General features: G+C 35.5%; 2 protein-coding genes across 3 annotated transcripts in view; both read left to right on the plus strand.

Moving 5' to 3' along the window:
- Positions 1–14478: 14478 nt before the first annotated feature.
- Positions 14479–46000, plus strand: LOC137960828 (WD repeat-containing protein WDS homolog). Its single transcript, XM_068808314.1, has 5 exons — positions 14479–15702; positions 16331–16432; positions 17908–18543; positions 22465–22632; positions 45315–46000. The coding sequence occupies exons 1-5, from the start codon at positions 15007–15009 to the stop codon at positions 45327–45329; spliced, it is 1617 nt and encodes a 538-aa protein (XP_068664415.1). The 5' UTR covers positions 14479–15006; the 3' UTR covers positions 45330–46000.
- Positions 46001–70579: 24579 nt separating this feature from the next.
- Positions 70580–72089, plus strand: part of LOC137960844 (transcription factor VOZ1-like) — a 6063-nt gene continuing 4553 nt past the window's right edge. The window contains exons 1-3 of one of the 2 annotated variants that reach the window (XM_068808316.1): positions 70580–70795; positions 71112–71361; positions 71452–71622. In XM_068808316.1, coding sequence (XP_068664417.1) covers positions 71137–71361; positions 71452–71622 — 396 coding nt within the window. In that variant the 5' untranslated portion in view covers positions 70580–70795; positions 71112–71136. The remainder of the gene's footprint in view (positions 70796–71111; positions 71362–71451; positions 71623–72089) is intronic. The other variant, XM_068808317.1, reaches the window with a different exon arrangement.

Genomic DNA, 72089 nt, shown 5'->3' on the forward strand with positions numbered 1-72089 from the left:
AGGGGAGTTCCAAAAAAACAGTATGAACCTGATCTTGAAGCAAAGACCAAATACTCAATCAATAACTATGTGTCCTCCCATAGGTTGACTAAATCATATGCATTTACTGTTGATCAATTATCCAGGGTTTCTATTCCTAGTAATGTGCAGGATGCATTAGCTGATCCAAAATGGAAAAAAGCGATGAACGAAGAGATGGAGGCTCTACAAAAAAATGCCACTTGAGAACTTGTTCCCCAACCTAAAGGAGTAAAAACAATTGGATGTCGATGGGTGTTCACATTGAAACTCAAACCGGATGGAAGCATTGACGGATATAAAGCTCGGCTAGTTGCAAAAGGATATACGCAAAGGTATGGAATAGACTATCAGGATATTTTTGTACCAGTAGCTAAGATCAATATAATTCGTATTCTTATATCTATAGCAGCAAATCGAGACTGGCCTCTGCAACAATTTGACGTTAAAAATGCCTTCCTCAATGGAGACTTAGAGGAAGAAGTCTACATGGAACTACCACCAGGTGTAAAAAGTGGTTCTTTGTCTCAAGGTAAAGTTTGTAAATTGCAGAAGTCATTGTATGGGCTGAAACAGTCACCTAGAGCATGGTTTGGGAGATTCTCGACTACAATGAAGGAGTTTGGTTATAAACAAAGTAACTCAGATCATACTTTGTTTATAAAACACAAAGAAGGAAATGTAACATCATTAATTGTATATGTTGATGATATGGTCGTGACAGGAGATGACCCAGGTGAAATGCAAGCTTTACAGGAGTATTTAGCTACTAAATTTGAAATGAAGGATCTCGGACAACTTAAATATTTTTTGGGGATTGAAGTTGCAAGATCGAAACATGGAGTCTTCCTTTCACAGCGAAAATATGTGTTGGATCTTCTAGCTGAAACCGGAATGCTTGACTGTAAACCAATAGAGACACCGATGGAAATGCATCATAAACTCGGAATTCTTCCAGATCAAATTCCAACAGACAAAGGGCGTTATCAGCGATTAGTTGGAAGATTAATCTACCTATCCCACACAAGGCCCGATGTAGCATATGCAGTAAGCGTTGTGAGCCAATTCATGCATGTACCAAGTGAAGAACATATGGAAGCAGTATATCGGATCTTGAGATACTTAAAGAATGCTCCAGGAAAAGGTTTGTTATTCTCAAAAAATGGTATCTCTAGTATTGAAGGGTATACAGACTCTGATTGGGCAGGTGATCAGACAACCAGAAGATCCACGTCGGGTTACTTTACTTTTGTGGAAGGGAATCTTGTCACTTGGAGAAGCAAAAAACAGAAGGTAGTATCAAGATCAAGTGCTGAAGCTGAATTTCGAGGTATGGCTCATGGTGTATGCGAGTTGTTATGGATACGGCATATACTGAGAGACCTAGGGATTGAATACAACAACCCTATGAGTCTTCACTGTGATAACAAGGCAGCTATCGCAATTGCACAAAATCCAGTTCAACATGATCGCACTAAACATGTTGAAGTTGATCGTCATTTCATCAAAGAGAACCTCGATGCAAAGATTATACAATTCCCCTTCATTCAATCTGCGAGTCAAATGGCGGATATGCTCACGAAGGCAGTATCAGGGAAAGCATTTCATGGTATAATTGACAAGTTGGGTTTGACTGATATCTATGCACCAACTTGAGGGGGAGTGTTGAAATGTATAGTTGTATAGCGTGATCGGAGGAAACTGTATAGCGTGATTGTTTCCTCCGATCCCGTGATTATATTCTTGATTCTATTCCTTGATTTTAGGATCTAGATCCTAAAATCAACTTGTAATGTATTATAAATACCTCCTAAACGGAGAAGAATAAATCATCGGAAAACCATTCGTTAAACCTCTGTTATTACATTTTCGGTTCTCTGTTTCACAGCATCTGTATCATCATTTCTTACACCTTACAAGTACTGATGACCCGATCATTATCGATCGACGATCATCCACTGCGTGCAGCTTCGTCGGAGTTCCTGGTTCCGTTAGGCCGTCCCGTGACTGCTAATGTTAGAGGTCAAATATTACTTATCAATCACCGTCTCCCACTCATCTACTCGGATGCGGAGAGAACTCCGACCTTAAAAGCAGGTTCTACAGATGCAGATTACTTTTTGTATAAATCAATATCGATTAAAGGAAAACTAGGAAGGGAAAACAGTCTACCGGGTGCGCACTAGAGTCGTGGAAAGAGGAAACGAAGATACCATTTTGTTATGGAACAACCAATACTTATGCTCATGAATCGATAGATGGACCTTGAAAATATCTTCCTGTAAGAAAATCCCAGTTCCCCGGAGACCCTAGTTCTTACTCCTTGCAAACCAAAACATCTATGAAATTGCTAAAACTAATATATTCGACTTCTAACAGCAGATGACCAAGATCCACCCAGGATTGAGCGGCATTAGTTAAAAAGGATAGTCCACCACATCTTGGAATTATAATTTTAAATATATTATTTATAAAATAAAATTATCATGATTTCTCTATAGTGTGGCACTAATGACTATTCATAAGGATAAATCCTCTTAGGATAGATACATCCCCTCAAGAGAGATACATTTCTTTATTCCCAATGGATGTGTCTACTAAGTCAATGTACCCTATTAATATACCTCTACAGGGGGATGTGTTGACCATTATTCTCTGTACTGAATATCCAATGACAAAGCATCTAGAAGTGGGTCCCACGCCTATAAAATCATAGTAATTTTATTTCATAAATAATATATTTGAAATAATAATTCCAACAAACTCCCACTTAGTTTTAAATCCATTTCAAATTCCGATTTTCGAAAAAAAAACATGAAAAATCAATATTGACACATAAAACCATACCATGACCATAGGCATTACCTTAAATATTTTAATATACATATGTAGTTAACCCGGGCCTAGACAATATATATCTTAGATATCCTAGGTTGGGGAATAAACCAAATCCATACTTGTCTAATTTGCAAGTTCAGCAGTCTTCATTCATAACATACTCGGACCTGAACTCAGGGTAAAGCTCTATACCAGTTCGAGTATTAGCCACTAAAGTAATTATGCCTAATAAGTATCATAGGCCTGAATAATTTAGACATCCAACCCTAACTTATTATTGAGACCCTTCCATATATACATACAAGTATATACCTAATAGAAAAGTTGGACATCAAGGCATCTCACCGTCCATAGCATACTTAGTACCTGAGGAACTCAGGGTAAAATTCTATACCAGCATGAGTATTAGCCATAAAGGAAATTGTGCCTATGCAGTCCCATTGGCCTGGACAATTTAGAGACTTAACCGTCACTCCCTATTGAGACCCTCATGTATACACGTACAAGAGCATACCTAATAGGGAAGTTGAATCTCAAATACACTGAAACTCATATTATCACACAAAAGCATATGCATTCTTTCAAAATCATTCTTTCAAAATGGTCACTCCATGGAATATAAATTACAATGTCATGACATAGTATTACAAATCATTGAGACTACAATGCATACAAAACAATGTTCTCCCACTTGGTCTCATCAATTATAAACAAATCAAACCCATGTTCCCCACATGGAAAGTTAAACTGGTAATGGGAAGACACTTGTTTAGTGGATCAACTAAGTTGTCCGGAGAAGATATCTTATAAATAACAACTTTCTCCTTCCTCAGCATGTTTCGTATGTAGTGGTATGTCCCTTTGATATGTTTAACCTTAGAGTGACACTTCGTATCTTTTGTGATAGCAATAGCAAATGCATTATCACAAAATAGAGGAATAGGTCGCTTCACACAGTCTACCACTGGAAGACTTTGCAAGAATTTGTGAAGATAGACAACCTCCCTTGTAGCTAAGTTCATAGTCACATATTTTATCTCTATGGTTGATTGCGCAACACAGTTTTGCTTCTTGCTTTTCCAAGAAATGACACCTTCACCAAACATAAAGATAAAATCGGAAGTAGACTTGCGGGTATCAATACATCCTTGATAATTTGAGTCAGAATAACCAATCAATTCCAACTTGTCTGCCTAATAAGTCAAAGCATATGACTTTGTTCATTTTAGATAGCGCATTACCCATTTAACCCCTTCCCAGTGAGTGAAACTTGGATTAGTCTGAAACCGGCTAAGAACCCCAACAACATAGCAAGATCAGGTTTTGTACATATAAGAGCATACATAAAACTCCCCATAAGAGAAGTGTATGGATACTTAGATTTATCCAACTTATCTTTGAGGCGAGAAGAACAATCCACCTGACTCATCTTTTTAGTGCTATCATAAGGTACTTTACCTTGTATACAGTTGGCATTGGGCCCACTTCTAGATGCTTTATCATTGGATGTTCAATATAGGGAATAATGGCCAACACACCCCCTGTAGAGGTAGATTAATTGGGTGCATTGACTTAGTGGACACGTCCCTTGGGAATAAGGAGATGTATCTCTCTTGTGGGGATGTAACTCTCCGAAGAGGATGTATCCTTAAGAATAGTCATTAATGCCATACCCTTTGGAAATCTATAAATTCTTCCATGGTCTTACAAGTAAGGTTAATGCTATTTGCATACCCAGTCTGGCTGAACGGGAGAAAGTTTATCACTTGTAAATGAATTTTCAAAGGTTATCTTGTGCACTTCAAGTTTTATTTATATTCTTCAAGATGACTCTCTTTATTCTTCTTATTTCAATTTTATGATATATGTATGGCTCTCATGATAAGGAGAATTATGGAGGATTTAATATCTATTTCTATGATGTTTATTTTATTATTATTAGACATTAAGTCTAACACTACATATATTAGTGAGTATAAAGATCTTGTAATTATTAGCCGGGAAATTTTTTTCCTAAGTGACTAGTCATTTTAGGATAAGGTCTTGGACCCAATTTAACAACATCATAATGCAGCACTCCCATGTGCGATATGAATTAAGATGAAGTTGCTTTCTCTTACCAAGATGAGTAAAATTCTTTCAATTAGATATCGGGAGATAATAAACACAAGAATTTTATGATAAAATACATTTATGCATATATTTCCTAATGAATTTCATTTATATAAGAAATTAATAAATAAGTAATGTTATACCCCACCGTATATCAACAGATTTGTGAGATGACATTCACCGGAACTATGTAATTTTTTTTTGTACACATAGCAGCACTGGATTGTTGTTCCTTTAAGCCTACAATCGATAACTATTACATCGGTATCAATCTTATACACAAAAATAAGATTCTCCTACATACTTTTGTATAATCTACCAAAATAATTAGGGTTACAAGCTCATTTGTTCTCCATTACAGGAGAAGGTCTCCTGAAGAAATTACATGTACAACAATATTACAAAAAAAAAAAAAAAATCTTCATTTTGCCATGCCTACCAATTTCTACCTAAAGGAGGCTCTCCTAACTGGCGCTATAGCTAGTAGCTCTCAGTCTGGCCATTATGTCGATCCTCTAAAAGTGTTTCAATATGTGTAAGCAAAGTTCTACTCCTAGTCACAATAAAACTACAAAACATATAGAGAGTCCAAATCATAATCAAATCCAAAAATTTATGCATGTTTATCTAGGAAATCCTGCATATCTCAATCTACTGTTTAACCTCTGTACACGTATCCTTATGCATGTCTCATTCCATGAATTTCATGATTACCGTCTAATAATAATAACATTGATTTGACTTAGAAGATTGTAAAGATATTTAGCATAAACATGGATATGTTTCAACTTCCAATCTTCAATCGTACAAATGCTCACACTAGTAAATTATACTACATAGATATTTCTTATATATAATACTACCTCAGGACATGTCCTTGTTAAGTACATGAATAGACTTTTTACCCCTCAATACTGGAGAAACACAAACTTTTCAAACTTCACATAGTTTCATTTTACTCACACACCCATACCCTTACTGACTTCTCAACTAGGGTCCTTATTTTTCATGTAGTATTTATTCTACTCATACTCGTATACCATTATCGATTTCCTAACAAGGTCCTTATTTCTATTGTATTAGTTGTTGTACTCACATATACATCTCCTTATTGGTTTCCAAATAAGATCCTTATTCCTCAAGTAGTACACACACACATACCCATATTGGTCTCCCAATAAAGTCTTTATCTCTCGTGTTGTAGTAGCTCTACTTACACACACACACCCTTATTGGTTTCCCAATATGGTCTTTATTCCTCATGTAGTGGTTTTTCTACACGCACACACACATATCCTTATTGGTTTTTCAAATAACGTCATTTATTCCTCCCTGGTGATGAGGTATAACAATTTCCAAAGTTGCACTCAATAAGTCCATAAACATAATATTGGTCAATTCACAACTCTCAATCAACTTCTCGAAAGAGGTCTTGATTCCCCACTTGTCACCCCAAGTGAAATCCATACTTTCTTTTTCAGTATTTTGATAAGGTCTATATAATCCTCCTCTAGACAACCAGGCAAGGCCCAAACTCCCTACTACAAAACAGGCATAATTATTTTTCCTTTCCTAGTCACATAGTTGAAGCACATACCCCTTTATGCAGATAGGGTATAATATTTTTCCTTTCTTGGTCATCTAGTTGAGACCTAGATTCCCCATTGCATTTGGGATATAATTGTTTTTGTAAGCATATGCAGAATCCCATATGCCAGGGGGCCAATCTTTGCAGTTAGTTTCCCAAGAAGTCCACAATATAACACTCTTATAACTAAGGTCAATTATGACCATCCACTTGAGCCTATTACAAAACTCTTAGTCCAAATCCAAAATATTTTATCCGCTATTATTGCTTATAAATTCGCTAATTGGCCATAATTATAATAATTCAATATGACTAATCGACCTTTCTAGTTATTCAAGAAAATTTATAGACTGACTCGTTAGGATCCCAATCCTAATTTCCTATAACATTACATTCGTCATTATGACTTTAGCCGAGATTTCTCAACAAGGAAAAAACCTCTAGAATGTCATTGATGTCTTTGTATAACTCACGAAAAAACTAAGGGTAAAGCTCAATTGGGATATAAGTTGACTTCTTAGGCTTCTCAACGTCAAATACAACAAGAACTTATAATTACTCCAGTACAACTGTTCACTCAATCCCACAATCTTGTATTTGGTACTTATAATAAGAAAATATCTTCACCCTAAGATTTTTTAGCATTCACTTAGCTTTTGTTAGATCCATGGATGGTCGATTTTTTGGTTGTCACGAGGATAGTCCACAAGAGGACTTGGTTCACTATCACTGTGGTTGAGACATCACCTTTAAGGTAATAAACAAGCTTGCAAAATTCTAAACTAAAAGGGAACCTTTGCACCCTACTACCTATGTCGATGAGTTTTCTGAACTCATTTCAAAAGGCTTCCTCGTAAGTAGGAAACTTTGCTTGTAGCGTACTACTTTTGTACGATATCAAGCCCTCGAAGAGCTTCTAGTAAATTCTCTAACTCATTATCCTATATTGCAATATTTTCAATACCTTGAACTCATTGCACTGCTACTAATGCTTACCTAAACAAAACACATATTCATAGAGTTCAATTATTCCTCACTTTAAATCAAAACTATCAATATCAGAAATCAAATTCGATATCCTTCTAGTCCTATTAAAACCAATGAAGTATGATCTTTAGAACCTAACCATAGTCCAAAATCAGTCCATTGACTTTAGAGGTTCACTTTTGATATACACCTATTTATGTTTGAAATAGACAAACCTAAAATTTTAGAAACCAAACAACTTCAATCATTTCAAACCCTCAATTCAATTACCTTCCTCTGGTCCAAACTAATAAAATAATTACAAAGTAAAATAAATTTATTAATTTAATTAATTATAAAATAAAAAAATACCTAAACAAAGATGTTTAATTTTATGATTTCCAAACGCTTGATAAAATCCTATACTTTTACTATATCTACATTATCACACTTAAATTAGTAATTACATATATTATTAAAAGTCATGAATTTATATAAATAAATAAATAGGATACTTTATTATAAAAACATTTTGTTAGAGGGTAATTTAGGTTAATACTTTTAAAGCCATGATAAAATATTTTCTTTGTAAAAATACTTAATCATAATATAAAAGTAAACGTTTAGATAACAACATGTTTAAATATTTAATATAAAAAATATCATTTCATGATCAAGTAAAACAAGTACAATACAAATACAACACATTTAAATATTTAATATATAAAACATTAAATTAGTACTTGTGAAATATAACCCAACTATTCGTATTCATTAAAATCCAATAATCAATAATATGCCACATCTGAGTTGCTAACAAATTTAAAAAATATGATGTTCTTGCAGATTGTACTACACGCTCTCTCTGAATATTTCTTTGCTGGTTGTCATCATCCACAAAATCACCACTGTCATTGTTATCTTCATCATCATTTACACCACCACCCTCTACATTTTCAAAGATATTTATGTAATCCTCCGTGCATATATAATTATGTAATAAACAACAAACAATCACAATTTTTACCTAGATATCGAAAGTAAATGGAGGGGCATATTTTAATATTTGAAATCGATCTTTTAAAGCCCCAAAAGTACGATCAATATTAGTCCTCAAGGATTAGTGCCTTTAGTTGAACAATTCTCTCTCATTTTTAGGAGGATTATCTCCAAATTCTTGCAAATGATAACAAGTGTCTCGATAGGGAGACAAAAATCTTGGAAGATTTGCATAACCAACATCCACTAAATAATATTTACGTACAATAGAAGATATATTCCACATGAGTTAATTGAAAATAATAATTGATAAAAATACTAAGTAAAGAAATGTTATTTACCTTCAGGTACCCATAGTTTATTTGATCTCATCAATGTTGACTTCAGTACATGTGAATCAGTTGTTGATCCCTCTCATCCAACAAATACATAAGTGAATCGAGTGTCAAATGTACATGTTGTTATTACATTATGTGAAATAAAACCATTTATGTTCTAGAATCTTACTTATTGATCAAACGGAAGGTGAACTTTGATATGAGGTCCATCAACAACTCCAATACAATCCTAATGACTCAATTTTAGTTAATACAAACATACATTAGATATTAACCTAAAATTATTCATCACATGGATTTGTTGTTACCTTAAAGTAAGGACATGAGATTGTTCAAAATCTTCAAGTGATGTCTCGAAGGTTATTTAATGAAAGCAGAATGTAATTTAACAATAACATTTAACACTTTATTAAAATATTTGTTTGTGGTCCAATTCGATCCATCAAACATCTTTGATGTGATACTATACAATTGTTGTTGACTAATAGTGAGGAGAAAATATGCAAGTTGTTCTTCCACTGAGATGGTCCTTGTATTTGATAAAAATCCTTTACTTTTTAATATCTCAACCATTTTGATTCATCCTGTAAAATTTTCAAAATTTAACATGTGATTTTCCTAATGCCTTTTTCAAATACAATGGACCACCAATCCCATAAGAGTGTTGTACAAGCTCATTACAATGAAATTGTGTTATCTTGCCATAGATAACACAATTGTGGTGAAGGCAAACATAATGTCAATCTTTTCTTTGTTTGTCAAATTATCCATGAATACTGGCAAAGGTATACATTTAGTAATGGAAAGAAAGACACAAAAACAAATCACTATCTTAACCACTAATGTTTTAACCACGATAACACAATTTGTATTAACAAAAAAAAAAACACAGTCTATACCAATACACTCATATCGTTATTTGAAACACATGTATCAACACAAAAACAAAACTTGTACTAACATATTCATATCATTATTTGAAACACAACTCGTATCAACACAAAAACAAAACTCGTACCAACATATTCATTAAGTTATTTGAAACACAACTTGTATCAACGCAAAAACCTAAACACAAACACATCCCTATCTTCACACACCTCCATCTTAACAACTACCACATTCATATCTATAACTACATCCACAACTACAATCACATCCATATGTATTCATACACAACTACAATAACAATCACATATTCATCCGCAAAGACATAATGAGATTGATAATAATTTCATCCATTTCTTACAATGTCATAACTAACAAAAACATAATTAATGAAGATCAGATGTCGCAAAGTCAATGCAATCATTCATTAATGATTACAATTTATGGTAGTTAAAATCAAACCAAACACGCTGCTCTTCCACTATCATTCTAATGAACATGTCTTTCTTATCTACAATGTCCAACCATTGAGGAACATGATATTTCAATTCTCTCGGCAGGTCATGAATTTCTAAGAGGGCATCGTACCTTGGAAGTCTTGTATTGACATTTTTAGGTTTGAAGACATCCATAAAGGATTATGCAATATTGGTCATCACATCAATGAACCTACCAGTGTCATCAGGGGACATTTGGGACCTTTTTCCTACGACGAGTAGAAGATGTTGCAAACTTGGATTGAGATGATGATTGCCCTCTTTGTTGATCCTCATGTGCAAATTTATTACCGCTAGGGAATGATCAAACTCGTCTATCTCGTTGATCAATGTCTCTTTTGGTACATGAGGGAGGTCATCACCCAGTTCGACACAAGTTTGACTAGTTATCCCCATGGCTAAGGAGTTCCCAACAACCAAAGCCAATTTCTGATATAGTGGGCACCCTTCCCGTCTATATTTATAAGCATCTCTATGTTACTACAAGAAAAAATATATCTTTTAGAAGACTTGTAATGGTGCTCAGTAATGTAAAAAACATGTTTTCTGATATTAGATTTACTAACCTGATGTAATTTTACCAAACTGAATTACTTACAGTGACTCTTTGTGTTGTCAGATCCTAGTTGAAGCCACTGGTTTTGAGAGAACTCATCACAGTCTGGTAGGTTTTCTTCCGTCCTTGAGCGGGTTTTCAACTGCTCACATGTTCTTTCGTTCATCGCATCTTCATTGAACTTACTGATGCGCTTGACAAAAACCTCATGTTTCCAGACACCATTGGGTAACTTGTCTCCCATATTGATCTGCTCGATCAGGACATCAAGCATCTTGCTATCTTCATCAAAGGTCAACATATCGTATGACCTCCTATAAGATTCGTCCATGACACCCTTTCAATTTCTTCCTCCAACCATCTAAAATGATAATAAATACTTATTTGGGTCATTTAATGATAATACAAACCACTATCAAGTTTAGGGTTAAGGTTATGGTTAGTATTTGGGTTTAAGGTTAGGGGTTAGGGTTAAGGGTTTGGGGCTTAGGACTTACAGTTTAAGTTTCTAGGTTTAGGGCCAAGGGTTCAGGGTTTGGGGTTAGGCCCTAAACGCATAAATATGCAATTTGTATTAAAAAACAGAAATCAACTTCAATAAATTATCCATTAAATCATCATTTAATTAATAGAAATAAAATACAACATTCAAAATCTTAATTATGAATAATTTTCTGAATTTATCGAAATAAAATACATCATTCAATGGAATAGAAATCCATAAAGTAAAATACAAAAACTTAAGAAATCAATTCAATCAAGTTTCAACTAAACTTAGTAATATCTTCAATTTAAATAATAGTTCAATTTATCTATAATTGGCAAAAATTTCATTAATAGAAATTAACAAAGAAAGAGGAGGGGTGGGGAGACCTAGGGAGGAGAGAGGGGAGGGGGATGCGGGGAGAGGGAGAAAGAGTAGGGGGAGGAAGGAAGGGAAGTAAAAAAAATAGAGCGCGGGAGAAGAAAGAGGAGGAGAGATGAAGACTAGGGTTTACAACTTATGGTTAGGGTTAGGGTTAGGGTTAGGATTTGGGTTTAGGGGTAGGGTTTAGAGTTAGGGTTTAGGGTTAAGGGCTTAGGGTTTCGGGTTTGGGGTTAGGCCCTAAATATATAAAATTGCAATTTGTATTAAAAACATAAATCAACTTCAATAAATTATCTATTAAATCGTCCATTAGAACAAAATCATCATGTAATTAACAAAAATAAAATACAACATTCAAAATCATCATTATTGAATAATCTGCTTAATTTATCGAAATAAAATACAACATTCAATGTCATAGAAATCCACAAACTAAAATACAAAAAATTAATAAATGAAGAGATCAATTCAATCAAGTTTCAACTAAAATTTGTAATATCTTCAATTTAAATCATAGTTCTATTTATCTATAGTTGACAAAAATTTTATTAACAGAAATATAGAAATTAACTGTTAATCACAAAAAAATCAATCTACGGGAAAAAATCAATACAATAATTAAATACCTAAATTCAAATCAATAAAGTAATTAAAAACAGGAATTATTTTCAATTAATAGAAACCCTAAAAATATTTTCATCAATATTAAAAAAACCCTAAAAAACTACCTTTGTCAATCAACTTTTGACATTCGACTTTAGAGGGTGAGAGGAGTTGAATACAACGTTGATTTTGATAGAGGGGGCAGCGAGATGATGAAAGGATAGGGTTTTGAGAGAGGAGGCGGCGAGAGGAAGAAATAGGCCTCGGTTTTGAGAGAAGGGTGGTGAGATGATGAACAAATGGGAACAAAGAAGAAGGATGAAACACTAGGCTGAGAGGAAGAGAGGGTTACAGAGAGAAATGTATCGAGGCTGAGGGCGAGGCCGAGCGGCGGTGATAGAGCGAGAGGGAAATAGCACGGTGAGAGGGCGAGAGGAAGACTTCGATGCGCAGAACCTGTTGTCAGCGAGAGGAGCTTCTAGAGAGAGCGTGTTGAGAGAGAAGTAGAGAGAGGAGCGCCGAGAGAGAGGTTGTAGAGAGCGTCGAGAGAGAATCAGTGAACGTGACTTCAGAGGGTGAATCCTCATATTTCCCTTTCACTCGCTCGTTTTAAATGGGAGGGAGTTTACTTTCACCCATTGGGTACTAACTAAGGATATCATAGAATTTGAATTTATTTTCACTTCCCCTGTTATTGCGTGCGCAACGTAAGTAAAATATATTTAACTTACGTCGGGTAAATGGAGCCAAAATGCGTTAGTGGGCAATGTAGGTGCAGGGAAGTGAAATACATATATATTTCGCTTCCCTCTATTTTAGGCATAAAGCGATGGTAAGTGAATTCAAAGGGGTCGAGCTCTAAATTTACTTATCATCGCTCAATTACATCTCAGGCTCGGGCTGTCGGGAAGGAAGCTCTACCGAACGAGGGTTTCAGAGAATTTTGTTTTTCTCTCTCGTTCGCTCGTGACCTTCAACTTCTCTTCTTTCTCGGGCTCCCTCTCCTCTCCCGCTTGACCTCCGTCGCAGAGCATGGGAGGCCGAGCCATCGCATAGCCTCTCGACCTCCCTCTCTTCTCCCTCTCGACGTACTGTTGGAGCGCCATCTTCGTCATCGTTGCCCGCTGGCTCGTCGTCGTAGTCTTCCATCGCTGAGGAAGACGAGGTGCGTCGTGAGGAAGACGATGGTTTAATTTTTCCTAAGTTAAGAAAAATTAAACCATCGTCATAAAAATAATAATTTATATTTTTTATTTATAAAATAATTATTTTTATTCATTTAATATATTTATTTTATAATTACTAAATTAAATTATTGATTTAATAGTCATAATTAAAATATTGTTAACATAAATATTTGATAAATTATTTTGGTTTAATTATCCCATTGCTATAATTAATTAAACTCATGGTTTTAAATTTTGTGACAATATATTATTAATTAATAATACATAAAAATATATTATGTTATTGATAAATATATAATTTTTTAATATATTAAATTTTTTATTATTTGTATTAAATTAGTGGTTTTTAATGTTAAAACATATCTTATGTTATTAAAAAAATAATTTATTTATTTATTATATTCACTTATATTATTTTTATTTTATTATTTATTTTTAATAATTTATTCTTATCACGCGTAATTATTGTATTAATTTATAATAAACTATAATCATTAAATAATATAATATAGTTTTATTAATTAAGATATTAATATATTCTAATACTACACTTTAAATCACTTATAGGCCCTGTTAGTATGTAGCGAAAGTGAAATGTATTAATTAATATTAATTTAATTTTCTGAAAGTCAGATATATCAAAATATTTTATTTAATAAATAATTTATATGCACTTTACACCACATTTTCTATTATACACGCTAACAAAAACAAGTACTTTACACTGTACTTTACATTGTGCACACTAACACAAATAAATACTTTACACTATTCTTTTCATTGTGCATACTAACACAAACAAATATTTTATATTTCCTTTTACTTTCCTCATGGAAAGTATTTTATATTGTAATCCGCTTTCCCTCGGCACTTACTAACTAAGGATTTTTAAAGTGATATCATAGAATTTGAATTTATTTTCACTTTCCCTCAGCGTGCACTAACAGGCCTGTCTTTCCTATGCTTTCCAAATCCACTACCCCTGCATTTGTTCACTTACCCGATGGAATTCACTACGTTCCCAACTCTCGGAACCGATCGTTCGTTTTCTTCATGATCATCTGTTCTCACTCTCCCTCGCTCTCGTTCTCATTTCCTTCGTGACTGCGATGCGTTAGAATTCCTTACGTTTCAGTCTATAGCATTTTTGCTCCCTGTGTGCCTTTGGAGGGAGTTTGGCCATCATTACCAAACGCATTTTTGTGAATCTCTCTGATTCCAGTGAGAGAATCGAGCCTGTTATATCATCTTTACTGTGTTATTCTTTATAGTGACTGTTTCTGTCTCTTTCATCTATTCTTATTTACTTCTGTTCTTTATTCCATTTGCCAATTTTTGGATACAATTGTTCTCCTCTGTTAAATTACTTTTTTCTTTAGGTTTGGGTCTCTGTTGTCGGATTTTACTATTCTTCGAACATATACTGCAATTTATTTCAGTTGGTGTTCTTCTTTCTCTTTATTGATTTCCTTCTCCGACAATCCCTTGCGTATATTCAATTTATCCTATCTTAAAGCTGGCGACCCATGGCCACCGTCCTTCGCAAAAATGGGAACTTCTGAGAAGTACTCGTTGCTGGAACTGCCGCATACGTGTTACGGAGTTCAGGCGAGTCTGGAAACTATGGAAAAGTCGTCAAGACTTGGCCCGGAGGGCCTTATAAAAAGAGTTGAGTTTGTTCGCCTTATAATTCAATCCCTTTATTCTCTTGGCTACAAAAAAACTGCCGCTCTTTTAGAATCAGAATCCGGTGTCTCCTACGTAACTCCCGAATTCCTGCAACTCCGATCACAAATCATAAATGCAAAATGGGACGACTGCATACAAACGCTAAACAAGATTGAAGACTTTGTGGAAGAAGCGCATGCCTCAGCTTCTTTTCTCATCTTTCGCCAGCTCTTTATAGATTTGTTGAAGTCGGGGGATATAACTTCCGCTGTAAGCGTTCTGCGGAAGCATATTTCTCCTTTACCGGTGGGTAGAGAGAAGGTTCATAAGCTCGCATGTGATGTCATTTCCTTAAAAGAAATGGACTGTATTAGTGAACTAAGGAGGAATCTTTTGCAAGAGTTGGAAGGTTTACTTCCCCCTCCTATTCGGGTTCCAGTGAGAAGATTGGAGCATTTAGTTGAGATGGCAGTTAGCTTCCAGAAGGATAATTGTATTTATCATAATTCATCTGTGATTTCGCTTTACAAGGACCATTGTTGTGGCCCCGAAGAGCTTCCCACTGAAACGGTGCAGGTTGGTACAGTTAGCTTCGTTTGAAAAATATTGAGATTGGCTACACTGTCCTCCTCTATTAGGCTGTATCATTTGCTTACTTTCTGAAAAAGGGTAATTATATATTGTGCAGAAATTATAATCCATTTTTGTGTTTTTTTATCTTTAATAGCAATTGACAATGTAGTCTAGTTGCAATGTAGCAATTGACCAATTGGTTATGTAGTCTTTGACATATTTATCAAGATTCAAAAGGTTGATTCTGGGACTTTCTTTAGTTAATCAACTTTTATGTTGTCCTAGTTCTTTTTTTTTTTATTGAGATTTAGTGTGGATACAAAAACCATAGTTCATTTTATATTTGTAGAGGACAAACTTCAATATTTTTAACTTTCGCAGTTCACGAAAAGAAAACCAGAAATGCTTATAAATGTGCAATCTACTCTAGTTTTCCATCGATGGGATAAGCTTGCAAATCGACTGTTTAACTTTCGTTTTGTATTCAGTACCATTTTCTGTTTTTGTGGTTTCTTTTTTAATGGAAGTTAATATCGCCATCTGATTTGTTGTTTTTGGTGAATTATCATCTCTGTCTGCTGTTGAATTTCAAGATGTTTGCAGCTCTGATGTATTTCCTCCACCGTGGCAGATTCTGGACCAACATGAAAATGAAGTGTGGTTTGTACAATTCTCCAATAATGGGAGGTACCTCGCTTCATCTTCAAGTGACTGCACATCTATCATATGGATGGTATGGTGTTTGTAATATGTTGATTTTTTTTTTTTTTTTTGAGAAATATATAATCTGTTGAATGATACTATATTCAAAGACAAAGACTTCTTTAGCACTTAATTTTATTTTCCTATTGAGACAGAAGGGTAACTTTATTGTCAGACATGGATTGTGTTAATCTAGAAAGATCATGAACCTCTAGCCTATTGCTATTTATGCGATGTTTGAACTACTTTTGAGCAATTGACACTATGAACTTAGTATGTCCTATCGTCAACATGGATTAGTGTATTTTGAAATGACTCCACATTTGTTTGGGTTCAAGGCCCATACCAAAATGATGAGCTAAGATAGGAAGTCTTTTTCCCAACTAATAAATCCAGAATCTTTCTATTCGTTGATCTATGTGAGGCTTTTTTTAACACTTTCCCTCACGTGTGGTTCCTCTCTGTGGTTCCTACAAGTGGCTATTGTGGGAGGAGATACATGCACCTACTTTGATACCATGTGAAATTTGGGTTTGAGGCGCATCCTAAAATAACTAGCCAAGTCAGGAAGTTTTTTGATTTTTATTTTTATTTTTATTTTTATGAAGGATGTAAAAACTTTTATAAAAGAGGGAGATAAATATACAAACCTAACTAAGTGGGCCTTCTTCCATAACAAGGTGTTAGAGGGAAACACCTAGCTTAACTTGAGTATCTGCCAAGTGATTGGCAGACCTAGGGATGTGGTTCCAAGTACAGTTCAAAAAAGAAGTTATATTACATATTTCAAAGTAAATGGCCCAATGCCGCCAGGGGGGATTGTTTACCTCTGCGCACCACTCAATGACAATCTTAGAGTCGCCTTCAATAAGGAGGGGGTCCACAAGATGGCCCTGGAAGACCTGAAGTCCTTTGAATAATCCGGAGAGTTCTGCAGTCAAGAAGCTTCTTTACCAACTAATGGATCAAAATCTTTCTACGTATTGATCCTTTTCAGACTATTCTTTAACAACATTTGTCATCAATGTTTAGGTACTATGTGTGACGAAATGATATCCTAAAATAGAGCAAAAAGAAGGTTTTCAACCTCTATTGATTTAAAAAAAAATTGATTGAAGTTCAAACCCTTCTTTTTGCTCTATATTAAGATATTATTTTATAACATTGTGGGGACAGTTGCTTATTAACACATGAAATACAACCATGATGATGCCCTTGACGATGTCTGACAGCTTGTGTGCCATATATGGAAGTGCTTCTATCTGCATTCCTTATGTTTCAAGGAATTTTCTACTAATATGACATCTACACATAGCCTTCCAATAATTTTCAAATCCAGCAGTTATTTGAAACCCAAGAAAAGCAATAAACATTTATTTTGCATGCTGTTAATGTGGCAGTAATATTCCGCAATTATTAAAATTGTGAGAGAAGCAGCAAACGTTTACTCTGCAAGAGAGAGGAGATAACACGATTGTTTTTATCTTACTTGAATTATTCTTTCAGGTATCCAATGAAGACAAAATCTCCCACAAGCATACACTCCGGGGTCACCAAAGTCCTGTCTCCTTTGTTACATGGAGTCCTGATGATGCAATGTTACTTACATGTGGTAATGGTGAAGTCCTCAAGCTATGGGATGTGGAAAGTGGTATATGCCAGCAAACATTTGGTAGTCAAAGTACCATTGTAAGTTCTTGTGCTTGGCTCCCTGACTCGAAACGTGTAGTCTGTGGTATCTCCGACCCTGACAGGTGCATCTACATATGGGATCTTAAAGGAAGGGTTCTAGAAGCTTGGAAGGGGGGGAGGATGCCCAAAGTCTCAGACTTGTCAGTCACACCTGATGGTGAACATCTAATTAGCATATGTTCAGAAAAAGAAATTCGAATATTAAACTTCCGAACAAAATCCGAACATGTCATCACTGAGGAGAACTCTATTACCTCACTTTCTATTTCAAGGGATAGCCAATTTTTTATTGTGAGCCTCAATAGCCAAGAGATCCATTTGTGGAATGTTAAGGGTACACAGGCAGAACCACTGAAATATGCAGGTCACAATCAAGGAAATTCTGTGGTCAGATCTTGCTTTGGAGGGACAAATTGTGGATTTGTTGTTAGTGGAAGCGAGAACTCTCAGGTACTCACTAAAGCTTTGTTTTCCAAGAAGGCAAAAAAGTAAATAACGCTACATATTTTTCTTACTCCATCTCTTAGTTTGCTATGTCTACATAAAGTAGTTCTCGTCATTTGTTACATTTGATAATGAAGTCTTTTGCAAAAAGTTAACTGATACTAGGACATCTTGCTGAAGCTATATTCCTGATGTAAAAAGGTAGTAGCAGAAACAATGTGGTGCAGGTCACAATTAGATAAACAGTTGTTAGTTGATGCATTACATGTCTCGCATGTGTAAGAAACACCTGAGGAAAAGGAAAGTCATCCATAATAATCAAAGGAATTCAAATTGGGCTGCAGATTTGTGTGCTAAATTGGGTCCCTCCTTTTAATCTCTTGTTGTTAGGGAAGATCTCCCTTGATGTATTCTCTTGCTTTGCTTTGAAATAAAATCATCACCGTTTCAAAAAAAATAAAAAATCAAAGGAATTCAAAAGAAGGAAGAAGAATAGGAAAGAAGACAACTGAGAGAAGACTGCCTAGTTTTAATATTCTTATTTTTGGTGAGTTCCCCTCTTCAAGTACTTTCTATTTTGGGAAGGCCAGCAACTGTCCACTTTTAGTAGTTGGTTAATTTGTCAACAGTCCTCCATTAGGAGAGTTTTTTGTCTTTGGAAAGTCTGTCTGGTAAATCTATTTCATCCTTAATTGTAGTGACTTGTTCTTAGAATGTCTGAATTTGGTAAATCTATGGATACAGTTTTCTTCATAATAAGCTGTTGGAATTCCTTTTTATACTTAGTAGTTACATTATAGGGAGTTTAGCTCAACTGTACTTAGTACTGATGATCTAATATATTTTATCAACTTCACGAATAAGTTTTAACAGGAAACTCAGTTTTGAGCTGTATATACTGGAGATATGAAAATAGATAGTGAACATGTGGAAGAGGGCAGTGACGAATACGATAGGGAGAGGAAAGGAGATCCGTCAGCAGAAACAACTCGCAGGAGAAACTTTGTTGGCAAGGACAAGTCTTCCTCTTATTTTGACTTGCAAGCATGTTATTACATTGACATCGTCTCTTTTGCTGATGGTTTTACCATTAAAATTTCAATGAAGTCTGCCGATAGGAGATCTTTCATAAGAAATCCTTTGGCATTTTCACAAAATTTTATGGCCACACTTTAGGTGACAATTACAAAGGAATAGAAGGTTCTCTGGGATAAGGAGAACCGTTATAGATTCTCTGTAGAGGAGTCTGAGTGGAAGCTCAACTGTTGTATTTTAGTAATGAGGAAGGAGATGACTATTGGTTTGATATACCTACCTGAATTGTCGGCCAGTGGGTCGATCTAGAAGTGGCTGATTGAATCATTGGGTTGTTTGAGTAAAAAAGTTAGAATCTATATCTGTGCCAAAACTGCAACAATAGACAGAGCCGAAGGAGGGCTCAATCTATGTCTTCTTCATCCCTGACTTACAAGGACATTTGTTCAAAGTCCTGGACAAATAACTTGTAATCCTATTGAGATTTTGCAACAATAAGGTAGGTCTTTGTTCATGATAGAGCCGTGCTTCATGCTACAGACAAGAAATGCATTGAAGAAGTGGCTCATCATTGAAATGTTGAGTAGTTACATGGAGTCCAGCAAGATTTCTAATCTGGCCAAGAAGAAATGGATGCTTCCGTTTCAGCCTAGAGTAAAATTCAAAGGAAACTTAGAGTGGATACTGGACCTGCAATCTGAGACAGAAAAAAATAGGATTTTACTATTAGGCAAAGATACTCTGGATGTAGATTCTTCATGTATGCTAGGGATCCCTTCATTTTACTTCTCTAAAGGCCTCATTGTGGATTTTAGTTTAAGGAGTGCCTTTACATTTGTGGAAAGAGGAAGTGTTTCAAGTACTAATTAATCTAGTAGGAGAGCTGTTGCAGTTTGACAATGAAAATCTCAGGCGTCTAAGATGGAAGGTGAGAGTCTTAATCATCCCTCACATAACTTTTGGGGGTTTATAGATGTTGCTGTCTCAGTGAAACAGCAGATGTATGCTATCAACGTTGAAGACTGGTTCTCTTCTCTAGCAATGACAACTATTTCCTAATGACTCAGAAAAAGTGGAAGACCAATCAGCTCTACAAATTTCTCGGTGAGCTGGTAGCAATAATCCCATGCTGGATCAGGTTGTTGAGGATGCTAGTGATGTTGATGGCGGCGTAGTATCCCTAGTGTCTTTAGCCAAATAGTATGACCCCCTTTTGCAGATGTCGAATTTATTATTCCTGATGATGCTCCTTCTTCAAGACCTATATTATAAAAAACTTATCTTGTGATATTTACAATGATGCCACCCCCAAGTTTGAAGAGTTTTTTGTAGCCTACATTTTTATTTTTTCTGAGCTACCCTGATCACTTAAAGCTTGCATTCAACCCTACAATTGTTTTGAATGAAGCGACTTTTTATTAGCAAAAACAACATAACAAACTGCATTTAACCCTACATTAGTAAAACAAATTCCTTTGTCTTCTGCAATTTCTCCGAAATGAACTCCTGATTCTCAGACGCCCAAGAATCACATGAAACAATAACAATAGGGAGCTGATTTACAAGCTTATGCTCTTAATATCTCCTCGATCTCTATTGTATTGCGGAGTGCGATCTAACTAGTAAGGAGAAGGTTGAGGTCTCTATTCTACAAAGAATAGCGAATTTTTGCTGCATGTATGGGGATTGCAAAGAATCATATTAATCATGTTGAATTTTGCAAGAGAAAAATTAGAGAACAACATGCGAGAGAGAAGAGCAGAGCAAGAGTTAGAGAAAGTGAAAGAGAGAGCACATGTGTTTGCTCTCTCACACATTCTATTTATAAAAACTTACTACACTTAGAATTAACCATGTCCCAATTACACCCATATTAACTTACTAAAAATAAGACAGACAAAAAACGAACTAATAACTAGATAGGTAACTAGCAGTTTTGGGAGGAGTGGTAGTGAACCACAAATCCAACTAAAATTTAATTTCCTTTCCATCTTCCACATAATAAAGTACATACCTGTGAAAGACCTCTTGAAGACGGTATATTCCTTGCCACGAATATGAATGGCAATGGGACAAAAAAAGCAAAGGTAAGCCACAAGGAGTCATCATATTTATACTTACTGGCAATAACTCTCCTTCACAAGGAGGTCCTATCAAACATGAATCTTCATAGCCATTTAGATAATGACTGATTGACCACCTCCAATCTCCTAATACCAACCCTCCATTAGCTTTATCAGTGCAAACTTTATCCCTCCTCACTAATGAATATTTGAATTTATTCTCTGCGGCTCACCACAAGAACCCCCTCTGATTTTTCTTCATACGAGCTATTACAGATTGAGGACATGGAATAAGTGATAAAATATAATTCAGGATACCTGAGAGAACAGACTTGATCATAACGGCTTGGCCAGCCCAAATTGAGAAATTTCCCTTTCCATGAAGCTAATCAGTGGTCCATCCATTCAACAACTTTATCTCAAATGCTCACTGAAGATTTACCAATAAACAGAGTTAAGCCAAGATAAATTGCTGGCAAGGAGGTATGAGTGCAGGCACAATAGAAGCATAATCATCAGCTGCCAACTATTGATTTGCCCATTGTAGTTGTGGAAGATTGGCTAGTACTTTGCTTTTGTTTTCTTTTTTTATAAATGTCAATTCATGTTTACTTTGAGGACCAAAAGTTTCAACTTCATGTAGTGCCATTTGAGGATTAAATTAACTATTTTTGTACGTTTTTTTTTTTTTTGAAAAAGATATATTAATAAAATGAGAGAAAATACAAAATTTTGGTACGTTAATCAACTGATATAAGTTATTGTATTTAACTTAGATGTATGCATGGATGATTACAATTGAGTCATTGCTATGACTATACTTTGGCAGATCTACATTTGGCACCGAGAGAGCTGCAAGCTTCTTGAGGTTTTGCAAGGCCATTCTATGACTGTAAACTGTGTGAGCTGGAACCCCACCAAGCCTCATTTGTTGGCATCTGCTAGTGATGATCACACCATACGGATATGGGCATCAAGTTCAGGCAAGCAGAACAAGGTCAGTAAATGAATGAAGATGTTTCTTGTTTAATTGGTCCTTTTTCTTTTTGTAAATTTTCAGTTTTTTCTTTTACTTCCAACGTGTCTGTAAAGCATTTTCATGCTCCATAGTAGCTTTTGCTTCTTGTTTTAGTTCGTGTGAGTTCATTGTGTACTATATTTTGAAAGAAAATGATGATGACAAGTTTTATTATCCAGCCAAAAGAGCTTCATTTGGATGACATTCTAGTCATTTAAGCCGTGTTTAATACAAGAGAAAAGAAATAATAATGCAAAAAGAAAAAGAAAAGAAAGAAAACAAACCTTTCTTTTATTTTCATTTCTTTTGTTTAATAGAGAGGAGAAAATGGAAGAGAAAAAAGAGAAAATGGTTTCTCCTGTTATGATGCACATAGATAATCAATGGCTATGACTGCTAGATGTTTAACTATGGTTTCATTCATAGGCAGATTGAAAACATTTTGAAAGTAATTTTCATTTTGGTTTCTAGAAAATAACTAACATTCAAATGCTATGGGTGAAAAAAGGCCCTCTTTCTTAGGCATAGAAAGGAAAATGACATGGAACATTCAACCTGAAAAGAGAGACAATTAATACTATGAAAGAACATCAAACATGAAAAGAATCAACATGGTATGACAGTGAGCAATAACCTATGTCTATGTAGCCGTGAAGATGATTAATACAACAAAGAAAACGTGGCCCCTTTTACTACCAAATACTTTGGCTCTGCATTATAAGTCCACCAAATGCAGAATATGTAAACAACCCAGAAATGAATCTTTTCTAATGGAAGATGGTATGCTTCTCTATTACTTATATATAGCTATCTTTGTGAGAGCTTCACTATACAGTGTCAGGAAAAAATCTCCATCGCACAATCTCCACTATGCTTCTCAGAAAAAGGAAAAAATAACTTAAAAAAGAAGCTGCCTTTCTTTCTCTATTAATCTTGTTATTTGATGTCTGCTTTCCATATTCAGGTTTGCTTCAAGCTTAATCAGAGGAATTTTAACGTTGAGTTCACTGGTATAAAGCCATCATGCATGATATCTACTTTCACTAATTTCTATTGGAAGTGCTAATCATCTACCAAAACTCGGTAAGATTGCTAAATTAAAAGACCAAACACAAACCAACTGCCATTTACCTTAACTTCCTTTAAAAAGATAGTTAGTTTGAAAAGCAAATATAAACCTAAAGTAAAGAGTTAACATAAATCCACCAAACCCAGAAGGTTGCTTCCCTTATCATTGCCATTTTAAGTCCTTCCTCTTCCCTCAATTAAGTCTTAGGAAAAAGAGAATGAAAGCCTCTATTCTCACAACAGGTTCACTCCCGGTTGCTGGATTTAAAGACTTGACAAAGAAGAAGACTTTTCGAAGTTGGTTATGCTACAAAGTCAATATTGACCTAGGATGACTCTCATCCATAATTTGATGATAACAAAACTGTATTTGTGCTGATATTTGTGCATCAAGCATTTGAGATGCAACTCTTTCAAAAGACATTAGATCAAGGTCTATACAAAAGAATCAACAAGTTCAAATACAAGACCTCGAGCTATACGACGTGTCAAGTTATCTTGAAGAAGCTTGAAGCACCCACGAAAAAGATTGAAGATTTGAAAATTAGAGTCAAAGTCATTTAGAAATATCTCAAGAACCCTGTCAATGTTAGAGGACAACAACCAAACTTCGACTCTAAGGTACACTAGAGCATTGGAGCTTTAAGGCATAAACCTTTTTCAAAGTCATGTTTAAACAATGCATGTAACATTTTTTTTTTAAATGATGCATTTAACAGTTTTAAATTGTAAGCCAAAAATTGTAATTCTTGTTGAAACGAAGCTGCAAAATTTTGATTATTCTATTGCTCGTGATTTATGGTATGGGTTGGACCCTGCGTGGGCAACGGTCAATGCTATAGGGCACTCGGTTGGCATTCTTGTCATCTGGGACCCAAAAGCAGCAGACGCTACTCTCTCCCAGCTGGGCCAATACTCCATTGGCATTCGCTTCCACGATTACTCTTTGGGCACTTTGTAGGTGTTGGCTGGTGTATACGGTCCGACTAGGCCTATCGATCGCGCCTCTTTCTGGGAGGAATTATTGCAACTCTTCCATCTCTGGGATCTGCCTTGGCCTCTGGCCAGTGGTTTCAATTCCATTCTTCTCTGCTAAGAAAAAAACCCTCCCGCGCCCAAAACTACTTCATCAATGAGAACTTTCTCTGATCTCATTGGTAGTCTCGATCTCTTCGAAATTTCCCTCTTTGGAAAAAAATATACCTGGTTGAATGGCCAATCCTCTCCAATCCTTTCCAAGTTGGATTGTTTTTTAGCTAAAAATGAATGACTCCATCTTTTCCCAAACACATCTGGCCAAGTCCTTAATAAAGTCGGTTCTGATCATTGGCCTATTCAAATTAACACCCACCCCCCCCCCCCCCCCCCCCCCCCCCCCCCCCCCGCTTGGGGGCGCTCTCCTTTTCGGTTCAAAAATTCCTGAACCTTTATGGAGGTTTTCAACTCTTCCCTTCCGGTCTGGTGGCAAAAACTGGAGCATCACCCCAACCCGGGCTAATTAAAAGCTCTGAAGGCAAAGATTCACTCATGGTCCATTAATCATCGTGTTGCTGCTACTTCTCAAAAAGACTCGGTTCGTCGTCGCATCTCGGAGTTCGACCTACTCGAAGAGCAAAGGTCTATTTCTCCATCTGATTTACTTCATAGAGGTCAATTAAATTCAGAACTTTCAAATCTACTTCGCTGGAAACAACGGGCTAGAGTTCGCTGGATGGCCGAAGGGGATGGAAATACGAAGTTTTTCCATGCTATTGCCTCGGCGAGGAGGAGGGTTAACCATATCACTTCTCTCTGTCATGGAGACCAAGTGATCACAGATAACCCCTCCATCTCCAATATTCTTGTGAAGTTTTTCTCAGAGATGTATTCCGAAGAGCGCTTTAATCGGCCAAAGTTGCCTCAACTCGACTATCTGCGAGTCTCTTCCTTAGAGGCATCTAATCTGGAAAAACCTTTTTGCACAAAAGAAACCAATTTGGCAGCCTGTGGGCTTCCGAAGGATAAAGCTCCTGGGCTGGATGGTTTTAATGGTGAGTTTTACTACAAATTTTGGGATACCATTAAATCAGATGTATATGTGTTTGTCCAAAATTTTCACCAAGTTGGTATCACCCATAAAGCTGTAGGGGCTTCTTTCATTGCTCTAATCCCAAAAAAATCCTCCTCTTCCCTTCCCCAAGACTTTAGACCAATCAGTTTCACCACTAGTTACGATAAAACCATCGCCCGTGTGCTAGCAAATCGTCTTAGGATCCACTTCTCCAAAATCATAAGTCCTTGCCAAAGTGCTTTTATCTGTGATAGGAATATTTTGGACTCCTCCATGGCTGCTCATGAACTCCTAGACTCCTTCAAAAAATAAAATTGGCCCAGATTCGTCCTTAAAATTGACTTTGACAAGGCTTTTGACTGAGCAAACTGGAAGTTAATTGATTACCTTTTCGATCGAATGGGTTTTGGGACTCAGTGGAAATTTTGGATGAGAAGTTGTATCTCTACTACATCATATTCTGTCCTAATAAATGGAAAGCCCTGCGGTTACTTCAAAGCTACAAGAGGCATCAGACAAGGTGACCCTCTGTCCCCTTTCCTCTTCACTCTCACCAGGGAACATCTTGCCTCTATGGTCCGGTTTGCTAAAAGCACAGGTTGGCTTAATCCTCTCTCTGACCCAAACCAAGATATTCCACTTTTGTAGTAGGTTAATGATATTATTCTCTTCGAAGAAGGTACTTTGAGTCAAATCTCCCACATGAAAGCTCTGCTCAACCTTTTTGCCCTGTCTTCCGGACAAAAGGTCAGCTGGGCTAAATCATCTATTTTTGGCTTCAATATTGATCTTTCGGTTCTAAATTCCATGGCTAAATACTTGGGTTGTAAAGTTGCCTCCCCTCCAGGCACATACTTGGGCCTTCCTCTATCCCCTGTTTTACCTTCAAAATCTGCTTGGCACCCAGTCATTGAGCGTCTTGAAGGCAGACTTGCTTCCTGGAGAGGAAAATTTTTGTCCAAAGGTGGTAAGCTTATTCTTATAAAGTCTTCTTCATGGTATCCCGTCTTATTTTTTGTCTTTATACCGATACCCTGCTTCTGTCAAAAATAGAATTGAGTTCCTAAAAAGAAGATTTTTATGGGGTGGGCAAAATGGGGAAAGAAAATTCTACCTAGTGAAATGGGTTGATGTTTGTAAACCTCTTGTTGTGGGTGGTCTTGGGATTCGAGAAACTGCAACAATAAATTTTGCTTTGCTTATGAAGTGGATTTGGAAATTTAATATACACCCTTCTTTGATTTGGTGAGACATTGTGGCGGCCAAAGTAGAAAATTTTTCTGAATGGCGGACAAAAGGTGGAAGGTACAATAAATTATCTCCTGTGTGAAAAAAATAGGATTATTGAAATTAGTTCATTTTTATCTTGTATTTGGTCTCATATTCTGAGATCCACAAATTCGGCAGCCGATGCGCTTGCTAAACATGGAACTACCCTACAATCGCTGGTTGTCAGGGAGATGCTCCCCTCTTTGTAATTTTTGTATTTTCTTGTTTATATATATACGTCTTTTTCAAAAAAAAAAAAAAAGATAGCATATTTGCTACCTGTTTTCAAAAACGCCGTCAAGTGTTACAATGGGTTCCGGCAGTTAGACAAATTCTGAACAGACTGGTGGGTGGGTCCAAGTAGTTTCAATACCAGCCATGGTCAAATTTTCTCTCTTGCTAGAAACAAAGAGGCGACTATATCTACGGTTGGGCTGAATTCTAGTGAGTGGAATTTAAACCTCTGTAGAGTGCTGACGGATGAAGAAGCCCTTGAAGCTGCCGATCTCGTCACGAGTTTATTGATGGTACGTCTCAGAAATGCTCCAGACACACTGATCTGGACTCCCATGTCCCCAAGGTGCGTTTTCTACATCAACTGCCTTTAACTCCCTACTATCTCTCCCCTCTACTCAATCCAGTTATCCATCTGCTATTGCGTGGTCTTTACTTGTGCCTCCGAGAGCAAAGTTTTTCATCTGGATTGTATGTCAAAACAAAATCTTGACATCTGAATCGTTAATTCGCCGGGGAACTCATGTTCTGGACCCCTTGTGCCTGTTTTGCTGGACCACTCCTAAAACTGTAGACCATATTTTGTTGCATTGTGATTATGCTCATTCTGTTTGGACTAGTCTCATTAACAAAATTGGTCTGCAATATTGTCCTTCTCAAAATCTCACATCTACTATACACACGGTCACAAACGCCCACCTCCCAAAGCTCGGAAAACTATTAATCTCATGCTGCGTTGGTCACATCATTTGGGCTCAATGGAAAGAAATATATAATAGGAAATTCAATAGAAAATCTCTTCCAAATAATATTCTAAGCAACAAAATTGTTGGGCAAGTTACCTTCTGGATTCTCATGTGGAAAGAATTTAAAAATCTCAAATGAGCAAACTTACGTGGAAATTGACAACTTGTAGCGGAAATGTCTCACCTTCCTCTGCCTTCAGCCATGAAAACTTGGTCTCCTCCTCCGTTAGGCCATTTCAAATTAAATTTTGATGATAGCACTTTGGGTTGTCCTGGGCTTGCTGGATATGGTTGGGTCATCCATGACGATAAAGGAAACCTTCTCCTTTCTTTTTCCGGGCCAATTGGTGAATCGGACTCAACAATTGCCGAGTTATCTGGTTTATATAATGGATGAAATCTCTTTCATCAACGGATGGTAGGTTCTCTTTGCATCGAAGGTGATTCAAAAGTTTTCATCAATTGGTGCAAGAACCCCAACCCTCTCTCTCCTATTAAAATAAATGAATGGTCCATGTCTGGATCATTCTACGAAGCAGACAATCAATGGAGCACAAACCCCAAAGCCTCTCCCAACCTTATTGAATGGCAAGGTTGCCTCACCCTGCCAAACAAAGCTTTGCAGCATTGTATAAATAACCTCCCTTCCCCCATTCTTTGCCCTACCCTTTAGCAACTATCAAACCAAAATCCCACCATCCAATGGAATCCTCTAGTTCCAAAGGAACAACTCTCGTCTCCTCTCTAAACCCCAATGACAAAGCCCTCAACCCTCCCTCAATCTCACAAGACAGAAACTCCATCTCCCTTTCATCTGTCCCAATCTCCCTCAAAAAAAATCTGAAGAAAAAACTTCCCATCACCCCATTCGCTCACACCTATTCCAAAAGGAGAAAGACGAAGAAAGAAAAAAAACAAAAGAGCCCTCTGCGTAAGCCTTGCATTCTGATTACCCCTCCATCCACTGCTCCCCCTCCAAAAACTGATTATTTGGCCGACTTCACTCAAATAGCTCAGACTGAATCCCAAATGGACTTTATCTGATTCGTCAAAGAGCAAGAGCAAGAATTTCCGCCGCATGAGTTCGAGGAAGTTAGCAAATTGGTGTGGGAATTCTGCAAATTTTACCACGACAGCCTCCATAGTCTAGAGGAGGATATCTTCCTTCCAATTCCGAAAAGGTTGTTCTCTCTTGGAACGTAAGAGGAGTTGGATCGCTCTCCAAACGGGCAATCATCAAGGCAGTCCTTTTTGAATCCAAGCCTAGTATTGTAATTTTGGTTGAAACCAAACTACACTCCTTTGATAATGTTGTTGCCCAGGAATTATTGTATGATCCCTACCCTGAATGGGCAAAAGTTGATGCTGTTGGACATTCTAGAGGTATTCTTGTTCTTTGGAACCCGAAATCTGTTGAAGCTGTTATTTCTCACCCTGGTTTTTTTTCCATTGGAATTCAATTTCGAGATCGTTCTTTGGGGATTTCTTGGGCTCTGGCTGGCATTTATGGGCCAACTCGTTACTGCCTTCGTGCATCCTTTTGGGAAGAACTCCTCTTCCTTGCCCAACTCTGGGACCTGCCATGTGTTATGGTCCTGGGGTTAAGTACCTATGCCTTCCGCTCCTAACAGGCCGGTCTTTTGGGTAGTATTGGCTAGGTGATTAACATTTGGTATCAGAGCAGGCACTACGTCCCGACTTCGAGTCCCCGCGTGCACAGGTGGACTGCACGCCCCTGGCGGGGTGCCGTAAGGGAGTATGGGCTCCTGACCCGGTCCCCGTCATTGTGTTAAGGCTGCCGTGGTCGTCGGCTTGGGAGGGCGGGGTGTATTGTTATGGTCCTGGGGTTTAGTACCTATGCCTTTCGCTCCTAACAGGCCGGTCTTTTGGGTAGTATTGGCTAGGTACTTAACACCATGGCCCTTGGTAGGGGATTTCAATGCCATCCTCCATTTTTCCGAAAAAAGCCATCCTACCATTTGAACCACCTCCAATATGCGAGCCTTCTCTGATCTCGTCAGCAGTCTGGAACTTTCCGAAATACCTCTCTCTGGAAAAAAAATTACTTGGTCAAATGCCCAAAACCCCCCTGTTTTCTCTAAATTAGATCGTTTTCTTGCCAATAATGAATGGCTCCAAATTTTCCCCAACTCTACCGGTCAAGTTCTCAATAAGATTGGGTCTGATCATGGGCCGATCCAAATCAACACCCATCCTTCTACATGGAGTAGATCTCCATTTCGATTTGAGAATTCTTGGAACCTATTAGACAGCTTCACTTCCAGTTTTGCTAGATGGTGGCGCGAGCTCTATCACCACCCTAATCCGGGATGGACGCTCCCTTTGAAACTCAGACCTTTGAAGACAAAAATCCACCAATGGTCTCTCAGCCAACGCTCTGCTGCTGTTTCTCAAAAGAATTTGATCTGCCGTCGTTTATCTGAGTTGGATCTCCTTGAAGAACAAAGGTCCCTTTCTTCCTTTGACTTGTCTCTTAAAAATAAATTAAATCTTGAGTTGTCAAATTTTTTACGAAATGAAACCATGTACTGGAAGCACTAGATTTCATTGGCTGGCTGAGGGGGATGGAAACACTAAATTTTTCCATGCTATAGCCTCGGCCAGAAGAAGGGTTAACCGCATCACCTCACTCTGTCAGGGGGATCAAGTGATCACGGATAACCCTGAGATGGCTAACATTCTAGTGAAGTTTTTCACAGATCTTTACTCTGAGGAGCCCTACAACCGTCCTATTCTGTACCAGCTTCATTATAACAGCATTTCCTCTTCGGATGCGGACATCTTGGAGCGGCCATTCAGTACTCAGGAAATCGAGGTTTGGTCTCTCTAAAGACAAAGCCCCTGGTCCTGACGGCTTTAATGGTGAGTTCTATAAAAAATTCTGGGAGGTCATAAAAAATGATGTTCCTGCTTTTGTTCACATTTTTCATCAAATGGGGATCACTCACAAGGCTGTGGGTGCTTCATTCATTGCCCTCATTCCTAAAAAAACAAACTTTGCCTTACCTCAAGATTTTCGTCCAATTAATCTTACGACGAGTTTTTACAAAATCATCGGACGAATTCTAGCCAATCATCTGAGAGTCCTCCTTCCCAAGATCATTAGCCCTTGTCAAAGTGCCTTTATACGAGGTCGAAATATCCTTGATTCTGCCATGGCTGTACATGAACTGTTGGATACCTTCAAAAATTCAAAACAACCCAGATTTGTCCTGAAACTCGATTTTGAAAAAGCATTTGATCGTGTAAATTGGAAACTTGTTGACCAGTTGTTTCATAAGATGGGATTTGGGACACGTTGGAAAATTTGGATGAGGAGTTGCATTTCGAATGTTTCATATTCTGTGTTAGTCAATGGTAAACCTTGTGGGTATTTTAATCCAACTAGAGGTATTCGGCAAGGGGACCCCTTGTCTCCGTTCATCTTCACTCTCATTGCTGAATATCTTGCCTCAATGATCCATCTTGCCAAAAATTCTGGGTGGCTGAAATCTATCTCTGATGACCCATCTCATTTCAAGATATTTCCTTGCTGCAATATGCCGATGATACTATTCTCTTTGGGGAAGGTATGTTAGCAGAAATTTCTCATATTAAAGCCCTATTAAATTTATTTGAAATATCTTCTGGTCAGAAAGTTAGTTGGTCAAAATCATCTAATACTGGCTTTAATATTGATCCTTCTGTGTTAAATTCCATGGCCCAATACTTGGGTTGTAAAATTGCTTCGCTTCCATGTTCTTCTCTGGGATTGCCTTTATCTCCTTCAATACCCTCTAAAAGCTCTTGGCATCCTGTTATTGAGCGTTTGGAAGGTCGTCTGGCCACTTGGAGAGGAAGATTCTTATCCAAGGCTGGTAAACTGGTTCTCATTAAGTCTTGTATGCATGGAATTCCATCTTATTTCCTTTCACTTTATCGACATCCTGCCTATGTTTGCCAAAGAATTGAACAACTCAAAAGAAATTTCCTTTGGGGAGGACCGAATGGGGAAAGGAAATACTCTCTGGTGAAATGGATTGAGGTATGTAAATCAAAATCTCTTGGTGGGCTTGGGATCCGGGATACAGTCATTACAAATTCAACATTGTTACTTAAATGGATCTGGTAACTTATTTCCTGAATTAATTTGGAGAAAATTGGTTGCGGCAAAAGCAAATAAATTGTTGGGTTGGTGGACTGAGATTGTGCGATGTAATAAGTTGTCTCCAGTATGGAAAAAAATTGTAAAGTTATTACGTGCTTTCAAATCAGCTGTAAAATGTTACTTGGGCACGGGTTCTGTGACAAGATTCTGGACCGACTAGTGGACTGGTACACAGAGCTTCAACAATAACCACAACTTGATTTCAAATCTGGCAAGAAACATTGAAGCTTCTATTTCTGATTTGCGAACTGATTCAGGAGGGTGGAACCTAAATCTCCAAAGATCACTCTCAGACTCTGAGGCCTTGGCAGCTTCTGACCTCCTTACCATGCTGTCTTCGGTAAGTCTAAAAAATTCGGCAGATACTCTCATCTGGATGCCTAGTTTGAAAGGTAATTTTTCAACTTCCACTGCTTATGGCTTCCTAAGCTCTTCTAACCAACCACAAATCAATCATCCATCTACCATTGCCTGGACTCTTCATGCTCCCCCTCGTGCAAATTTTTTTATCTGGACTGCATGTTGGAACAAAGTCCTTACGTCGGACACCTTAATTCGAAGAGGTGCCTATGTCCCATACCCTTTTTTCCCCTTTTGCCAAACTTCTACGAAGACTATCTCCCACATCCTTCTATATTGCGAATATGCCTTTTTTGTGTGGACAAGCCTTTTAAACAAAATCGGTTTCCAATTCTGTTCCTCTAATAACCTCCCTTCAACCATCCTCTCAATTACAAATACCAGTCTTCCAAAACTCGAAAAAATATTAATATCTTGTTGTGTGGGGCATCTTATATGGGCATTATGGAAAGAAAGGAATAAATGAAAATTCAACCTGAAGTTTATTTCTAGAGAAATATTGGTTGAAAAAATTATTTGTCCAGTTACTTTGTGGATTTTATTGCGAAAGGAATTTCGTGATCATTGAGGAGCAAACTTCCGAGAAAACTGGCACATTGTAGCTAAAATGTTCATTCCAGCAAGGCCCCCTAGTATGGCGAGTTGGTCCCCTCCCCCTATTGGCCATTTTAAGTTGAACTTTGATGGTAACGCTACGGATGTCTGGGCCCTGTAGGTTTTGGTGGTGTTGTTCATGATGATAATGAAATTCTTCTCTTTTCTTATGCCGGGCCAATTGGAAATTCGGATTCTACAACGAATGAATTAACCAGATTATTAAACGGACTTCGGATTTTCAAAAGTCGTGCTTCTGGGCCCCTCTGTATTGAAGGTGACTCAAAAGTTGTTATCAATTGGTGCGCAAATAAAGAACGTCCTCCATGGCAGCATTGGGATATGTATTACGATATATGTAATTTAATTTCTTCTTTAAGTTGTAAATAGAATTATATTCCTAGATTTGCTAATCATTTCACGGATGCCCAAGCTAAATTAAGCGTCTCTCTCCAACACCTTGTTGTGGAAGGAGGCACTGTTTAGCAAGGTATTGTAATCTCTGTCTCTTTTCTTTTAATTCAGCTTACACATCTCATTTAAAAAAAAAAAAAAAATTGGTGCAAGAAGTCTTCTAAACCTCCTTGGCGGCATTGTGATCTTTTTGGGGATATATGTAATTTAATTTTTCAATTGCAATGTAGTTGGAAGTATATTCCTAGATCTGCTAATCACTTAGCGGATAATCAGGTTAAATTAGGTGTTTCCTTTCAACATCTTTTACAGTAAGGTATGTATTTTTATTTTTTTTAGTAATACATTCACACCATTCTCTCTCTCACAAAAAAAAAAAAAAAAAAAAAAAAAACAGTTTTATACTTGCTAAACCCTTACTCTTCTTTTTGTCATGCTTAAAACTCAAAATCAAACTCTGGTATAAGGCATGATCAAACACCTTCCTTGGGCATGATCGATTATATAGAATGTTGTATGGTAAAGCTTATAAAGTATGATTTGTCATCTGGTCTTGCATGATCGATCATTCGATCTGGCATGATCCATCATACAAAATACTGCCAGTTGAGCCTATAAAGCATGATTGATCATACCCTGTCAAATGATCGATCATACAAAACTTTGTATTGTCAAAATTATAAAACATGATCAGTCAATCGAATTTGGTTGATTGATGAATGAGTTCTATGAAAGGTTGAAAACTCGTTGATTGATGCTCTGGTCTTTCAACAAGTTTGGGAACCTAAAAAATATAACCATTACACATGGTTGATTGATCATATTTAGTTTAAGTGATCAATCAACACTTTTTGCAACTTTTTGAAAAGGGCAAATAATGACTAGTTTGTATGGGAAACTTATAAATACCCTTCCAAACTTGTTAGGAATAGTAATGTGAACATTTATTGGCAATTTATAGCATTCAACAACCACTTTTTTTTTTTTTTTTTTTTTTTTGTGTTTTTTTAAATGATGCTGAACTTTCATTTGAAAATCATTCACAAACCCATTTTGAGAAAAATAGAGTTATATATCTTGCAAAAACATCTTTCCTATCTCAAAATTACTTTGCATCCTAGTATTCAAGCTCCACAATGTCATCTCTTGTGCATTAAAGGATTGGAGACTTGAAATTTGTAGGAGAAGGTTGTCTCGCCAGTAAAAAAAGGTGTAAGTTTTTCCTTTTCTTTGTCTATTTTCAATTTCCTTTTAAGACGTGTTCTAGAACCTAGAATCTAGAAGAGAGACTTACTAGAGCTACAATTTAGTTGTACAATCTCAGAGGAGATTTGGCTTGTGTAATTGGGCATTACACGTGGCTAATAGAGAGCCCAATCTCTTTTGTGTAAATTTCAGCTAATAGAGCTTATTAGTAAAAAAATTCCAAACAAGGGTTCTTGGGTGGTGACTACCGATCGGGGAACATCAAGAACGAAAAATCTTTTTGTCTCCTTTATGGTATATGCTTTTTTTTTTTGAAATGATGGTGCATGCTTTTAATACTTCATTTATTTTAATTTTTGCAATTAAGTACCAAATTTTTAATTTAGAATTTTAATTCACCCTTTTGAGAAGCCACTTGGGCTAACAATTGGTATTAGAGCAGGCCAAAATCTAGAAATCAAAATCTTATTTGATTTCCTTACTCGACTGCAATGGCAACTATCGATAAATTGCTTATTCCTGAAGGGCAATCTACAACCATCCTCGAATGTTCAATGAGACAAATTATGGATATTGGAAGGGTAAGAATGTAATTCTTTTTTTAGTTCATGGATTGGGACATTTGGCATGTTAGCAAAAAATGACCATTTGAACCATTATCTCCAAAAAATATGAAGAATTGACTTGGGAAGATAAAGATCAACTTAGAACAAACTCCATTATCTCCAAAGAATATGAAGAATTGACTTGGGAAGATAAAGATCAACTTAGAACGAACTCAAAGGCCATAAATTTTTTCCTATGTGCCTTGGGTCTTAATAAGTTCAATAGAGTCTCAACTTGTAAAACCGCCAAAAAAATTTGGGACAAGTTGGGGGTGAGTCATGAAAGAACACATGTCGAGGACTCTAGATTCAATTTACTCGTTGCCCAGTATGGTGAATTCAAGATGAAAGTGGTTGAGTCAATAACTGACACGAACTCTAGGTTCACCCATATAATAGATGAACTAAACAATTTTGGGTAAGAAATTTCCCTATATAGGAGAAATGATAAGCTCCTTAAGGCACTTCCCAAATCATGAGACATGAGGAAGAGTGCCATTGGCGAAAACACAAATTTTAGAACCATGAGCTTGAAAGAGCAATAAGACATCCTCCTCCACCGCCCCCCCCCCCCCCCCCCCATTGCTTCAAGCTCAACTTTGATGGGTGTGCCCTCGAATGTCTTGGTTTAGTGGGCTTTGGTGGAGTGATCTTTGATGCTAGTGGCACTGCGAGGCCCTCTTGGCATTGCTGACTTGACTACGACTGAGCTAAATGGGCTCCTTCACGGTCTTTGCATTTTTCATGACCATTTTAGCATGCCTCTCATTGTGGAAGGAGATTCTTGGGTCGTCATCGGATGGTGCTCCTCCACCTTCCTGCCATAGTGTTATTGGCAGATTTTTCTTGACATTATTGATCTTGTATCTTTAATCCCTTGTACCCGGCCCATGTTTTGAGATCAACCAATTCGGCTGCTGATTCTTGTGCAAAGCTAGGTTCCTCCTTTGAATCCCTCGTTGTAAGGAGGCCTCACTTGTTGTATCTTTTTCTTCCTTGAATTGAATTAATATTAACATCATTTAAAAAACAAGACTTCCTCCTCACTGATGAGATGGAATCGAAAAAAAAGGAAGAAGAGCAAAATATTGCTCTAAAGCAAAATTCGGCGAAGGTTCTAGTGAAGAAAGCTTTGGTGAAGTGAGCTTCATTACTAAACATCTTCAAAAGATGTATGAGAAGAAAAAGAATTTTTGAAGAGGCCAATTCAAGGTAGATAGTGAAAAATCTTTTGAAGAACTAACGTTTATTTTGTGTGGTAAAGCAAGGCATAAAAGAAACATATGTCCGAATCTAGAAGAAAGAATCCCATCCTCAAGCAAGGATCCCAAGAACAAGAAGAAGGTCTTGATCTCAGTTTGGGATGCAATTGAAGAAGAATCCAGCCACTCTAAAGAAGAACTGGAGCTCATGGCATTTGAGGATGAGGACTCCACTACTTCGAAAGAGGTAAGCGATTCATACTATGAGAACGAACTTGAGATTTTACTTAAAAATTTTATTCTTAGACTAAATAGATATAAAAAAAGAATGCACTGCCCAAAAACATGAACTAGACAAGCTCAAGAATAAAATGGTTGCATTGAAGGATTCAAAGAAATAAAGTGTGATTGAAAAACTATCTTGCGGTAGATTAGATTTTGAAAGGAAGTATGTAAAACTAGAACAATAAGTCAAAATCTTATCATGCAATAGCACACCTAGGAGGCACCTTGGGAGGAACAAGAAGAAGCAAAGCCAAAAATTTACTCCCATTCCTCATATTTGATGCCACTAGTGCAACAAATTGGGCCACTATGCCCACATTTATGAAACCAAGAATGTAAATAGCATCAAACAAAGATGGGTACCCAAAATAACTAAAAGGGTTGTAATAACCCATAAATCCTTGGGCAAACAAACCTGGATGTCAAAGCAATTAGTGGAACAAATGTTGTCTCAAAGGGACCTAAATTATTGGGACCTTAAAAGGATGATCATTTTCCTTCTTTGCTTGTAGGTTTGTCTTCGAGTCAAAGCACAACAAAAGGTATGGATCTTGGATAGTTGGTGCTCAAGGCACATGACTGGTGATAAGAAGGAATTTATAGAGTTTACATTGAAAGACAACATTTGGAGGTAATAGTAAACGTATCATGAAAGGAATTGGAAAAATTGGTACCTCCAACTCTTTCATATCAGATGTTTATTACGTGCAAGGTTTGATGTTTGGTTTACTAAGCATTAGTCAATTTTGTGATAAAGGTAATCTAATATTATTTGAAAATGGCAAATGCTTAGTAAAGAATGAAAACAATGAAACCTTGTTAGAAGGGCCATAGAAGTAAAAATCTCTATGTGGTAAATATCATTGACTTACCCTCTACAATCGCTATTTGTTTGGGTGTAAACATAGATAAGTCTTGGTTATTGCACAAGATGTTATGCTTAGTTCAAATACTTTACGTCCAAAGGTTCTAAGGTAGGTTATATTGGGAATGGTGCATGTATACAACTCATAAGGAGTTTTGATGAGTAAGGGCTTGATACTTACACCAAGGTTTACGATGTAACAAGTATTTTCAACTTCAGTCGAAAATTTGTGAGGTAAATCTTATGTGTGTAACATAGTCATTGCCATTTCAATTATGGTTCTATTCTTCCTCTCAACAATACGATTTAGTTGAGGAGTTGGAGAAGCTGAAAATGTGTGTTTTATATCATGTTCAGTATGATGGTCCTCGAAGTGAGAATTTTCAAATTCTCCTCTATGGTCACTCCTAATTTTGATAATGCTATTTTGAAAATGCTACAACCTTGTTCTTTTTGCACTTTTTCACATAGTTTAACAAATGCTAGAAATGTATCATCCTTGTTAACTAGGAAATCTATCCATGTGAACTTAGAATAGTCATCCACAACCACTAGGGTGAGACGCTTTCTTTTAGGCTTAAGGTATAGGTAGGTCCAACTAAATCTATGTGGATTAGTTGTAGATGTCTAGTAGTAGAGACTACTTTTTTGGATTGAAATAAATATTTGTGTTGTTTTCCAAGCTGGCAAGCATCACAAGGTTTTCCTCTTATAAATTTTTTATTTGGTAATCCACTCACTATTCTTGCCAATTTGTTCAAGGAGTCTAACTAAAGAAGAAACGAGGGAAGTTTGACTCTATGGCTGATATAGGAATATTCCTAGGTTATTCATCTCATAGTAAAACATATAGAATCTATAAAAAAAACATCTATGAGAGTCATGGATTCAGTACATGTTGAATTTGATGAGTCAGATCCATCAAGTGTAACACTAACTCCAATTTCCGATGATTAAGAAGAAACCCTTCTTGATCTATCAACAGGTTCCCAACCTCAAGATCAAAATCTTGAAGAGAACCCAAAGAACACAAATAACCAAGAGGAACCTCCTATGAACCAAAGAACTATAGGTTCATGCTGGTCACCCCTTAGATCAAATAATTAGTGATTCCCAAAAAATATTAGAACTAGAAGGACAACTCATGAATACATGACAAATGGTGCCTTTGTTTCTCAATTAGAGCCCAAGTGCTTTGTCGAGGTCGAAAAAGATGATTTTTGGATAATGACAATATAAGAAGAACTGAACCAATTTGAAAGGAATCAAGTTTGAACTTTAGTACCTAGACACCCCAAAACCAACATGTGATAGGAACTAAAGGGGTTTTTAGGTATAAAGTTGAGGAAGAAAACAAGATTGTGAGAAACAAAGCTAGATTAGGTTCCAAAAGGATATAATGAAGAAGAAGGAATAGACTTTGCAGAAACCTATGCACTTGTGGCTACATTAGAGGCAATCAGAATCTTATTAGCCTATGCTTGTCATAATCACTTCAAGTTGTACTAAATGGATGTGAAAAGTGCATATTTAAATGGGTACATATAAGAAGAAGTTTATGTAGAGCAACCTAAAGGTTTTGAAGTCCTGAGCAAACCAAACCATGTGTATAAATTTCACAAAGCCATGTACAATTTGAAGCAAACTCCTAGAGCATGGTATGAAAAACTTAATGAATTCTTGAAAAAAAAAATAGATATAAACGAGGTAGTGTGGACAATACTTGTTCACCAAAAGTCAAGATCAAAACTTGATCATTGTCTAAATCTATTTGGACGATATCCTATTTGTCTCTACCAACACCGCATTATGCGAAGAATTCACTTTCTTTATTGTCTCCTACTAGTACCCAACAAGCCTTTAATATTCCTATACTCTAGTATGTAGATGATACCATCATATTTGGAATCGGTAACACTGATGGTGCTAGAAAGATTAAACTGCTTGGGAAAGACCTCTCTCATGGACTTCAATGTTATCCCGAGCTCCTTGCAGAGATGGCAAGTATATTTGGTTGCACAACAAGCCACCTACCAGCAACCTATCTTGGCCTGCCATTATTCAATGGCCGTATTTGCAAAAGTCTTTGGAATCCGGTGGTTGAGAAAATTGAATCCCGGCTAGCAACTTGGAAGGGGCGTTTACTTAGTAAGGCTGGGAGGCTCATCTTCCTCAAGTCTTGCATTGCAGGCATTCCAAACTATGCTCTATCTTTTATGCCCTATCCTACATCCATATGTAAGTCTATAGATAAGCTCAAACGAAGATTTCTATGGAGGGGTTCGAGCGATGCCTTTAAATATCATCTGGTCAGATGGGATGATGTATATTTGCCAAAAAATATGGGTGGCCTGGGGATTTGGAAATCCAAGGATACGAACCAAGCACTGCTACTAAAATGGTTATGGAAGTTCAATACCCTTTATTCAAATCTTTGGAAGGAAATGGTTCTTGCCAAGCTTGGTGGCGACACTCATTGGTGGATGTCAGGAGGTACTCGGAGAGGTCTATCCTCAATATGGAGAGCATTATACCTTCTGCTTCCAAAATTTTCTCCCACTAGTAGATTCTATGTTGGAAACGGCAGATCCCCCAAGTTTTGGGAAGATTTGTGGATAGGGCAGGTGCCATTATAGATTGCCTTCAGAAGTCTATTTCTCCTCTCAACTTGTAGAGACATATCAGTAGCCGATGCTTTTGAGGAGGGTGGTATGAGCCTACACCCTAGAAGGGGTCTTTCAGATACTGAGGCTCTGGAGGCCAGTCGCTTGATGGAGTCAGTTATCTCAGTTAAAATTCGTCCTTTGGAGGCAGATAAGCTCATTTGGTGGCCAGACAAAAGTGGCACTTTCACTGTATCATCTGCATATGGTTTCATTAATGGATGGAATTTGTCTTTGAGGGAGCATGAGATCTATTTCGTATGGCGTCTATGTGCTCCTCCAAAGATAAAATTCTTCGTGTGGAGTGCCTGTCAAGGCAAGATTCTCTCGGCGGACGTGCTAAAAAGAAGAGGTCACCCCTCAATTGACCCTTGTGCCCTTTTTACAACACTGAAGCTGAAACCACAAGCCACATTCTGCTTCAATGTATATTCTTTTTGAAGGTGTGGACTTCCATTCTTAGCATGTTGGGGTTACAATTCTGTATGGCGGCTGATCTGATCTCGTTCAATAAGTCACTCATTGGGACCCCTCTGCCTGTCCTCAGAGATGTGATGTTCTCTGCTTGTGTTAGTTTCATTTCGTGGGGGCTTTGGAATGAGCACAATCAAAGACGATTTGATACAAAAAGTGAATCTACTGATCTAGTCGCGGTCCGAGTGGTGGGTCATATATCTACTTGGCTTCTGACTAAGAAGTCTTTCTCCTCGTTTGTGGGCACCCCTATCTGTGAAAATTGGAGAAATTTGGCAATGATGCACTTTGGGACAAAGGTCCCGGTTTTGCAGGAATGGATTCCTTTTGAACCCGGTTACCTTAAGTGGAACTTTGATGGCTCTTCTGTTGGTAATCCTGGGATTTCTGGTTTCGGAGGGGTTATTTTGGATCATTCCGGTAATCAACTTTTCTCATGTGTCGGTCCTCTAGGCATATCTGACTCTATGTCAACAGAGCTTCATGGCCTCCTCTTTGGGCTCTGTGTTTTCAGAGACAAGTGTAACAATCCTCGTCATATGGAAGGGGTCTCAAAGGTGGTCATTGGATGGTGTGAGTGTGCATCCCCTCCCCTGTGGCGACATTGGAATATGTTTCGGGAGATTTTAGAAATTACCTCAATTGTATCTTGTATTTGGTCTCATATTCCGAGATCCGCAAATTCAGCAGCAGATGTGTTTGCCAAGCAGGGAGCTACCCTACAATCGCTGGTTGTATGGGATCTGATCCCTCCTCTTTTGTAATTTCTCTTGTTTATATAAATACATCTTTATCAAAAAAAAAATAAAAATCACTTTCTTTATTGGACTACAACTGATGCAAACAAAAAATGGAACTTTCATGAAACAAAAAGAAACTATACAACAGGATACAAAAGGATTGCTAAAGCAAGTTAACATTGAAAATCTTAATCAATTAGCACACCTATAAGTTCGCCCTTCAAATTGGATGAGGACAACTCTAGTTGGCCTGTAGATCAGAAATTATGTAGGAGTATGATAGGGGTCTCTACTTTACCTTTCAGCTAGTAGACCAGACGTTATGTTTTCGGTATGCCTATATACTAGATTTCAGTTCAATCTTAGAGACTCTCACTTAGTAGTCGTGAAAAGAATTTTTTGATATTTACTTAGAATACTAAGTTTAGGGCTTTGGTATTCAAGTGCCTCTACCATAGACTTAATAGGGTACTTCGATGCATTTTTTGTTTGATGCAAAATTCACTGGAAAAATACTAAAGGTAGCTGCCAATTACTTGGAAACATGTTTGTCTCTTTGTTTTTCAAGAAACAATACTCCGTTGCCTTGCCTACCACCGAACCTGAGTGTATAGCCGCTGGAAGTTTTTTTTTTTTTTTTTTTTTGAGAAAAAGGTGTGAATGTATTTTTTCGAAAGAAGGGTGTGAAATATATTGCAAAGAGGAGAGAATACAATACCTAGCTAAGGTGGCCTTCCTCCACAACAAGTTGTTAGAGGGAAACACCCTTTTTAGCTTGAATATCTTCTGAATAATTAGCAGATCTAGGAATGTAATTCCACTTACAGTGTATTTGGAAAATTAAAATACATATATCCTCTTATAACTCCCAATGTCGCCAAGGAGGTTTTGAAGGCTTCATACACCAATTGATAACTACTTTTGAATCTCCTTCAATGCAGAGAATGCCCTCCATCTTTTGCTTGAAGTGTTTTAACCCATTATATAGCCCGTGTAACTCAACACTTGTTGAATTTGATATACCAATTGGACCCGCATATGATAAAAGAAGGTTCCCATCCACAACAAGATTTTGGAGCGAAACACCTAATTTAGCCTGATTATCCGCTAAGTGATTAGCAAATCTAGGAATATACTTCCAGCTACATTGCAAATGAGAAATTAAATTACAGTTATCCTCAAAAAGATCCCAGTGCCGCCAAGGAGGCTTAGAAGACTTTTTGTACCAATTGATGATTACTTTTGAATCACCTTCGACACAAAGAGGGCCCACCATCTGTTGATGAAAAAAATTTACTCCATTATATAAGCCTCAGATGAGATACCTATTCTCTCTACCACTTTTAATCGCACGATGAGGGCTGAGAAGACTATCGTAGGTGGTAAGATAATGGAATCTAGTGCTCTTAGTGCTTCAAACACTACATCAGCCCTCACAGATTCCTCTAGAGGTCGCACTAGTATTGGTAGAGGCTGCGGTAGAGGACGTGGTGATGGTAAGTCAGAGAGGAAATGTGTTCATTGTGGACAATATAATCATTATTTTGACAGGTGCTTGGTTAAATTTGGAAAACCGACATAGGCTAATTCCATCACTCATGATAGTGGAAGTGAAAATTTAGACTCTACCTCTGTTACATTGGGAACTCCAGATGAGATGCAGTAGTTGATACAACAGCTACAATAGATTCACAACGGATGACTCAAATCTCTATTACCTCACCATCTGCATCTATAGCTCATGCTTCCATCCCAGTTCCTAGTTCTACCAATGTTGATTCACGTATGCTAGTTTATCATGTTCACTCATCTCTATCTTGGTTTCTTGGTTCAGGGGCTTCAGGCATATGTCAGGTATGTGGTCATTGTTTTCTGATTTGAAGGAGTCTTTATATATAAAACATGTCAATCTAGCTGATGGTTCTGTTGGTCCCCAACGAGCCTTCTTTAGGCTCTTCTCTCAGCCTCTCTCTTCCTCTCACTTTTTTCTTCTTTCACCACCAAAAACCTTAATTTTTACATTCACAATAGGATGACGACGAAGAAGCACAAAAGCAGAACAAAGCAAAGGAAGAAAAAGATAAGTTTTTTCTTAAAGACGCACTATCTTTATCTCTATGGTTTATGATCCTCAAAAGTGTTTCTCTATTCTTTGTTAATGTTTTCAAAATAGAATAACGAGGTTTTGAGCTTTGGTAGCATCTAAAACATTGGTGTCCTCCTAGCTGTTTAAGTTGGTTCTCAATTCGAGAGAGGTCACAGTGTAGTTAAAAGAGTCTTAGTTTCCTCTTTGGAGTTCTAAATTGCCTGATCTTTAATTTCCTATTTTTTTTATGTAATCTACAGTTAGAATCTTGTTAAAATAGGAGTGTTCCATTTCATTTTATAGAGAAATTATTGATAGAGAAGCTTGGATACTCATCCTGTAACCCTACACTACTTCACTCTCTCTTTTTCTTCATGAGCTTACTCTCTCCTCCTCTCCTCTCTTCTCTTCTCTACTCTTCTACTCTTCTTCCCTCAATTTACTTCTTTTCCCTACCTTCTTAATTTCTCTCTTTCTAAATTTGCCCTTGCATTTTCTCTACCCTTCTCTATTCTCTCCTCCCACAATCTCTCTCCCTTTTATTCCTTCTTTGATTCTCTACCTCTTCTTCTCTTCCATACTTACCTTCACTTAAGTTTTCTAACCCTCTTAATCTCTTTTTTTCACTCTTTCCCCAAACTTGTCTAAAGAAGATAGGACCTCTTTAAGAGGGTTGTACCAAAGTGGTATCAAAGCACGCCTTCTTTAGGACTTCTCCAGCCATCATGAACACGAAAAACATGGAATAACAACAACATGATGAGGCTGCTGCTCCCAATTTTAGTCCAGAAAATTGGACCCTGCACACAAGTGAAAAGACTTGCAAATTTGGGAGACAAGATGGATCAAATGTCAAATCAAGTGTAAAATCTCATAAAGAAAAGAGTTTTTTTACCTTTTTCTCCCCGCTAAGGATTGTTAAGCAACAAAGCCTCATCTAGGTCCGTATATGGTACGGTATCCTCCCAACCACCACCGATGTTGCCCACACCAACGACCCCAAACTTCCCTCCACACTAGAAATTTTTTTCAAATCCTTAGCCTACTCAGCCTCCTCAATCCACCTTCCCATCAAGGCAAGACTCCTCTGATTACACTTTGACCTCTCTTGAAGGAATACCCAAATTACCCCTAGACTGGCACCCCCCTCTCTTTTACACGTTTGGTGCTCAAGTTTCCTCCACTTCCTTATTTTGAATCCCTTACCTCCCTCTTGAGATTTGTAAAAACTTTATGAATTCTACCATTATGCATGGCCCATGAGAGGATTTTACCAAAATTATGGATTCTTTTACTTTCTTGACATTCCCTATTTCCTGCTATATGGTAGGCAGTATGGGTGTGCGCAACTTCTTTCATCATTATTCTGCTGTTGTTTGTCTTGCATGTGTTCCTCTTCAGTCTTTGATTCAACAGTTGTCCATCGTGTGCATGCCATGAGATCAAGAAATGATTTTTTGTTCTGATCGTCTATTGGCTAGCCTACGTTTTATTTCAAGTTTGTATCTTTTTTTTTTCATGTGCTCACTCTCTGTCTATTCATCATTCTCATTAGGTGATATGTTGAGAAGGTAAGTGCTCCCTTTTCATCCGAGATAAGTGTTTGAGTCCCTGTTAAACTCTTTGTTACAGGTTTGTTTTTGGTAAACAGAAACTTAGTTGAGCTGGGTGCTTACTCAGTCCCACTATCTGAGAATTTGGGAACAAGGTTCTGAGGTGTCTTGATCAGAAATCCAGCAACAGCAACTTTTGATTTTCAGCTTCTCTAAAGGGGGGAATCAGTTCAAAAGGAGCCAAGCTATGAAGCGGCTATGTTTGAAAAGATTTTGGATTCAGCAATTGGAGTTAATTCCACACAATGACTGTGAAGTCACCACACTAACCTCAAAGATTATGAATTATCTCTGGAAGATGACAAACACAAGATGGAACCCAAAAGGATAGTTATTGAGCCAGTGCCACCTCATGCTAGAGCAGGTTCTTTTGCTCGAGTTCAAAAAAACAAGTTGATTGCTGCTACTGGTCAAATCGTGTAGGTGGCTGAACTGAGCTGCTTGACCATTATTCTGAGACAAGGCAAGCAGAAAATGATGCAAAGTTCTATCTGCACACTGTTTTGAGAGGCCATAGAAGTCAGGAGTGCTTAGCAATCATGGTTGGTGGCATGTCGTTGGCTTGTCAGTAGAATTTTTAATTAGGATGGAAGGGAGCAAAGCAATTTGTGGAAAGTTTGTTGCAGCAAACTTTCTGAATTTTGATTTCTTTCACGTGTGAGTGTTGTTTCCTCTTGCAACAGTAAGAGATCTTTGGACTTTAGGATTCCTTTTCCTTAGCCGTGCACTTTAATGATTTGTCAATGTATGTTTCCAGCAGAAACCAGGTTGATATAAGTAGATTTATTGGCTATCAAACTTAGTTTGTGATAATTACTTGTTGCCAGTACTCTCTTTTATATGTTGGTCATTGGTTTGTTTGGATTCCTGGTTTAAAGTTCTGGGATTTGGTATAGATTCTTAGTTTCTAATGCTACTAAGCTTGTTATCTGGTAAAGGCTACACGTCTCCAATGTCACTATTGAAGTTTTGTGTGTCAAAATTGGGTCATTTTTTTGTTGACCCATAGTAGGGTGAATGGTCTGTGTGGATGTGTCCTGAGGAAGAGGCAACATTATGGTCAATGATTGGTTGTAAAACCTCCAATTGTAATTTTTTTTTATTGGTTGTGTTGTTTACCACTTTGCAGCAATGGCTATAGACCTACCAGTTGATGAAGCACGAGTGTGTCCAAATGCAGCTTGAGTCAAGTCGAATCAGGCTGTTTTACGTACTAGAAGTAGGTGAATGTGTTGCTATCTTCAAAAGTGGGTAGGCCGGTGTATTGTACCTCTTCTTTCACTTAAGGATATAGGTTTTTAGAGTCTTGTAGTTGGTAAGAGTGACATTTCTTTTCTGATATTAGTTTTGGGTAAGTTGGGTCTCTTGCTGTCATGGATCCCCAGCTTGATGGAAAGAAGTAGAACGAGAAGTTAAAGGAAATAAGTGTTTGGAAGAATCCTACAATGAAGAGTTTCAAGAGTAGCAGTAATTTTTTTTTATCAAAATCAGTGACCAAAGTCAAGTTTTGACAAGACATCAAGTAATGGGGACAATGGAAGATGCAAAATTTTCGAAGTGGTCAAGTGATACATTGAAAGATCAATAGAAACATGAAGATATGAGCTAATTTCTTTATTGAAGACCCCAGCATGGAAGATTTTTTGTTTTTCATTTTGACAGACTGCATCATGTTGATGAGATAAAATTCAGCTTCAAGGGTAATGTTAAAAAATAGAATTTCTATTTATTTTGATTTCTAAGAAAGCAGCTTTTAGAGAATCTTTTTCCAAAAGTGTAACGGGATTAGAGAGAGTGGTGTATTTTTATCTTCTTCTAATTTTAACGTGAATTGTTTTTGTAGCCCTCTCTCCCCCCACATTCTTTCTCTTCTATCTACATTCATGAAATTTGACAATTCATTTCATAGATCAAACGGTAAAGTGTGGCTAACTGGGCATTTTGCACTCTAATGAAATAGGAACTTCATTAAATTGAAGTAGAATTTCATGAAAACCATTGTAGAGCAATTCGATGATCTCGGTTTGACGAGGAAGAGCAGTAAGGAACTTTATTTTCACTCAGATTTACTCGTCTAAAGCTGACCTAAAAACCTGAAAAAGCGTTCTCTTCTGTGAAGGTCATAATAAATATGCAAAAATTAGAATCACTCCAAATGAGTATAAATTTCACTTTTTAAACAGTTCATTACACTTCTTTGTAAAGTCCATAGCCATCCATCTTGTCGTTTTTTTAGATGTTTCAAAGGGTGCAACCTCAAGGAGGTTTATGCAGATTAAACACGTTGTAAATTGCAGCTGAACGTTATGTAAAACTCATGAATCAATTATAGTGGACCTGACAATTTATGTAACAATTAGACCTATAAATTGAAATGACTTATTGTTGACCTAGGTTGATGTTTGCCCTGATTTTGATGATAACAAACTCAATCTATTTTTAACAGATAAAATATGTAATTCATAGCAATTAATGTGTATTTATTTTGAGTTACTCAATTACAAAGTTTATGAGGAAGAACTAAAAAATTCGACATAAGACATCGAAGCCAAAATAAAGACAAGCCATGTTGAAAAAGCACCTTGGAGAACAATGAAGAATTGAAGACTTAAACTTTAGGGTAATTTGATTTTCTTTAAAAACTCTAGCTGTGTAAAGAGGATTGTCATAAGGATTCCAAATCTTAAGTATGAATATGTTTTGAAACATAGGACATGCATACTCTTTCCAAAATCATGATTTCAAAACTCATTCAAATATTTTAGTATTTTTAATTCAAATGCATGCACTTTAAATGGCATAATCGATCATACAATCAGCAACAAACCTTCAGTATAAATCATGATTGATAAACCTCTATATGAATGATCAATTCTACAATAAGTTTATAAGTTCGATCAATCAACCTCTCTTGGTATGGTTTATCATAGAATGTTATAGGTAGAAGTTATAAAGCATGATCGATCGGTCCATCTATGGACAATTAATCAACCATAATCTTGTTAGGCCAGTATATAAAGTTTGATTGATAAACCAATAGCAACATAATTAATCTAATTACTAAAAAACATAAAAAAGTCTCTTTGACCAAAGCTATGATTGATCATAAGGCTATAAAAAAACTTGAAAATATAACCATTGGGGCTGATTTATTGATCAATGAAAAAAGTATTATCAATCATCCCTTAGCCATTATTGAGCATTTATTGACAAACCAAACCATTCAAGAAAGATTTCCAAGCGCAAATTTCTATCGTTACCCTTCTATAAGAGAAAACTCATATTTCAACTAAATCTTTTATTCCTCTTGCATTTTCTTGGCCTTCTTAGTTCCTCCAAGGCTCCAAGCACATGCTCATTCGTGTCTAAAGTGTTGAAAACTTGGAGATACCCTGAGAATGGCTCTCTCTCTAAAGAAGGTACAAGTTTTTAATTTCATTTTTTGTATTTGAACTTTTTAAAGAGGTTTTCTAGAACCTAAGTCTAGAAGGGAATTGCACACTAATGCTAGATTCTAGATGTATTTAAATCACTTTGGGAGAGATTGGAAAGTGTAATTGGATATTAGACTTAGCTTAAAGAGAGTCGGAATCTCTTTCGTAATTTTAGCTAATAAAAAATTTCTCAAATAAGAGTTCTTGGGAAGTGGTTACATCTAGGGGAACATTGAAAAAAAATCTTGTCATCCTTGTTGAGTGAACATTTGGCTTGAATTTTTCAATTTTAATTGTACATTTAGTACTTCAATTTTAATTTTTTTCTCAATTCACTCCTCTCTTAAGTAGACACTTGGGCCAATAGTATCAGAGTAAGCATTGAAAATATTTGAGTTAAAATCCTTTATATTCTAACTCAAATCACCTTATGACATCACAACACAAAATGCTTTTACTCGAAAGATAGTACTCAAATATGTCGCCCATGTTTAATGCCACAAATTATGCCTAATGAGAAAGTTAGAATAGAGATCTTCCTGTAATCCATGGGTTGAGATATATGGTATGTCACAAAAATGGTCTTTTTGACCTTTATTATGTGATTGATGGTGAAAATATACTACAACCTTTAGGTGAACTTGCTAAGAAAGAGAAGAGCAATTAAGAACCGACTTCAAAACAATAAACCTATTGTTATGCACCTTAGATCCTAATGAGTTCAAGGTGAGTTAATAATTGAAATGAATTTTAGATTCACTTACATTATCAATGGAACATCTTAGGTGAGGAAATATCCCTCTATTGAAGAAATGATAAGCTATTAAAAATTCTTCCAAAGTTATGGGATATGAGGAAGATGACAAATAGAGAAAATGATGATTTTAGGACCATGAGCTCTAAGGAACTACTAAGTATTTTTCTCATATATGAGATGAAACTTCGAGGAAAAGATGAAGAATAACCTAGGAAAAAAATATATTGCACTTAAGGCAAAATGTGCATAAAATGAGGACTCTCGTAGAACAACATTTGATGAGGTGAGCTTCAATTTTATAAAAAATAAGAAAAACTTGAGGAGAGGACCAAACAAGGGAAACACAAAAAATGGAGAAAGTCTTGATCTTAACTTGGGATGCCAATGAAAGATAATCCCACCATTTTGAGGAGGAGGAGAGTGACATAGTACTCAAGACTTTAGAAGAAGATGGTTCCCTTACATTGGAAGAGGTAAGTGATTCGAACTATGAGCATGGACTTGAAGAATTGCTTGAAAATTTTGTTAAAAGTATGAATAAATTGAAAGATAGCTATGATGCCCTATAAATTGAAAAAGTTTAAGAGTGAATTGGTTGCTTTAAAGGAGGTAAATGGTGGTCATGTGTCCAATGCTTTTAGGCAACAAAAATTGATTAATTTTTTTCTTATGATAAATTGAACTTTGGAAAGAAATGCATTGAATTATGCCAACAAACTCAAAGTTTCTTCTACTCACCAGAATGTACCCAAAAAATAAACTAGAAGAAATAGTAATCAGCATGTGCATAAATTTACTCCTTTACCTCACATTAAATACTATTGCTAACAACTTGGTCATTATGGTCATATTTGTAAACTCAAAAACGTTTAGGGCATTGAACAAAAGTGGGTACCAAAATCAAATGAAAATGTTGTGGCAACCGAAAATCCAAGGGCAAGCACATTTTCGATGCCCAAAGAGAATATCGCAGCTAATGGCTTCCCAAAAGGACCCAAATTACATAGGACCTTGACGAGATGATTGTAATTTTCTTTTGTAGGTTTGGCTCCAAGCCAAGGCAAAAAAAATTATGTGGATGATATCATATTTGGCTCTAGAAATACCTTCTTATGTGAAGATTTTGATAAAGTGAGTTTGAAATGAATTTTATGGGTGAACTCAAATTTTTACTTGGACTTCAAGTGCTTCACAATAAAGGTGGAACCTTCATAATCCAGTCCAAGTATACTAAAGGATTACTCAAGAAATTCAATATTGAAAACCTAAAACAAATCAGTGCATCCATGAGCTCATCCATAAAGCTGGACTCGATGACTAGTAGTCCCATAGACTAAAGTAATATAGAAATATAATAGGGTATGTACTTTTACTTGACAGATACTAGACCGAACAAAATGTTTCCAGTTTTCCTATGTGCTCAAATCACACTTGGTGGCTGTAAAAAGTATCTTTTGATATTTGCTTGGTGCACTTAATTTTGGTACTTGGTACTCAAACACTTTAAGTTATAGACTTAAATGAGTACTCAAAAGTTGATTTTGCCAAATGTAAGATTTGATCAAAAGAATATTAGAGGTAGTTGCCAATTGCTAGGTAACATGCTAATTTCTTGATTATTCAAGAAATAACACTCCATGACCCTATTGACTACCAAAGCTGAATATATCGCTATCGGGAGTTGTTGTACACAACTCTTGTGAATGAAACAATAATTGAAAGACTATGGCTTAAATCAAGTTGAAATGCCTATCTATTATGACAATGTGTATTAGTCGAAGTAAGAATCAAATTCACTTCTCTCGGTCAAATTACATTGAAATTAGATATCATTTCTTTTGAAAGCTATTTCAAACCAAAATTATTAGAATTAAATTTGTTTCAACTAAAAATAAAATAGCGGATATTTTTATCAAGCTCTTAAGATTTGATCGATTGTAGAAGCTTAATTGAGAATTAGGCATTAACAACCCTTCTATATCTAGATAGGCAAAGATCAATAGAAATTAAAGATATTCTCACTTAGAATTAATTTAAATTTTGAAAAAATCAAGAAAAAGCGTACTTGAAAATTATGCAAAGCCTTGATTAATCAATGCTTAAAGAGAATGATTGATCACCACCTTATTGATCGTTCGACCTTTATATTGTTTCATCCATTATGCTTGGTATGATCGATCAACCCACCTTCGATTGATCGATCAACTTCGTAGAAACCTATTCTTAAAAATATTTGAGAGTTTATTTTCAATACTTCAAACTTTTTGAAATTCCAAAGCCCTATGTCCAAACATTTTTCCTATACCTTCTTGTGATGGAATCATGTGTTTTTGGAGTAATTCTTTGTGAATTCCATCCTCCCAATACCCCAAAACCCTATTCAAACACCTATTTTTCTTAGTCTCCCAAAGGCTAAACCTATTTCTTTGGTTTATGTTCCCCATTTTGGTGTTTTTCTTTCTTCCAAACTCAACTATTTGAAAATGTTGGGCACCAAGAGGACTTCTTGGGGGAAAATCCAATGAGACCCATTTGATCTTCTAGATTGGAAATGGCATTTCTATTCCAACTTTGAATGAAGCTGCTATATGCAATTGTTTGTGGCAAGAAGCATTGGTGAACCCTCCCAACTTGACCTTGAAATTTGTAACAGTGAATTTTTTTCTAATTGATGATATATTTGGACCCTACAAGTTGATGTTCAAGATGGAGAAAATGTTTCCAAACCTTGTCAATATATGCTACTCCAATTTGAAATTAGTAGAAGAAGAAGATCAGAATTTGATATTTACTAAATATGTAAAGAACGTTGATATCTCAATGAGTATGAGGGAATCCAACAGACTCCTAGGCACCCAACTAATGGGTTAAGCCAGTACCTTCAAGAGAGTTAGCCTATTGACCTTGAAGAAAATCATCCTTAGACCATCCAAGATGCAATCTAAGAATTTTGCTATCAGCAAGTGGGTAGCTCATATAATATTAAGGTCAAGGATCTAAGCATGCCTTTGAGATTTTGTATGAAGATTGTCACACACTTGCTCAACCCATGCACGGATACCTTCTCACATCTCATGACCGTAGATGTCTTTTGGATGTCGGTTTTGTCATCAAATGTCAAGCTGGACTATGCTTACTTCATCTTGCATTGGATGATGGATGTAGTTGGAAATGTTTAGATTAATGTTTTGTCATTTTGACCAATCATCACTATGACATATTGCACAAGGGTGTGGACTTCAATTTCAACCGCAACATAGTCATTTCTAAGAAGTTGGTCATTGGTAAAGTCAAGGTAGGAAAGTTTGGATTCAAAAAAGTCCATGGAGAGTGGATCCCCAAGCAAAGTGTAAGGAGCCCCAAGCAGTGGAGTGCTCAGTAGATGAGGCGAGCCTTAATAGAAAGCATATCAAGTATTTTACCTTCATCAAGAGGACGAGAGGTGTTAGCTCTTCTAGTTCAGATTGACTAACTAGTTTAGAAGATGTATGTGGTTCAACTAAAAGAAGGACAAAAGAAAATTATAGTAGCTCAAACTTGGATGGAAGAACTTTTGTATGCTATCCTTACTTGCCTGTCTCTTACACCACAACCTCCACCTGAGGAATAGTGACCTTTGGTTCCTTAGTTACTTTGAAATAGGATTGACATGATGTATTTTGATTCTTTATGGCTCAATCTATGTACTTAGATGACATTTTTTTAATATTTTTGAAAAAATTCAAGGAAAATTACTCTTTTTTTATCTTTATATCACTTGTCCATATGCATTACCTTTTTGAATTATGACAAAAAGGAAGGGAGAAAACAAGCATATCTAAAGGGAAAGAGATAAAATTCAAAATTTCTTAATCATTACTCATTTATGCACAAATTGAGGGGGAGAATTTAAAATCCATGCATGTTTCATAACACGGGATAATTTTTTATTTCGTAGCATTTCATATCCATTTCATTGAAGTGGCTTAATCACATGGTCTATAAAGAAGACCTAGGAGTCTTGACACATGTCCTCGAGCCAAAATGGAAACCCAAGTCACATTGAAGAAGCACCTTAGATACGAATGAAGAATTCAAGACCTAGAGTTTAGGAAAATTAAAAACATCTCAAGAACTCTAACTATGTAAAGAGGATAGCCACCAAAATTTCAAATCTTAGGCATGAATATGTATTGGAGCATAGCTCATGCATATTATTTTTCCTAAACTTGTTTTCAAAGCTCATTCAAATGTTTTAAAAATTTTAGTGCACTTAGTTTTGATCTTATTCATGCTTAGTACTTAAATTTATGAAGTGCAAAACAACATGATTGATCAAACTTTATAAGGCATGATCAATCATACATTGGGGAACAATGAACCTCTATAAGCATGAATGATCATATAGAATGAACGATCAATGAACCTCTAATAGCATGAACGATCATATAGAATGTTGCAGGTAGAAGTTATAAAGCATGATCTATTAACTCTTTGTGGATGATCAATCAACCAGAATCCTGTCAGGTTAGTATATAAAACTTAATCAATCAGCCCATGTATGAATGATCTATCAACCAGAATCTTGTCAAGCCAATGTATATAGAGTTTAATCAATCAAACCATATATGAATGACTAATCAACAATTATCCTGCCAAGCCAGTGTATAAAGGTTGATTGATCAACTCAGAGCACCATGATCAATCAAGCTTCTATAGAAGAATAAAAAACCACTTTGATCGATGTTATGTTCTTTCATATGTAAACTTCAAAATATAACCTTTGGCATTGATTGGTTGATTGATGAAAAGGCATGTTTGATCAACCCCTCAAAGTAGCTTTTTGTGATACTATCTAAAACGACTAGTTTCTTCAAGAAACTTATAAAAAAGGGTTCAAATTCGTCCCTTAATCAGTATTGAACATTTATTGGCAAACCTATGCATTTAAAAATATTTTCAAGTTCAAATTTTTAACATTATCCTTTTGTAAGAGAAAACTCTGATTTTAGCTAAATCTTTCAATCCTCTTACATTTTCTTGGTATTCTTAATTTCTCCAAGGCTTCAAACACATTCTCGTTCCTGCCTAAAATGATGGAAACTTAGAGACACTTTGGCAGTTGCTATCTCTCCAAAAAGTGTAAGTTATCTATTTTATTTTTATATTTTTACTTTTTTTAGAGGTTTTTTAGAATCTTTAACTCTAGAAGGGAATTGCCCATTAGAGCTAGAATCTAGTTTTTTTAGAATCTTTAACTCTAGAAGGGAATTGCCTATTAGAGCTAGAATCTAGTTGTATATGAATATCTTTGGGAGAGATAAGGAAGTGTGATTGAATTATACTTGGCTTCAAGAAAACCGAAATCTCCTTTTTATATTTAAGCTAATAGAGCATATTAGTGAAATTATTTCTGAGTAGGGGTTTTATAGCGATAATTACCTCTACAGAAATATAAAAAACAAAAAAAATTGGCCTCCTTGTTGTGTGTGCATTTTTGCTTAAATTTCTCAATTTTAATTGGATGTTTCATACTTCCATTCACTCCTTTCTTGAATGGTTTATTAGGATTCCTCTTGGCTTTAAGACATATTAAAAAGGATAAGATAATAAACCAAGAAGTACTAAAATTGTTCTTGATCACTTACCTCTTACTTTTAAATTTATTTTTAGTGTAAGTAAAAACACTATGATTAATTTTTCTATTGTTTCCAATAACAATACAAATGCAAGAAAATCGGTCGAAGGTAATTTTTTCAATAGGAAATTTTTTTAATAAAAAAATAAATTTTTTATTTCCTATCTTTGTTTTCTTATGGCGGGTACAAACGGTCCCTAATAAAAGCTGGAAAAAAAAATCTCATTTCAGTTTGGATTGTGTGTTTGAATCAAGTTAAATCTGATTCAAGTGGTGTTCTTCATTTAACTTTGACCTATGTTTTTTCTCTCAGTTCGACATTACTCGGTCTCTCTTACCTTACCAGAGTGATTGGCAGTCGAATTTAACCATGCAAAAGAATCCCCGTGGACGTACTGCAAAACACTACATTTGACCACGCGTAAAGTGGCAAAGTTGAATAGAAGCAAGAACAACCGTGCCAGTCTTTCTTCACTCCTAACATGATCAAATTTGTCTTGGACAAGTGCAGATTCTCTGTGCGCGGTCTGGACAAGGTGGTAGTGGAAGCCACTTTATGCCCGTTTCTTCTTTCTCCCTCGAAAAGTGATTGATGCCTGCTTTCCTTCACCTCGGAAGCTTCCGCGCAAGATCAACCTCTCTCTCTCCCTCTCTCTCTCTTTCGCACTTGTTCTGTTGGTCCCACGACGACTCCGTTTCCACTCTTAGCCTCTGATCTCCTTTGCTTTTCTCTTTTCTTTCCCTTTGACACCAGCCTCCATTTTCATCAACTGGTAATTAATTAAGAAAGTGAGAAACGACGTTTTATCTTCTACCCAGCTGCCGCTCTCTCTAACACTGTGTTTTGGTTGAAAAATAAACAAGTCTCCTTCTACATGAGTTCCTTTCAATCACTGAGACAGTGAAAAAGATTTATTTGAGTTCAATATTGCCGACCATAAATGATCTTACTATCACAAGCTAATAGTGGTACCACAAACTCTGGGCTAGTTTGCCTTGTTCATTAGAAAGTAATAGTCATACCAAGTTCCTACTAAGTTACATTGACCATTCATGAGATATTTGTATATCTTTCTATTTTCACTATGACAAAAAGATATTAAAACTTTTATTAAGGGTTTTGTGGCAGTGATTACCACTAGGAGAATATTGATAACAAAAAGTATTTGCCTCTTTGTAGTTGTGTGCTTGTGCCTTTTATTGTTCCAATCTATTTACTTTACTTACACCAAAAACACTTAAATTTTATTTTGTATCTTAATTCACTCCCTATCCCTCCCCCTTAAGAAGCCACCCGGGCCTACAGATTTAAGGTTTTAGATAACATCTTTAAAATAAAGTGAAAATATAAAAGGAAAAATAAATATTTTCATTGGAAAGAGTCTTTCCCAATAAGTGTTGACCTTAGGTGGACTTTTTTATCGATTTTGATGATAACAAAACTTAATAGAACTAACAATTTGTAAACTAAAGTATTTCAAATACTTTCCCTTCAAGAGACAATACATTTCAAGGTTTACAACTTCAAAACGATCAAGCCGACACAGGACCTTAAGCACCATAGAAGGACATCTCTTAAAGAAGTACCCATGGAGAAGAAGACAACAAGAAAACTAGAGTTTAAGTGTCAATGATGTATGTCAAGACTCAGTAACAAATTTAAGAGAACTACCCTAACTCCTTTCTTTAAAGTACAATGGTGTACATGGAGGTTATATATTACATATAAACATGTTTAGGAACATCATACACGTTGCAATCTTCACAATTCAACTATATATAGAAGCATGGGGGCATGGGTTTGAGCATTCAGCTCTTGCCTCTCTTCTTTCAATTTTTCTCTTCTTCACTTCTTTCCATCTCTTCTTCTCTCCCACAGTTAGGATTTCTCCCTTCTCCACTTTCCTCTCTTCTCTTCTCTCTCTTCCTTCATCTCCTATCCCTTTGCAATGTCAGAGTTGGTGGTGGTTCCATCCACCGTTGGTCTTTGGATAAGTAATATGCTTTCCGTACCTATCAGACTGGTCTTTTGGGTTGTATTGGTTGGGCGTTTGACATTGTATTAGAGCTAAGCACCACATTCCGCGTTCTTAATTACCAAGTATTCATGTTTTTCAATGATTTTTTCAATAAATACTCATCATTTTCTAAGTCAGAGTTTACCTCTTCTTCCAATGCCATGAGGGCCAAGTTGGCTCATCATTTTTTCTCTAAAGGGCACCACCTTAAGGGTAAAAGTGGTAAATTAATTTTGTTTTCAAGATAATCTAGGAGACACCATTTTGGACAAGTGAGGATGAATTCCTTCTACTAATCCTCGACTTTCAACCTCTAGGACAAGATTGATATTCAAGGGGGTAGAATGATAGAGACCCAAACTTACCCCCAAATAAAAAGCGAAGTAGAAGAAGAAAAGAACAAGAAGAGAGCAAGAAGAAGAAAGAAAAATCGAAAGTGGCACCACCTCTAAGAATAGAGGAGCTCAAGGTCATAAAGGTAAGGGCTGGTCAATGGAGGAGTCAAACATGTCTCTCTTGGAAAAGATGGAATATTTTTATAATAGAAATAATTTCATTTGACTGATGTAATCATTTAAATTCCTAGAATCTCTCTATATTTATGTAATCTTTCAATCTCTTAGGATCTCTCCATAAATTATGTAATAGGAGAACTCTAATTGATTGAGAAGTTTCCCAAAGAATGTGTTGGAAAAAGTTATAAATATGGGTGTTAGTTGAAGGAAAAGTCAATTAAGCATTTTTCCAAAATCTTTCTTGCCTCTCTTGCCCCTCTCAAATTCATGCCTTAGATCCTCTCCTCTCTTCTCTTCTCTCCTCTTCTCTCTTTTCCTTCTATCTCTCTCTCTCTCTCTCTCTCTCTATCACCCTCTCTTCCTCTATTTTACTTCTCTCTTCTTCCATTCTCTCTTATTCCAACGCTTTCACTTTTAAGAAAGATAAATACACTTATCAAGTGGAGTTCTTATCGATCATCCCAATTTTTTGCTTTTTATGCGTTATTTTTTACATTCTTGCTTCCTTCTCCTTCATGTGGCAATCAACAATGAAGAATTTTTTGCTTCCCCACTTGAAGTATTTGTTGTTCTCCTTCTAACTTATTTGTCCTCCTTTCTGCCCTTTACTTTTTGCAAACCTGTAGAATCGTTTGAACCTGTTGAAAAACAATGCTATTTCATTTTCCATATCCATAATATTCAGAATCATCAAAGTTCTTAACATTAAGAGCATTTGCAACTTTCTTTTGTTTTCCATATTCCTTGTCAAATTCTCTTTGGCTCATCTAGAGTGATTTTTTTATTGTTCTCCATTCTATGAGGAGATTTGTTATGATTTTATTCACTTTTTGTCTATCAGTGATGATGGTTTCCAATAAGGTTAGATTGCTCAAAATCTCATTAAATCTCTCACTCATTTTCTATGTAGTTTCTTTTACTTTCATCTTAAAGTTTTCATACTCATTAGTGACTATGTTGATTTTTGCCCCTTTAATTTGAGGTGTCCCTATAAAGGTCACTTCGACTTTATCCTAGACTTCTTTGGCACTAATAGCTCGTATTACTCTTGAATGTTCAATAACACTAAGTGAACATAGGAGTAGGTTTAATGTTTTGTGGTTAACAGAAATTTTTTTTTTCTCTTAAGTCATGTACTCTTTGGGTAGTTTTTCTACTTCCTTGTATTTTCCCATTTCATAGGAGAGTAAGGGTCTTGGCTTGTAATTTCCCATGGATCAAACTCATATATGAGAAAGAAGATCAACTTCATATCTGAGAAAGAAGTGTTTCATTCTATTCCTCTAGTGAGAGTAATTTGCTCTATCAAACAATGGAGGCATAGTCAATGACATCCATATGGTGAAGTCTTAAGAAGATGTGTTTAATGTTGTTCAAGAAAATGTATGAAAGAGTCTGACATGACTCTCACAGAAAGAAGTCTCACAAAGCTGGAATTAATATGGTAGAGTTTTACGGGAGTCTCACAAGAGGAGGCCTCACCGAAGAATCCTTGTAAAAATTGTTTTAGTTATGTTAGTCTTCTATTTATATTCAATTGTTTAATTGTGTTATGACTTATCTTTTAAGTGTCTTTGAGTGTAACTGAGACATGGGTAGTTAAATTATAATCTGATTCTTTTTGTTTCCTGTATTATAAATAGAGGCTCATTGCACTCAATTATAATCAGGTCACTGAATTATTTTTCTTCTCTAGAAATTTAACATGGTATCATAACAGATTTTGTCAATTTATAGATATGATGGATTTCACTCTCTCAACCAAATTTCATTGTAGTTTAACTTTTTGTTTTTGCCTAGTTTATTTGTTTTCTTCTACTTTCCTTCTTATTTGTTTAATTTTCATTGTATTTGATCATGGTAGCAACTTTCGATATTGGCGATTCATCCTCAAGTTTGAAAATTGAGGACTATTGATTTCCACCATGGCTACACATAGCAGATTTTGTCAATTTATAGATATGATGGGTTTCACTCTCTCAACCAAGTTTCATTGTAGTTTAACTTTTTGCTTTTGCCTAGTTTATTTGTTTTCTTCTACTTTCCTTCTTATTTGTTTAATTTTCATCGTAGTTGATCATGGTAGCAACTTTCGATATTGGTGATCCATCCTCAAGTTTGAAAATTGAGGACTATTGATTTCCAACATGGCTACACCCATGTGTTATGATTTCTCTTATTATGCCGCATTGATTTGATTCTTTGCGGTTGTAGAAACCACTTGTTGTCCACCTCTATTTTTTTGTCCTACGACCAGTCCTAATGTATCCTTTGCTTTTGACAACTGCTCTTTGGCTATTCTGAGATTTTGTTAACTACATGGAGTCTAATATTGTGTTGTGCCTTATTGGAAAGACTTTATTTTGAATTTTTTTTCTTCTCTACAACAAATGCCTTGAGATGTGGTTTTACCACTAGTCCCTTCTGCAACAACCCTAGAAATAAGTTTTTGTCGAAAGAAAATTAGGATGATGCTACCTTCTTGCAAGACTTGAGGGATCATATCAATGAATTTATTCATGCCTCCATGGATGAGCATAAGTCTTACATTAAAAAGACAGTGCAAAAGATGTTTGGATGAGCATAAGTCTTACATTAAAAAGACAGTGCAAAAGATGTTTGGAATGTCAAAGATTGTTGCAAAGAGAGCATCCGACATAAGATGGAGTTGAGAGTTCATTGCCACTGTAGGCAGTCTCATCCAAGTAGCTATCTTGGAAAATGATCGATGAGGTAACTGCTCAGTGTGTTCAACCGGTGCTTTCAACCAAATACAGAGTCGTATCCTAGCATGCAATCCCACCTTGAGTAAGACTCAACAACCGCGGCAAAATTTTCTAAGTTCAAAAACTCTTAATCAATTTCCATTCAAACTCATGCAATCTCTAGTCATACCATGGCTTATCAAAGATGATCAAATCATGCAAGCTATAGCCATGCGTCTTCAACCAATTTTACAAGTAGGATTTTGCAAATTCAATTCCTAGGTACGCTCAACTTGTTGGACATGAGGAGTCCAGTTGCATGTGGGAATCAAAAAGCCTCTCGGAGTCCTGATCGCGCTAGGATTGATAAAAGGGAATTTTACTATATTACCCATTTTTTAAAAATATTAACACAAATAACCAACTTCTAAATCTGATATAAAAAATACCCAACTTTGATTGGTAAACTACACGTATACAGTTCAACATAACATATCAACTTTGACCACATACATGGTGCCTCATCATCATGACACATCAACACCAGAAGGGTTAAACGCCATGTCACTAGACACATCATCAAATTGTCATGTCATCATCCATGTAGGATGACACATCTTCATAACACATCATCTTGTGGCGCATCAGCACTCCACTTCAACTTACCTTTTCCTCCAATTTTCCCTTCATTATTGATTTAAGTTATTTTAAAATTAAAAAAATTTAAAAACATTAATTTTTGGATTTTAAAATCTTACACATTTCTTTTCATTACCTTCAATTTAAAATAATAAAAAAATAACTATTTTAAAAAAATTATTGTAATTAATACCTTACAATATTGCTTAAAGATATTTAATTTAATACAATATTTTTTAAAATAATTTTGATTTCAAAAATCTTATTTGCTGGGACATATCAAACTACCGAATTTTTATAATGAAAAATATAAAATAGTTACAAAAATTAATTAAAATTAATATTCTGACTATTTAACACCATTCATTATCGATTTAAAATATTTTTAATTAAAAATTTTATATGAAACATTATTTTTGTGTTTAAAAATATTATTTAATGGTGCAATTATATTATTTTATATTTAAAATAATAAAATATAAATTAGTATATACATTAATTAAAAAATCTTCAAATTTGTTTAACACATTTTATTATTGACTAAAGATATTTTCAAATTTAAAAAAAATAGAGAGAAAAAAATAATTTAAGTTTTCAAAAATTTTATTTATAGAAACACGCACCATTACCATCAATTTATTATAATAAAATATAAATTTTATATATTAAAAAATTAAAAAATCATATTATAGTCTATTTAACACATTTCATAACTGATTTAAGATATTTTTAAATTTAACACATTTCACACCTTCTATTTATTGTAATAAAATATAAAAAATTTACATTAATTACCACAAATCAATTTAATTTGATTATTACCTTTCATTATTGCTTGAAGATATTTTCTAATTTAAAAAGTTATTTGGAAAAAAATTATTTCCGTTTTAAAACCAAATTTATATGCACACACTTCATTATCTGATTTTAATTGAAAAAAATATTTTTACTAAAATTAATAGAAGGAAATAAAACGTCAACCAATAAATAAAACTTTAAAAAACTAAAATATTTTTTAAATATTTTAAAATTTCGAAAATATAAAAATAGATAACGAAAAGTGTTACATAAATTAGAATATATTTTTTAATTAGTTAAAATAATATTTTTTACGAAAATAAATAAAAGGTAATAATAAAACATGTACCGTCAAATAATATTATCAATAAAATTATTTTTTTCCAATATTATAAAATTTGAAAATATCTTAAATCAATAATGAAATGTGATAAATAGATTCAAATATGATTTTTAATTAATTGATATATAAATTTTATATTTTATTAAAATAAAATGAAGATAATATAACATGAACCGATAAATAAGATTTTTAAAAGATAAAATAATTTTTTTTAAAATTTTGAAAATTTGAAAACATCTTAGACCGATAATCATAAGTGTTAATCAGGTTTGAAGATGTTTGTTTAATAAATAATCTACAAATTTTATATTTATTTCAATAAACTTAAGGTAAAGAAATGTTCTGACAAATAAAATTTTTAAAAACATAAATATTTTTTTAATTAGAAAATATCTTAAATCAATAATGAAACGTTTTAGTTAGATTAGAAGAAGATTTATAATTAATTTATATACTAATTTTATATTTAATATTTTATTATTTTCTATATTAGGGAGTAAAACTTGTACCTATAAATAAGATTTTTAAACACTAAAATAATTTTTTCAATTAAAAATATTTTAAATCAATAATTAAAGTTGTTAAATAGGTGAGAGTATGATTTTTAATTAATTAATATACCAATTTGATATTTAGTTTTTATAAAAAAAGGTAAAAAAATATGTAGCAACAATTAATATTTTTAAAAACTAAAATTATTTTTTACAAGATTTTTTTCTTAATTAAATAATATCTTTTAGAGAATGTAAGGTATTAATTACATTAGAAAATATTTTAAAATAACTAATAATCAAATTTATAGTTTATATAATATTAAATTTAAGGTAATGAAATGAAATGTTTAATTTTAAAACCAGAAATATTTTTTAAAAAATATTTTTAATTAAAATAACTTAAATCAATAATGGAAGGAAAATGGGGGAAAAAAGGTAAGCTGACATGTAGTTCTAATGCGGCGTGTCATGATGACATGGTGATTTGATGATGAGTCAGATGATATCGCGTTAAACCCTTTGTGTGCTAATGTGGTATGATGACATGGCACCACGAATGTGGTTAAGCTGACATGTCATTTTGGACTATACACGTGCAATTGACAGATCAAAGTTGAGTAATTTTTATATTAAGTTTAGAAATTGGTTATTTGTGTTAATTGTTGTGAAAAAATAGGTAATATAGTAAATTTCCCTTGATAAATTCCGAATTGGTAGAGTCTATAAAACTGAGTGCACTGCTGAGGTTGTCTTGGTTAAGGCTCGGCAAGTTCTTGGTTGATTATAAGACCAAATTCTGGTAGAAGCAAAGTTCTCATCTCACGATGCGAACACAACCAAGTTACAAAAACACAAAACTTGAAAACAACATCGAAGCAAGATATTGCATAAATTGACCGAGCACATCATGGAGTGATTGTTTGACCAAAACTCTCTGATTTGAATATAAATTTGGCTTAAAAACTAGGATTCTAAGAGAAAAGGAAACTAAATTCACGTCAATGCATGGAGAGATAATAGGAGAGAAAATAGGAAAATGAGAGATTTTTGGTAGAACTAACCTTTAGTACTTTTGGAAATTAATATCTACCAAAAAATAACTCGAAATCACAAACGGTCTGTTGATCAAGAAACTAGACACAAAGAGCATTAATTTGAAACGTAATTTGACATAAAAAGCTTAGTTGTTGAATCCTTTATGACCACTTGATTTGCTTCATTCTATAGCATGACACTTACTGACTCCAATGAGAATATCTCAAAACTTTCTTTTAAAATATAATTCTTCATATAAAGTTTCATTCTTGATGACATAAAATGTGTCAAAAATTGAAGTTTTATGCTGCTACTCAAACATCTCTTACTGTCTAACCTTTTCTACTTCAAATATTGATTTCTCTTTGCAAAAAACTCAGATTGTCAAAATTCCTTTTGTGTTGGAAAGTAGAGTTAATGTTCTTTCTGTCAATATATAATTTGTAATATGAAAAGTTCAGTATGAAGGTACGAATACCAAGGAAACAACTGGTATAAAGACATGAAAGAAAGAAAAGTAGAATACAAACCTAAATTACTAGAGGTGATAAATCAGAAAAGGACCACATTATCTTTGTGGATTGATCGAGTCAACTCATAAAACCCACTTTGATATCATGTTCAATTATTGGAAAAGAGAAAATTTTCACCAACTTGTTGTAATTTGAGTACCATGGAACTATTTATAATAGAGGAAACAAATAGAATTAAATTACAAATAAACTACCCTTGTCCCAATTACACCCAAAGTCAAACACTAAAAAATAAGTCCTAGAATAATTGAAGATCTAAACATAAATAGAAGATAAAAATAACTAAAACACCTTTAACTGAGACTCTTATATGAGACCTCCTTCCATGAGACTCTTCTTACACTCCACCATGTTAATTCTGGTTCTATGAGACTTCTTACTATGAGAGTCATATAAGACTCTTCCATACCTGCTCTTTAACGGCTAGGAGTAATTTTTCTCTCCCATATTGTGTTTAATCCAAGCTATATCTCTATGTCTTTTTTATCCCCAACTTGAAGGGGAGAAGTAGAAGAAGAAAGAAGTAAACGAAAGGGTTATTTTATTCCACATGTTATGGTAATTTTTATGTGACTAAAATATTCAACAAAAGAGAAAAACAAAAGATGAAGATTTTACATCTATGAAGAAATTTTTCATCAAAAGAAGATTGAAGACCAAGAATTTTTTTCCTTGTTTTCCTTGCAAGTTGAAGTTATAAACTCCAACTTGAGGAGGAGTGTTGAAGAGCAGGTAAGGAAGCGACTTACGTGCCTCTCATAGCAAGAAGTCTCAGAAAACCAAAAGTAATATGGTAGAGTCAAAGAGGAGTCTCACATGAGAGTCTTAGTTATAGGTGTTTTAAATATGTTAGTCTTCTATTTATGTTTAATTATTTGATTGTGTTAGGACTTATCTTTAAGTGTTAGACTTTGGGTGTACTTGGGACAATGGTAGTTTAATTATAATTTGATTCTACTTGTTTCTTTTATTATAAATAGAGGTTCATTGTAATCAAATTACAACAAGACAGTGAAGTATTTCTCAATTCTAGAAATTCAACACAATCATCTTCAAGTTATTGGCTTACTTAGTAACAAGAATAAAACAATGAAGGAAGAGAAGAAGATAATTTGGTTAAAGAGACTTCAAACGAGCCAACTCCAATTCAAAGTGGAAGTTTGGAAATTCTCACTCGTCGTAGCTCTATCTTCAAGGAGTTCAGAGAATCCATCTATCAAAAGTTAGATTAGATGCATGGGAGGATAGTTCATGTTGAAGAGTAGGTATGAAAGAGTCTCACATGACTCTCGCAACAAGAAGTCGTAAAGAGCTAGAATCACTATGCAAGGAGGCCTCACAGAAGAGTTTCAGTTTAAAGATGTTTTAGTTATGTTAGTCTTCTATTTATGTTAAGTTATTCAATTGTCCTAGGACTTATCTTTTAGTGTTTAACTTTGGGTATAACTAAGAAAATGGTAGTTTAATTGTAATCGAATTCTACTTGTTTCCTCTATTATAAATAGGTACTCATGTACTCAGATTAAAAGTAGTTAGTAAAGTTTTTTCTCTTGTCTAGAAATTCAACATGGTATCAGAGTGGGTTTTGTGAGTTAACACGATCAACCCATAGAGATAATGTGATCCTTTTCTGATCTATCACCTCTAGTAGATTAGGTTCGTATTCTATCTTTTTTTATTTTTTTCTTGTCCTAGTACCGGTCATTTTATTGGCGTTAGAAATTCCATGCTGAGATTTTTATATTAAAAATATATAGTTATGGAATGAATTTTGAGTCTACTCTTTAACAAAAAAAAATTCAATCATTTTTCTACAAAGATAAATCAATATTTGAAGCAGTTAAGGTCAGGTTGGAAGAGAGGTTTGACAAGCAGCGAAAAGCTTCAAATTTTGAGCCATTTTATACCATCAATAATGAGACTTTATATGGAGAAATACATGTCAAAATAAATATTTATAAGTCTATTTTCTACCTTATCAGGTAAATTCTCAATCTGAGTTTTCTAGAGGGAGATATCAATTTCTCAAGGGTATTGGGTCATGCTGGCCAAAGAAGAAAGAGTACTCAGTTCCACCCATTACAGAGTCCAAAATCTATCAGGTTTTTTTATATTAAAATAAATATATTTTATGAAGATATAGATGAAATTTATATAAGTCTAGTTTCATTAGGAGAAAATTTTATGTCAATCTAATTTATATTTAAAGAGATATTCGCATTGGAGTCAACAAAGGTCAAGTTACAAAATGGAGAGGATCAAGAGGTCATAAAAGATACACAAATTAATATTTTTATGTTAAATTAGATATCACATTAAATATATTTGAGTCTAGTTTCTTGATAAATTTACCATTTGTGATTCTGAGCTATATTTTTGGAGATATTGATATCCGAAGTACCAAAGGTCAGTTCTACTAAAAATTTCTCCTTTTTTTCCTATTTTCTCTCATATTATCTCTCCAGGCATTGATGTGAATTGAGTTTCATTTTCTCCTAAAATCCGATGTTTTAGCCAAATTTTTATTCTACTAAGAAAGTTTTGGTCCAATTTAATCACTCCATGATGAGCTCATTCAAGATATGCAATATCTTGCATCAATATTGTTTTCAAGTTTTGTGTTTTTGTTACTTGGTTGTGTATCTTCTACATAACTAACTTTGAAAAATTGTAGTCACCCAAAAAATAATTATACTTGGTCGAATTTGTTCAGTTATTTCATTACTACCATTCCAATCTCCTTCTCATTAAGGTGGTGTTGATTTTCTCTTCTTTTTATTTCCCATTTACATTTTACTTGGCAGTCTTTCTCTTAACATCCTTTTTTTTTACTATCGTTTACCCCCTTTTGGCCAACCCTTTGGTGCGTCGCTTTGGTTGGTCCTTGTTTTTATATATGTTGGTGTTTTACATCTTCTAAGATTTTTTTATTGGTACCCTTTGGTTTTTATCGTTGTCTTGTGAGTGATAGGTATTACCCATTTTAGTGATAATTATCACTATTTTTGTTCAAAATCCTTTGAGGTTGGTTTCGAGTCATGTTTCTATCACCCATTTTTTACTTTTTGGGAGTTGTGTCCGATTTCGTACTTATTATTGGGACACCTTGATGGAGGGGATTATTACTACCACTATTTCATTTGTTTCAAGTTGGGATCATTGTCATTACCTCCCAGCTTAAGAAGGGGGGGGGGGGGGGGGGGGGTAAGGAGGGAATAGAAGGAAAAGTATGGGGATAGATTAAATTCCACGTTTGAGAAGAAGAAGAATATAATCCAAAATGAAGAATTTCACTTATTGTGGTAATCAAATTTTATGTGATTAAAATATCCAAGTAAGGGGGAGAACAAGATGTGAACAAAAGATGGAGTTTTTTTCATCTATGACGAATTACATCTGTGAAGAATTTTTTTTCAACAAAAGAAAATTGAAGACCAAGATTCTTTTTCATTGCAAGTTGAAGTTATAAACTCTACATTAAGGGGGAGTGTTGAAGAGCAGGTATGGAAGAGTCTCTCATGACTCTCACAACAAGAAATCTTACAGAGCCAAAATTATTATGGAAGTAGGTCTCATAGAAGAGAGTCTCAATTTAAAGGTGTTTTAGTTATGTTAATCTTCTATTTATGTTATGTTGTTCAATTGTTCTAGGATTATCTTTTAGTGTTGAGTTTTGGGTGTAACTGGGATAAGAGTAGTTTCATTGTAATTGAATTCTACTTGTTTCCTCTATTATAAGTAGAGGCTTATGTACTCAAATTACAACAAGTTAGTGAAGTTGTTCTCTTTTCAAAAAATTCAATAGCTCACATTGAATACCATGTTGGTGTCCCTCCCTAGTCTGAAGAAGATCCATATCATCCATGGATGGATACAGGGTGTGACTAGAAATCCAATGCCTAAAAAACCACGAAGGACTGAAACCTTAGCACCGATGGAGGTTGACATGATCCTTTCGCATAATTGTAGAAATGAGACAAAGGGGAAAGAACTAGAGTAAAGGGGCGAAAATAGGCTGTAGAGAGGATTGTATAGAGGTAATGCAAGAGGGTTGTAATGTTGTCCAACCCTCTCTCGAATTCCATTCCTTTTATTGACTTCATCAAAAAGGGATTGTAGAAATTACATCAATTGCCATTGAAAATAAAAATTACATTATTGCTTTTAGTTAAACTAAAAACACATCCATCACAGAGGATGATTGATCATGCCATCGATCATGCTTTATAAAGTTGGATAACAGTCTTTTGCATGACCAATCAAACCAAGATAGTTGATTATAATATTTGCCTTGTAACCTTCTGTATGATCAACCATACGTATTCAAGTTGATCGATCATCCTTTGTAAATATGTATCATGACATAGGTAGTAGTCAAATCTTCAAATCAATGTTCGAAACATTTGGGTTTGCCATTGGATAGCACCTAGAGGATCAACCTTCTACTTCAACTTCTCCTCCAACTACTACTGTTTCAATTTTTGTATCCAAGAGCTTCCAACTATTCCTTTGTAAAATGTGCTCACAATGAATGAAATGCCTTTTGGATATATCTTATTTATGCATACTTTGATGATTCCAAAATGAGGAAAAAGATTTAGAATGATTTAGAAAATAAACATAAGTATAAAGTCTCAAAGTAAGGGGGAGCTAAAAATTTTTAGAAAATGTAACAAGTCAAGGAGAGTAAAAACATTACACTAAGGGCTAAAAGATGAAAAATCTTACTAAGAGTGCATGCCATGTCATTTGCATTGAAATTTTAAATCATATGTTTGTCATCATAAAAAGGGAGAGATTGAGGAAGAAGAAGCTCAAAGACTTCTTTAAATACCCAAATTTTGATGATAACAAACTTAGACATGTGATGATTTTGCTATGAGAGTGAACAAATTAGCTTCAAGTTGAAAATATATTAAAAGGAGTTGAGTACATATGCAAAAGGAAGCCTACTACATTCAAAAATTCAATCTCTAACATTGGAAGAAATAAAATGACTCGAACCCCAGGTTTATGGAGTTGGGCACGTACTACTATAGCTAAACACATTCAAAAAAAGTAGGAAAATGAATTTGTAAATTCATTAGAAGCAATGGTTGGAAAGAAGTGGAGTCAAGCACACACTATTGTAGTTCAACATAAACAAAAAAAGGTAGAAAATGAAGTTGGAAAGTTAATGACAGGAAAGAAGTGGAGTGAGGCACATGAACATAGAGTCGAGCACATAAGCAATAAGTCAAGCTCAGAAAAACCGATTTTCAAATCAAGCTTCTACTGAATCGCAAAAAGGAGTCAACCCCATACAGTTTGTTGTACGGAACAATGAGTCGAACCTGACATTCCATAAGTTTAGGATTACTTAAGGAGTCAACCTTAGTAAGAAAGGTCAATATATAAGAGTCGGCTACATCAAAAGGATTTCACCCAAGATGAATCTATTGGACAAGAAGGATGACCCCTATAGCAAACTGAGGATTCGACCCTCAAAAGAACCGTTGGAGCACAAAGAACTCGGCCCCCAAAGCAAGTGATTCGGCTCCAAGCTACAAATATGAAATTCATGATCTTCCAAAGGCCATAACTTTGGCTATAAGTCTTCGAAGTATCTAATTGACCTTTCAAAATGACAAGCAACACTAGTATATTTATTATGTATTTTTTTATATTTTCAGATTATTTTTCATTAATTTTTTAATAAGAGCTAGGAACAAACTGGATTTTTTGCAACACCTATTTTTTTTTTAACTTGGATTTTGTCCTATACTCAACTCAATTTTAGCCTTGATAAAAAATTTATCCATAAAATTTCCAAACCTTTTTTGTCATATTCAAGTGGTTTCAAAGGCTCGAATTTTAAAATCTAAGATTAAAGTTTTGAGCTACTATTTCTTCATTTATTTTTACATCTCTTTAATATTTTCTCAAAATGTCTTAAGTTTTCATTGATATCTTCTAACCTTTTTTTTTTCAAATCAAAATTTCAATACTAATAAATTGAATTTGCTTTAATATCTATTATAGTGATATTAATAAAATTATTAGTTTTACCTAGAAATTTTGGTGTAATATGGGGTTGAGCCAGACCTACTATCCTATACAAATAGATGACATCAAGATAATATTATCTCACGTGAAGCGGTTACAAATTTTATTCCATATTTGACTTGGTGACACCGTCCGGCGGTGGCTCGGTGGTTCGAGGGACATCCAGCTCACTAGCTCGCTTATTCCTTTCCGAGTGTGAATTTGAGGGAACTGAGTCAAGGGCTTTCGTAGTTATTTCGATGAAAAATGAAGGGCATTCTGCGTGGGATCAAGGAATTTGGAATTCCTTCGCAACTTGCAAGTGCGGTAGTCCTTTCGCTTTTGCCGCGTCTTCTTGCTTTTTAGGTTCTTTCCATGGAGGCCGGTGACTGCATACTCTAGACTCTAGAGAGAGAGAGACCCTCCAATTACTCCTTCTCCGTCTTATCACTCTCAGTCTCTTGTCGGTTTCCTCTCCAAATCTTGCAGGTAATTATATTAGCGTCTGATATCACAGTTGATGTCTTAGAATTTTTCTCTGTCACTTCTACGATCGTCAAGTAGGCTGGTTTTTCTTCATCGAGAAAGGTGTGTACACTTAAACTTTGGCTGATTTAGTTTTATGAACGTCTACTATTTGAGATGCACCAGGAAGGTTTTTGAAAGAATGAATGTGGTGGATTTGGAAAGCGCCCTTGTTTTTACTTGAATTAGGGCGTATTTGTGTGCGTTTTGCGTTTGACGGCTCCTTTTCTTTTGTGTTTTTTGATGCACTTTCGTCTGATGAAAAAGCTTGAATTGTGGCCTGGTGTACTGTTTTCTCCTTTCTCTCATCAAGCGTGCCCTTTTGGTGAGAATTTTGTTGTGATAGTAAACTTCGAGATGCCTTTGATGTTGCACTCAGGGTTTTAAAGGGCGCGGGTGATCGGATGGGGAAGGGTACGAAAAGCGGTTGCAAGTCCGCTTCTCACCAACTCTTCAAGGACAACGCGAAGAATCGTGTGGATGATTTGCAAGGCATGTTTTCGGATCTGCAATCCGCACGGAAAGAGAGCCGTACTAGTGATGCTGCAGTATTGGAGGAGCAAGTCCACCAGATGCTACGGGAGTGGAAGGCTGAGCTAAACGAGGCTTCACCGGCTTCTTCTATACATGTGGGGATACTTAAATTTCTTCGAATTGTTCTCCAGTGATTTGATCCGGTTTATCTTATTTAAAAGAATTATCTTTCTTTTTTTCCCCAGGGTAATAGTCACAGTTCTTCACATCTGTCATCAGATATCCGACGCTTGTTACAGTTCTGTGAGGAGGAAGATGATGCTACCAGTGCTTTAGCACCTCCTATGAATCCAAAACCAGAGCCGGAGCCAGAAGTTCATGGCCTTCAGGTTGTGGAGAGAACTGTGTTTCATGAGGTGTGCCTTCTCGTTAAAGTGTTTATAGGGCATTCGGTCTTGTTCCCTGAGTTTGCCTTTTTTTTGTAGTTTGCTTGTTTTGCTTTCGGATCATTTCCCAATCAGAGCACAACAATGTAATTATTGCAATATTTGATTTAATAGGAACATGGCACATCATTCAATTAGAGGAAAAAGATCATCACGCTACCTCGACCCCAACAGATTCTGAGGTTAACCTTTCTGAAATTTCGTGTTGGACAAATAAAATGAATGTCCCTTCATTACAAATAAAACAAAGATATCATTTAGAATATCTTTTTATTTAGGAAAGAATGATAACAGTTTTTTTTTTTTTTTTTTGAAAATGGAGTGTTTTGACAATGTGGTTCGTTTTACTTGCCTTCTTTACATCTTTGGACTTTGCCATTAGGTATTATGTACTGCAATACCAATGCCAATTTATGTGTGATCCTGGGGCTTGTAAG

Source organism: Aristolochia californica, unplaced genomic scaffold (genome assembly GCF_029961685.1).
Source record: "Aristolochia californica isolate CCGP_79_NKW_82.1479 unplaced genomic scaffold, dmAriCali1.0.hap1 SCAF_1, whole genome shotgun sequence".
NCBI lineage: Eukaryota > Viridiplantae > Streptophyta > Magnoliopsida > Piperales > Aristolochiaceae > Aristolochia > Aristolochia californica.

Excerpts from the sequence above, each read along its gene's own strand:
- LOC137960828 (XM_068808314.1), top strand. The coding sequence starts at position 15,007 with ATGGGAACTTCTGAGAAGTACTCGTTGCTGGAACTGCCGCATACGTGT. Across the intron at positions 16,433-17,907 it reads GCACATCTATCATATGGATG|GTATCCAATGAAGACAAAAT; the intron begins GTATGGTGTTTG and ends TTATTCTTTCAG. Across the intron at positions 18,544-22,464 it reads GTGGAAGCGAGAACTCTCAG|ATCTACATTTGGCACCGAGA; the intron begins GTACTCACTAAA and ends ATACTTTGGCAG.